The sequence below is a fragment of the Oncorhynchus mykiss genome, chromosome 2, assembly GCF_013265735.2.
Source record: "Oncorhynchus mykiss isolate Arlee chromosome 2, USDA_OmykA_1.1, whole genome shotgun sequence".
NCBI lineage: Eukaryota > Metazoa > Chordata > Actinopteri > Salmoniformes > Salmonidae > Oncorhynchus > Oncorhynchus mykiss.
Genome location: NC_048566.1, coordinates 74,176,860 through 74,248,948, shown reverse-complemented (window position 1 = coordinate 74,248,948; position 72,089 = coordinate 74,176,860). Strand labels below are relative to the sequence as shown.

At 42.7% G+C, this 72,089-nt stretch overlaps 3 protein-coding genes across 20 annotated transcripts in view; 1 reads left to right on the top strand and 2 right to left on the bottom strand.

Moving 5' to 3' along the window:
* Positions 1–7,712, top strand: part of LOC110501892 (FERM domain-containing protein 4A) — a 191,986-nt gene extending 184,274 nt beyond the window's left edge. For 11 of the 14 annotated variants that reach the window (XM_036955502.1, XM_036955504.1, XM_036955499.1 and 8 more), the window contains one exon: positions 3,167–7,712. In XM_036955502.1, coding sequence (XP_036811397.1) covers positions 3,167–3,269 — 103 coding nt within the window. In that variant the 3' untranslated portion in view covers positions 3,270–7,712. The remainder of the gene's footprint in view (positions 1–3,166) is intronic. The other 3 variants (XM_036955500.1, XM_036955501.1, XM_036955508.1) reach the window with 1 other exon arrangement.
* A 19,706-nt stretch (positions 7,713–27,418) lies between these two features.
* LOC110496053 (E3 ubiquitin/ISG15 ligase TRIM25) lies at positions 27,419–38,486 on the bottom strand. 2 transcript variants are annotated; one of them, XM_021571706.2, is made up of 10 exons: positions 38,268–38,486; positions 37,093–37,145; positions 34,903–35,510; positions 34,593–34,682; positions 33,192–33,425; positions 30,468–30,624; positions 30,183–30,218; positions 28,944–29,189; positions 28,784–28,843; positions 27,419–28,696 (listed from the first exon to the last, which is right to left on the bottom strand). In XM_021571706.2, exons 3-10 carry the CDS (start codon positions 35,476–35,478, stop codon positions 28,167–28,169), a joined length of 1,929 nt encoding a protein of 642 aa, XP_021427381.2. In that variant the 5' UTR covers positions 35,479–35,510; positions 37,093–37,145; positions 38,268–38,486; the 3' UTR covers positions 27,419–28,166. The 2 variants fall into 2 exon arrangements, with proteins under 2 accessions (XP_021427381.2, XP_021427389.2); XM_021571714.2 differs by lacking the exon at positions 38,268–38,486 and adding an exon at positions 37,307–37,814.
* Positions 38,487–50,262: 11,776 nt separating this feature from the next.
* On the bottom strand, positions 50,263–70,466 carry LOC110496029. Of its 4 annotated transcripts, none has more exons than XM_021571668.2 (21): positions 70,346–70,371; positions 68,481–68,532; positions 68,262–68,372; positions 68,030–68,158; positions 67,814–67,945; positions 67,346–67,406; positions 67,046–67,164; positions 66,790–66,918; positions 66,156–66,308; positions 65,886–66,017; positions 65,609–65,731; positions 65,346–65,488; positions 63,632–64,006; positions 62,915–63,360; positions 62,713–62,783; positions 61,159–61,524; positions 60,931–61,050; positions 51,931–52,082; positions 51,667–51,711; positions 50,918–51,073; positions 50,263–50,756 (listed from the first exon to the last, which is right to left on the bottom strand). In XM_021571668.2, exons 2-21 carry the CDS (start codon positions 68,515–68,517, stop codon positions 50,715–50,717), a joined length of 3,042 nt encoding a protein of 1,013 aa, XP_021427343.2. In that variant the 5' UTR covers positions 68,518–68,532; positions 70,346–70,371; the 3' UTR covers positions 50,263–50,714. The 4 variants fall into 4 exon arrangements, with proteins under 4 accessions (XP_021427343.2, XP_021427335.2, XP_021427360.2 ...); XM_021571660.2 differs by lacking the exon at positions 70,346–70,371 and adding an exon at positions 69,089–69,457; XM_021571685.2 differs by lacking the exons at positions 68,481–68,532; positions 70,346–70,371 and adding an exon at positions 70,377–70,466.
* Positions 70,467–72,089: the final 1,623 nt, after the last annotated feature.

The window sequence follows — 72,089 nt, the reverse complement described above, 5'->3', positions numbered from 1 at the left end:
CAGGGTTGGGTTATAAAAAAATATCCAAAACTTTGAACATCCCACAGAGCACCATTAAATCCATTATTAAAAAATGGAAAGAATATGGCACCACAACAAACCTGCCGCCCTCCAAAACTCACAGACCAGGCAAGGAGGGAATTAATCAGAGAGGCAACAAAGAGACCAAATATAACCCTGAAGGAGCTGCAAAGCTCCACAGCGGAGATTGGAGTATCTGTCCATAGGACCACTTTAAGCTGTACACTCCACAGAGCTGGGCTTTACGGAAGAGTGGCCAACAAAAATAAGCAAACATGTTTGGTGTTCGCCAAAAGGCATGTGGGAGACTTCCTCTCTGGTCAAATGAGACTAAATGTAGCTTTTTGGCCATCAAGGAAAACTCTATGTCTGGCGCAAACCCAACACCTCTCAACACCCCCGAGAACACCATCCCCACAGTGAAGCATGGTGGTGGCAGCATCATGCTGTGGGGATGTTTTTAATCGACAGGGACTAGGAAACTGGTCAGAATTGAAGGAATGACGGAGGGCGCTAAATACAGGGAAATTCTCGAGGGGAAACCTGTTTCAGTCTTCCAGAGATTTGAGACTGGGATGGAGGTTCACCTTCCAGCAGGACAATGACCTGAAGCATACTACTAAAGTAACACTCGAGTGGTTTAAGGGAAAATATTTAATGTCTTGGAATGGCCTAGTCAAGGCCCAGACCTCAATCCAATTGAGAATCTGTGGTATGACTTAAAGATTGCTGTACACCAGCGGAACCCATCCAACTTGAAGGAGCTGGAGCAGTTTTGTCATGAAGATTGGGCAAAAATCCCAGTGGCTAGATGTGCCAAGATTATAGAGACATACCCCAAGAGACTTGCAGCTGTAATTGCTGCAGAAGTTGGCTCTACAAAGTTTTGATTTGGGGGGGATAAATAGTTATGCACGCTCAAGTTTTCTATTTTTTTTGTCTTGTTTGTTCACAATAAAAAATATTTAGCATCTTCTAAGTGGTAGGCATGTTGTGTAAATGAAATGATACAAACCCCCCAAAAAATCTATTTTAATTCCAGGTTGTAAGGCAACAAAATAGGAAAAATGCCAATGGGGGTGAACACTTCCGCATGCCACTTTATGTAGAAACAGAATCTGAACTAGGTCAGGGGTATAGAAATAGAATCGCTTGTCTAGATTCTAAGTATTGTACCAACTGCTGAGTGGAATAGGGTCTTCCCATTATTAATCCATTCTAATAGCAGGTTTGGGAATGGTGTGTTCTATCTGCTTTGTTTCTATGGCTGTAACTGGACTGCATGTCTGCTGTGTCTGGCTGTTCCTGTTTCTGCCTGTAGCTGCTCTCTACAGTAAACCCTAACCTTCACTACTGTACACTAATAGAAAAAAAGTCTGTCAACATAGGAAATGTATTATTTGGTTCCAGGTATAACTCTTTTGGGTTCTATATAGAACCCTCTGTGGAAAAAGTAATACCTGGAACCAAAAAGGGTTCCTCAAGGGGTTCTCCTATGGGGACAGCTGAAGAACCCTTTAGGTTCTAGATAACACCTTTTTTCTAACAGTGTACTGTAGGGCTGACTCCAATTAGTCGACTGGTCGATTATTTGGTCGATAGGCTGTTGGTCGACTGAGATTTCTTTAGTCAAGCAGTAGCAAAAAATTATTTTATTTTATTTAAATATGGTCTACAAGACACCTATCTGATTCACGTCTGTCTGAGTGGACTGATCCATTGTGGAGGCCGTGGGGATGGCACAGTCCATTACTAAGATGTGCTTCTGAAATTGTATATGGTGATATTATGTAAGAACAATGGTGAAACACAAATAAAAATAATATTATTTTATAACAAATGTGCTTTCTCCCACATTAAATAGTGGTCGCTGTCCGCGGTTCTGAAACACATCAGTGCACTATTGAATTGGCGCCTTTTCCTAGACCATGTTGCTATGTGCATAATAGCAAAGTTAACCAGCATATTGAGAACAATGCAGCGAAGGCAGCAGCGGAGTTAAGAGAGGAGAAAACAGCCCTTGTCTAAATTGCCTAAGAAAATGAGGAGAGAGGAAACCCCAACTTAATTAGGTCTATAATCAACAGCCTATTAAATGTGCCTGGCTTTATAAAACATCCATATACAGTGTATTCAGAAAGTATTCAGTCCCCTTGACTTTTCCCACATTTTGTTATGTTACATCCTTGTTCTAAAATGCATTAAATAGATTTTTTTCAATCTACACATAATAACCAGTCACTCGCTGTCTTGTTTTTTTAGCACAGCGCAGCAAGTCTGAGCCAGGCAGCACAATCAAATCAATTGCGGTCGGACTCCCTCTAGTCATTTGTGTTTCTTAATTATTTAATCAAACAGTTTGCTTAAAGCATCAGATAAGCTACGTGCATATAGTTGATTTGATTAAAACAATAGGATGTGTCTATATATGGAAAAATACACATTTTAATATTTCTACCAATCAAATTGGTCAAAAGAACAGACAACTCTTTTCTTTTTTAACCATTATATTTTTTAGTCGGGGACAGCCCTAGTGTACTGTATTACCATCTTTGATTGAACTTGAACTTATTCAACTCAATGGCATTTCTCACTGTTGACTTGTTTGTGACGTGTGCTCTCATTCAGTCCATCTCAAGGATAGCAAAGCAGCAGCCACAGGGTGTATCCACCATAATACCAGTTAATTCATTATAAAACTCACCTAGTGTAGTTTTAGACTAGTACACTAACAGGACGTGTGAGCTGCCATAGAGACAGAGATATAGGAGGATTGAGAGATCAGTTTGAAATGAGGCCGGAAAAGAGGTAAAGGCATCATGGATTGTGCACGTTGTTTTCACAAAAGCTGTAGGTCTAGGCAAATGAAGTAACCATTAAAGCATAAAACCATCTCTCTCTCTCTCTCTCTCTCTCTCTCTCTCTCTCTCTCTCTCTCTCTCTCTCTCTCTCTCTCTCTCTCTCTCTCTCTCTCTCTCTCTCTCTCTCTCTCTCTCTCTCTCTCTCTCTCTCTCTCTCTCTCTCTCTCTCTCTCTCTCTCTCTCTCTCTCTCTCTCTCTCTCTCTCTCTCTCTCTCTCTCTCTCTCTCTCTCTCTCTCTCTCTCTCTCTCTCTCTCTCTCTCTCTCTCTCTCTCTCTCTCTCCAGGTCATTCAATGATAGCTGTTTCCTCAGCAGTCCTCTGTGTTCAGAGCTGGCAGATGTCCAGTGGTACGGACACGACAAGGCCAAACCTGGAACCCTGGTCTGACCTACTGACCCTCAACACTGATCCTTAATGACACAACCTCCAACATCTCAACTGATCCTTACAGCCCCCACCAACCTCTCCTCCAGTGCTGACTAGATTGGCCTTATCATGGGCAGGAAACCCTCATCCATTCCTCCCTTCATCCATCTTTCCCTTTATCAGTTTCTGTGCATATCGGGCTTGGCTGAACTAGGGGTTCTAGGACCAACACGACTATTGCTGTGGAACAGCCAACCATAGCCTCCGATCCTGAACTCTGACCTTTAATCCCTGACCCTGAGTCTGCTCCAGTCTGAGCCCAAGGATAACCAGGAATGGGCAAGGGGGGAGGAGGGGTAAACCCAGAATACACTCAGCCCACCAGGCCCTGTCTCATATCTACCCCTGACCCAAGTGTGCTGCCAGTGTGCTCCCATGTGTTTTGGCTCATGTTCTGGACCTTTGTGTGTGTACGCTTGATCTGCTAGGTTCATTCATTTCATGTTTTATGTTTTAGTTTATTTCTCTATCGTTTTCTACAACAACAACAACAAAATGCGGGAGAGACTCGATTCACCCCTCTTTATGAAAACCTTCAGAATATGTTTCACTCTTCAGAAAAACTACAGAGTGGATTATTGGAGAATTATAGATTATCTGAAAGACTAGGCAAACATTCCCAAAAATCCTAATCCCAATCCCAACTCCTATCCCACAACCAAAGATCCATCTGGCTGACCAATGGCACCAGTCTCATGGGCACACTGGGAACACTGGTTTATCATACTGGGAGTTACACCCCACAATACTAGGAGTCCTCAAAGGAACTTAAAGACTGATCAATTCTACTGGGATCCTGCTCAGCACGTCTACTGGGATGTCAGTAATCTGAACTGGTAGTGTACAACAGCCAGCCACACTGATCAACTAGTTTCTTGTACTGGGATGATCCACACTTCTACTGAGCAGTGAGCTCCTGGACTGGGATGTTTTGCCACTACTGTATACTGGGGGACTGTGGTCAGCTGTACTGGGAGACTATGGACAGACTGGGGGCCCTGCACAGCCAGATCAGAGATAGACGGGGACAGACTGTGCCACAGGCCACAGACACTTATTCAAGGTTTGGGCCCTGAAATGCCAAGCCACAATATGCAAGGAATCTCATTGAAAGCCAATGTCTTGAGTTTGTGATGGTTGAAACTGTAGCTATATGTGTAGCAGTTTTCAGGTTAAGACCACATATAGTTTGGGGTGTTTATTTCCAATCATATCTGCAGGCTTTCAGTGGTCTATTTCATCTGGATCAACCCCTTCGTTTCACTTCCTGGTAAGAAGTGAAAGCTGATTGGATGCTTAGGACTGTGTGTGTCTCCCACTCCTCTCTCTCTCTGGTGATGGGCGTATGCTGTGGAGCTGATCGATCACACAGCTGCAGCGAAGGGCACTCCCCTCCTTCTATATCGAGCTGCGCCTATGATAAAATTGGTGAGATGTTAAACACTTCTCGAGGCGTTGTGATATCTGACTCTCTGCGCAGTCCTCTAGTCCTCTGTTAAAAATGGGAGGCAACCCATATTTAAGGACCAGTCTGTCTCTGTGACATCGATCTGTCTGTCCAACTCCACGATTGGTCATTGTCTCAGACACTAGGGTAGTATATTTGAGGGTAAACATTTAGATCAGGCATGAGGCCTGTAAACTCCAGTGGGTACTCTTTTGTACAGGTCACTATCTCAGGCTATATTCTCTCTGCCTAAAGTCTCTCCTATCACCAGTCAGAACACACACATCTTGTTTGTGGACACACACACTTTTCTCATCAGTGCCATCTATGGTGGTGCTTAAAGTCTGTACTGTAACCCAGCACTGAAAACAGCCACTCACTAAAATTACAAACCATATAACTACAAATCCCACAGGGCCCGGTTCCTAGTCTAGCAGAGGAAGTGGCTGTGTTCGAGAGCATCAAAACTATGATATATCATGGGTACATTGTGACTGACTGACTGATCTACAAATAATAATAAGTTATTTATGATGCAAGGTGATTTGTAGCTAAGTCAGTCAGCAGTCACCTGCACTGTCGGCTGCAATGTCGAACAAACCCAGTGTCTGCTATATAGAGAACCTGCTTCCCAGAGCCAAAAGAACATCAGGGAGAGGTATATACACCAATCGGAGCTGGATCTGCTATGTAGGGTGTTGACTATTGTAACTGTGTCAAGTATTCAATCTAAGTGTTGTTACCAGAGCACAACATACACAGTTGCACACTATGTATGAAGACTATAGGCCTACTATATAGAGAACCAGTTTTCATCTAGTTCTCCTCCTGGCGTTTTGATACATATAAGGGGATTAAAAACATCTGCATAACAACACATTTACGATGTAAAATGTAAATCCAGACTTTATATAAGAGTAACACACACGTCTAGAGTATAAATAATGTCACCCCAGCACCAGAAGGGTGTTATATCATTGTGCTTTTATTGTGCCCCGTTCAAGAGAACTGGGAACTCAGAAATCTCTGACGTCGGACTTCAGTGCGTTCAAGACAACTGGGAACTCGGAAATCTCCGACGTTGGATTTCAGTGCGTTCAAGACAACTAGGAACTCAGAAAAAAAACAAGCTCCAACTGGGAAAATTTGTTTTGAACGGTCCTCCGGAATTCCAAGTCGGAAACTCTGGGATCATCCTAAAGCTCCGACTTCTCCAACCTGAAGATCACTGTCATGATTTGATCTCGTTTTATTATGAGTTCCCAGTTGTCTTGAAAGCACCATTACTGTGTAGGTATTGTCATCAATGAACATCAATGAACTGACCTTGGTTTAGTAATGGAGGCCATCACCGTATCCCGCTGTAACACAGCTGTGAGAGAACGTGTAGTTTCCATATAACTCTCGCTTACATAGACCAACTCTTGTCACAAACAAATTCTTAAGCAGGTATTTTAAAGCACACCTTCTGGTTTTCTGCTGGGGAAAAGAAGCCTCTGCCCAACGTTGTTGTAATGCTGTATGTGTGGACAGTGTACAAAACCCCAAACAAAGCAAAGAATTGCAGTCCTTCTCTCACAGCTGCCTGTGCTTTGTAAAGGCTTATATTCTCCCTTGAGTCTTAAAAAAACAAACATCTGAAAACATTGTTTATATGTTGCACAAAAATCTGACCCCATCAAATTAGTTGAACTTGCACCAAGCGCCATGGTGGACTGAATTGCCTTCAGTTTGAACGAGTTTCACGGCCCCCAACCCTGCCACACTGCAAAGTCCTGGTAAAAGTGCTGTGTTTCTTATGAACTTTGAACTCCTGTTGTTTACCTCTTTAGAACCACATCAGCTAGGCTAAGGCTCATTAGCCTGACCATTTCCCATGGATGAGACACCTCTGCTAGCTCACACCATTCCATGCATGCTCAAAAAAACAAAAATACTCCCCTTCTCCACTCACCTTTTCCACCTAGACAGAGAAGCATTCTATATCCATGACAACACACCCAAACCCCCAGTTTGACTTTTGACTCCTGGCCCCTCTGACCCTTGAACCCAATGTGGTGATGATGTGTGCTGTACCCTCTTCTAGGTCCCCTATTCCCATACTGTCTGTACTCCATAGAAACATAAACATTTTTATAGTTAAAGATGAACTCTTTTATCAACCTCTTTCCTGTACGTACCTGAGTGGGGTTTTTAACATTCACTGTAAGCCTGAGTGGGGGTTTTAACATTCACTGTAAGCCTAAGTGGGGGTTTTAACATTCACTGTAAGCCTAAGTGGGGTTTTTAACATTCACTGTAAGCCTAAGTGGGGTTTTCAACATTCACTGTAAGCCTAAGTGGGGTTTTTAACATTCACTGTAAGCCTAAGTGGGGTTTTTAACATTCACTGTAAGCCTAAGTGGGGTTTTTAACATTCACTGTAAGCCTAAGTGGGGTTTTTAACATTCACTGTAAGCCTAAGTGGGGTTTTTAACATAACCATGTTCCTTTTTATATGAACCAGTATTAGTTGTTTCTTTGGTTTTTGTCTCTAAGTTCTGACATAGTAAAAATCCTTTCAGGTGCTATATGATGACCAGTTACCGCTTTGTCACGTAGAATATAGACTCTCCTCATTGTTGTCAATAGTTTTAATACGTTGTGCAGAGCAAAGACCATCCCTTTAGGCAGTAGGACACCCATCCACCAGACCATAGAGCATGTAACCTGATTTTATTGGTTCTCTTCAACTGTAACCTGACGAAAAAAAGGTATTGTAGAAAAAAACTATGTGGAATTGACACAAAAAAATACAGAATTCCACAGTTAATTTATTCTTTTTTCTATTAAGACTTTGTATAGGAACTTTCCATTTTTCTAAATGGTGTTGTTGGCACCTGATGATGGATTGTCCAGATGAGAAGAATTGGTGGTTTTTCAGATTATGAAAATAAATTATTGCTGAATGTTCTCAAGATGGTTTCCTGGTGTCTTCTTCTCTGTGTAATCTGTTGTATGTTCCTTAAGGTTTAGCATGTCCCTCTCACACCTCAATAGCTCAAAGTGGCTTCCTCTCCACCTCTCCTTTCCTCTGTTCTGGTAACTTTGGACTGATGCAGTAAATACCTGGCTGGCTTCATTGTCTTACGTCAGATAGCGGAACGATTCTGCCTGCACTGACTGATAGGTCGTTTGAGGGACGAGCATATCATAGGAGTCTGTCTGAAGACAATAGGCTGGCCCGGCATGCACCATATTGCTTGAACATTTATCAGAGCAAATTAACGAGAGGAAGCCACATTCAGATGGGAAAATAATTAGGAGGACACCACTGAAAAGAACACACTCGTGTACAACCCTCCACCCTGTGGTCTCCATGCTGACAGACCCAGTCTTCAGATAGACCCACTCTGGGACCACATCTCTTTGAAACTGGGGATTGAAAATCCCTTCACATCAGAGAGGCAAACTCAGGCAAGTCCAACTGTTAGCCCCCCATTCTCTTTCCCGTGCCTTCTTTCTCTTACCCTTTGATGTTTTTTTTATCCCATACTTTTCCTTTTCCATCTCCATTCTCTCCCCCCCCACTTCCTCTCCCACTATACTCCCTCTCTCCTCTAAAAAATCCATATTTTCTCTGCTGGTGTTCCCATAGCAGTGCTCTCAGAAATTGTTTCCTGTCTCACTTTATTTAGGAACCCTTTAGGAATGGTGTGTGCATGTTTGAAATAGTGTGTGTGTGCGCGTGTGTATGTGTGTGTGTGTGACTTTGCTTTGCTTAGTGGACATCAAGCAGTACTGAAATGGAACAGAACCGATTAAATTAATCATGTAACAATGAACTCAGGATTTGGGGCACCACGAGAGTGGTTGTTAAACATTTTTGATAAGCGTAGTAGAATGGTCCCACTTAAGTTCACTTTTCTAGATACTTTACTTAGGACAGCTAATCAGCCGTACCAGTGATTGTCCGGGAGGTGACGTTATTGTCTCTACCTCGTGTTGAGATTTCAGAGTTCTAACCACTTTGGACGTGAGCTGCAGCTCAACGCCTCTCTGGTCTCATATGTTAATTCTTAACCCCTCATTTTATACAGTTCTTCAAAAGGGGCAGTTCGTGAGGCTGACACACTCTCTGACCTCACTCAAGGTGACTACTCACTTGTGCAAAGTTATAGAAACAATTTCCTCTTATAGTTTCTAAGATCACATCCCTCTCTTAATAAAAACACTATCATAATTTTTCATATTTTATCCACAACGTAGAGGATGGACACTTCACAGATATAGAGTGTATACTTTTCAAGTTACAGTATAAAATATTTCATGACATCACAAAATAACAACCAAATGACATTATTATTGTTTAGATCGCCTCTGACCATTTCTCACATTCTATGTCAGAAGTATTGTTCCAGTATTTGCTTTACAACGTGTAAGAGTTGATGGGAAAATGTCTGTGTAGACAAAGGCACGTTCCTGTGTGAACATTGGAGAGGGATGTTCTCTCCTTGAGAGTGTGTGCTGTCACCCTCTGCGGGTTAGAGGCTGAAGTTATTTATTGCCAAGCTGATCTGACCTATTCGGATCCTCACAGGACAGTCATGACAGGGTGATCAGGACAGTCTAGGATAATGTTAGCTCTCCTCACCACTTGCTTACTGAATGTCACTGAGAGCTGTGCCTGTTGCACACCGATGACCTTGCTGGCCACCTTAACTAGACTCTCTAACTTATTTTTGTTGTAAACAATAAGATTGCCAAACCAGGCCAACATCGAGAACATCAACACAGATTCAATAAAAGTCCTGTAAAACAGTGTCATCATTGTTTTTGCTGACATTAAAAGCAGCTACTGTCCCTTTTTACAGATGGCATCAGTTCTCCTCAAACATCAACTTGTCCAGCACTGTTCCCAGGTACTTGTAGGTATTGACCAGGCCAATGTAATTTCTCATGACCACAGTGGGTGTGGGGTTCAGTGGCTGCCTCCTAAAGTCAATGGCCATGTCTTTAGTTTTGGAGACATTCAGTGGAGGAAGCAGTTCTCACAACCTTGACACAAAGTCATCTACCACAGGCCCATGTTCAGACTCTCCATCCTGACGACGACAGAGTCATCTACCACAGGCCCATGCTCAGACTCTCCATCCTGTAGGAGACTGACGACGACAGAGTCATCTACCACAGGCGCATGCTCAGACTCTCCATCCTGTAGGAGACTGACGACGACAGAGTCATCTACCACAGGCCCATGCTCAGACTCTCCATCCTGTAGGAGACTGACGACGACAGAGTCACCTACCACAGGCCCATGCTCAGACTCTCCATCCTGTATTAGAATGACGATGACAGAGTCATCTACCAGAGGCCCATGCTCAGACTCTCCATCCTGTAGTAGAATGACGATGACAGAGTCATCAGCAAACTTGATGATGTGCCTGTTTTCATATTTGCTATGACAGTCATTAGTGTATAGTATGTACAGGAAATGAGAGAGCACACAACCTTGTGGGGATCCGGTGGAGGAGCAGAGCTGCTTTGACCTGACGCCACTTGTTGGGACCGGTCGGTAAGGAAGTCCACTATCCAGCCCACAATGCTCACGTCCAGTTTGAAGTGGGAGAGCAGCTTCTCTGCTAGTATATGAGATTGGATTGTATTGAAGGTCGACGATAAGTCGATGAACGCATGGGTTTTTGGGCCCTCCAGGTGTTTGTAGAGGAAGTTGAGTAGGGTTAGAGTGGCGTCCTCGACCCCCCGAGTAAGCAAACTGCAGGGGGTCCAGGGAATTCTCAACCTTACGTAGAACATCTTTCTTGATTAGCTTCTCGAATGATTTCATCACCAAGGATGTCAGTGCCACTGGCCTAAAGTCATTTAGCACCTTGCGGTATTTGCTTTTTGCCACAGGAACAACAGTAGCATGCTTCCAGAGTTTAGGTACCTTCTGCAGCTCGAGTGACAGAATGAAAATGTGATTAAAAATGACACTAAGTTGTTGACTTAAGTACCTGTCCACCAACGTTGTCTGGTCCTGGGCTCTTTTTAACTTTTGTCGGTCTGAATAGGCTGATGACACTCTGGATGCTAAATTCCATTCTGGGAGTAACAATTGTCCCCATACGCACCTCAGTAATTTCTCCACTAAAGTTCTGATTGTCAAATCTGAGATTAAAACCATTTAGCTCATCAGCCAGTCCTTTGTTTGAGTTAAAATCATCAACCTGTATGATCTTGTTTCCCTTGTAGCCCAACCATAGTTCTCATTCCATTACAGGCAGCCCTACTACTGCTACTGAGTTCCCCCTAAATTTTCTCCCTCATATTTCAGTTTATCTTTCTTGATTTCTGTTCTCACCTTAATTCCAGGTTCCCTTTTTGCAGTCATATTGCCCTCATAGAAAGCAGTATTCTTTTTACCCAATAAGCTCTTCAATGACTTGGTAACCCAAAGCTTGTTTTTGGTATAGATAGTAAACATTTTGCTAGGGATCACTGTATTTTCACAGAAGGAAATATAACTGCAAACCACATCAGCGAGTTCATCTATATTGACACTAGAGTCTTGGCACACAGCCCAATCTGCGCAGTCAAAACAGCCTTATAATGCCAGATTGCTTTCATTGGTCCAAACCTTCACTTCCCGCTTTGGCGCTTTCTCCCTCTTCAGCACAGTCCTGTCAAGAGGCAGAAGATGCACTGTGTTGTGGTCAGATGAGCCGAGCAGGGCTCTCGCTATAGACTTCTGGCACCTCTGATGGAGCCATAACATAGGTCCGGGGTCTTGTTGAGGCGTGTTGGGAAGGTGAAATATTTATAGATGATTTCAGAGTTTTCTTCATGTTACAGTGATTAAAATCACCTAAAATAATATTGGGGCATAGGGAGACACCGATTGCAGTTTCTGTGTGACAGTATACATAAGATCAGCAGCGTTCTTCGCATTGGCCTTCGGGTGAATGTAAATGACCGTGATAAATACTTGGGGAAACTCTCTTGGGAGATAGAAAGGTCTTACTGACCTGACACTGACAGAAGTTCAATATCAGGTAGACTCGAGCTGTGTTCGAATATCCATACTAACATACTGTATACTACATACATAATGAGTATATACTACATACTATTAGTTCATTTTAGTATACTGTATACTTGTATCCTTTCAGTTATTGCTGTTGCTATGCAACCTAATGCTAGCTTGTTAGCATAGCAAATTATTAGCTAAACATTTTACGATTTTGGGTGTGTTCATAAATTCATTCTGGAGTGCCAGAGTGAGCAAATCCAGATCGTTGTCAGATTGTCCATTCGTAAATTCAGAGCGCTTCGCTCTCGGAGCATACACTGGACGCTCTAGGCCGAGGAGTAGTGTTGATCTGAGCATTCTGACCTCGCAACGGCAAGTCACGCACCCAAGCTAACTGGTTCAGAGCGTTGGGCCAGTAACCAAAAGGTTGCTGGCTCGAATCCCCGAACTGACAAGGTAAAAATCTGTCATTCTGCCCCTGAGCAAGGCAGTTAACTCACGGTTCCCCATACACTTAGGTTGGAGTCATTAAAACTCGTTTTTCAACCACTCCACAAATTTCTTGTTAACAAATTATAGTTTTGACATCTACCTTGGGCATGACACAAGTAATTTTCCCAACAATTGTTTACAGACATACATTAAGTTGATTGTGCCTTTAAACAGCTTGGAAAATTCCAGAAAATTGTCATGGCTTTAGAAGCTTCTGATAAGATAATTGACATCATTTGAGTCAATTGGAGGTGTACCTGTCGATGTATTTCAAGGTCTACCTTCAAACTCAGTGCATCGTTGCTTGACATCATGGGAAAATCCCCCAAAAAATCAGCCAAGACCTCAGAAAAACAATTGTAGACCTCCATAAGTCTGGATCTTCCTTGGGAGCAATTTCCAAATGCCTGAAGGTACCACGTTCATCTGTACAAACAACAGTACGCAAGTATAAACACCATTCTGTCTCCACGCGTTCTGTCTCCTAGAGATGAATGTACTGTGGTGCGAAAAGTGCAAATCAATCACAGAACAACAGCAAAGGACCTTGTGAAGATGCTGGAGGAAACAGGTACAAAAGTATCAATATCCACAGTAAAACGAGTCCTATATCGACCTAACCTGAAAGGCCGCTCAGCAAGGAAGAAGCCACTGCTCCAAAACCGCCATAAAAAAGCCAGACTACGGTTTGCAACTGCACATAGGGACAAAGATCATACTTTTTGGAGAAATGTCCTCTGGTCTGAGGAAACAAAAATAGAACTGTTTGGCCATAATGACCATCGTTATGTTTGGAGGAAAAAGGGGGAGACTTGCAAGCCGAAGAACACCATCTCAACCATGAAGCATGGGGGTGGCAGCATCATGTTGTGGGGGTGCTTTGCTACAGGAGGGCCTGGTGCACTTCACAAAATGATGGCATCATGAGGCAGGAAAATTATGTGGATATATTGAATTAACATCTCAAGACATCAGTAAGGAAGTTAAAGCTTGGACGCAAATGGTCTTCCAAATGGACAATGACCCCAAGCATACTTCCAAAGCTGTGGCAAAATGGCTTAAGGACAACAAAGCCAAGTGGCCATCACAAAGCCCTGACCTTAATCCTATAGAACATTTGTGGGCAGAACTGAAAATACGTGTGTGAGCAAAGAGGCCTACAAACCTGATTCACTTACACCAGCTCTGTCAGGAGGAATGGGCCAAAATTCACCCAACTTATTGTGGAAGGCTAGCCAAAACGTTTGACCCAAGTTAAACAATTTAAAGGCAATGCTACCAAATACTAATTGAGTGTATGTAAACTTCTGACCCACTGGGAATGTGATGAAAGAAATAAAAGCTGAAATAAATAATTCTCTCTATTATTATGCTATTATTTCACATTCTTAAAATAAAGTGGTGATCCTAACTGACCTAAGACAGGGAGTTTTTACTTGGATTAAATGTCAGGAATTGTGAAAATCTGAGTTTAAATGTATTTGGCTAAAGTGTATGTAAACGTCCAACTTCAACTGTACTTAAGTATCAAATGTAAAAGTAAAATCATTTCAAATTCCGTATATAAGCAAACCATTTTCTTGCTTTTTTAATTCACAGATAGCCAGGAGCACACTCCAACACTCAGACATAATTTACAAAAGAACCATGTTTAGTGAGTCCGCCAGATCAGAGGCAGTAGGGATGATAAGTGTGTGAATTGGACCATTTTCCTGTCCTGCTAAGCGTTCAAAATGTAACAAGTACTTTTGGGTGTCAGGGAACATGTTTAGAGTAAAAAGTACATTATTGTCTTTAGGAATGTAGTGAAGTAAAAGTAAAAGTTGTAAAAAATATAAATAGTAAAGTACAGATACCCCAAAAAAACAACTTTCTTTTTTTCTAGGGGTGGATCAGCTTAATATAGCGGAAAGATTGTTGCTTCCATCAATGTAATTGTCTGCATCATTTCCAATCCCCCATATCTTTTTATGGTAAATATATATATCCATATACATACACATAAATACACATATGCATACATATATACATACACATACCTACAGTGGGGCAAAAAAGTATTTAGTCAGCCACCAATTGTGCATGTTCTCCCACTTAAAAAGATTAGAGAGGCCTGTAATTTTCATCATAGGTACACTTCAACTATGACAGACAAAATGAGATTTTTTTTTCCAGAAAATCACATTGTAGGATTTTTAATGAATTTGATCTAAATTGCTTTTGTTTTATAGATGAGTACTGAATTGCATGGCCTCTAAAGGCACATTTAAGAGTGTCCCATACAATAAGGCGATCTGCTGAAAACGTCAGTTTTAATATACATAATATACCCCCTCTCTGAATGTCCGAGTGTGACCCCCTCCCCATGGGTTACTGCAGCTAGTGTTGCCAGCACTGCCACTGCCTGGGTGGGGGCACCCCACTGGAATCCCCACTGGCTAGGTAAAAGGTTGTCAAGGTTCTCATTAGCAGCTTTGAGAATTTCCTTGTATATTATGCTCTCCTTTTAGGGGTCTTTGGCTTTGCAGGACCAATCCTGCCAAGCAGGCTCAGAATCTCGAGGGGGCAGTGCTGCTCTAGGTCTCTGACCGCATTTGGCAGCATACAGACCGCTTACAGCAGGCCCATATAACAGGGAATTCTCCTTAGTATCTGGGTCATTCAGTTGGGGGTCTAGGGCATAGGGTTGTGGACCCGTCCATCAATATAGGGACATAATTTTGTTTTAAATTCATGTATAATTCATTTTAAAAATGTAATTCGCCATGATAGGACAATACATAAATAAGAAATATAATTATAAAAAGTATATCCATCTTCTGAACAACATTGAAAGCTCTCTCACAACCCTTGCTCACAGCAATACATTGGTTCTGGGATATGCAATCATTTCCTTTCTCACTCAACACCACACTTTACAAAGGGCAAGAATTGTGAGTTTCATTATTTTCCTCCTCTATAAGAGCGTTGTACTTTTTAAAATAGCCATGGAGTAGTCTTTGTGTCTCTGAACAACCGGTTTATCACCGAGGTAAAGACAGTTTCAGGTTGGATATTCGCCTGTAGTTTTCCTTACGTCCACCAACAGCAGTTAGGGTGTTGGTGGTGTTGATTTTACATGCATTTTTCTAAATGTAAAATTTCAATAGCTCCTTGGCCATGTGTCCTAATGTCCTCTGACTACCCTTCTATATTCTTGTTTGTGTACTGTAAGATCACACGGTGTAACATACATTTTTCATATTTTCAAATTTGCAATAACTCCTTGGTCATGTCAATTACACATCTAAGAAGCCTGCAGTGGATATACCCTCATATTACATAATCTCTAGTCATGTATCTTCTATATTGTTGTACATTAATATTAGTTTGACAATTAAGGGGTTTAGTCCAGTGTTGTTTACCCTTTTTCTTTAGTATTTATCTGCAATAATTGGTAGTTCTTTTTTTATTTTCCCCACAGTATTTAACAGTGGTACACAATAGGAGAGAGACTGATAATATCTCCGTTCGTCGTTAATATCAACCATAAAGGAAAAGGGCAAAGTATGAGATTCATGCTATTAATTATCCAAAGCATGGATGGAGAGTGAGCTGGTGAGGTAGGCTGCAGTGGGTTTGCTGGTCAATACATATAATGATCCTTTCTAAACACAGTAATAGTGGCCAGTAAATCAATTAATAAAAATTTAATATTGACAAAATTAAACAGAAATTGTAGACCTTTAATCTTTTCCAACATGTCAACAGACACTTATCTTCAATTAAGTATGAAACATTTTACAGTGTTAACTTTCTCTTGATCCCTGGTTGATGTACATGTCAGAGCCTCTTCAGTGTGGATGGGGTATAGCATACATTTTCAACAACAAAGACAGCCCTTCCAGTTTGTGTTCTTTACTCTGTTGAACTCTTTTGTCTTCATTCCTGAGCACAGCACATGGAACCACCATTGGTATGCAAAACATACAATCAAAACAAAATGTAACACGTTATGAAAGATGAATGTGCAAGTGGAGACACTGGTGCAAAGGAGTAAAAAATTATAAAAAATATAAATAAAATAAATAACAATATGGTGATGAGGTAGTTGGATGGGCTATTTACAGATGGGCTATGTACAGGTGCAATGACCTGTAAGCTGCTCTGATAGCTGATGCTTAAAAATAGTGAGGGAGATATGAGTCTCCAGCTTCAGTGATTTTTGCAATTCGTTCCAGTCATTGGCAGCAGAGAACTGGAAGGAAAGGCGGCCAAAGGAGGAATTGGCTTTGGGGGTGACCAGTGAAATATACTTGCTGGAGCGTGTGCTACGAGTGGGTGCTGCTATGGTGACCAGTGAGCTGAGATAAGGTGGGGCTTTACCTATCAGAGACTTGTAGATGACCTGGAGCCAGTGGGTTTGGCGACGAATATGAAGCGAGGGCAAGCCAACAAGAGCATACAGGTCGCAGTGGTGTTTAGTATATGGGGCTTTGGTGACAAAACGGATGGCAATGTGATAGACTGCATTCAATTTGCTGAGTAGAGTGTTGGAGGCTATTTTGTAAATGACATCGCCGAAGTCAAGGATAGGTAGGATAGTCAGTTTTATGAGGGTATGTTTGGCAGCATGAGTGAAGGATGCTAGGTTAGTTAACACAGTGTCCAAAGAAGGGCCAGAAATATACAGAATGGTGTCGTCTGCGTAGAGGTGGATCAGAGAATCACCAGCCAGCCGCAAGAGCGACATCATTGATGTATACAGAGAAAAGAGTCGGCCCAAGAATTGAACCCTTTGGTACCCCCATAGAGACTGCCAGAGGTCCAGACAACAGGCCCTCCCATTTGACACACTGAACTTTATCTGAGAAGTAGTTGGTGAACCAGGCGAGGCAGTCATTTGAGAACCAAGGCTGTTGAGTCTGTCGATAAGAATGCGGTGATTGACAGAGTCGAAAGCCTTGGCCATGTCGATGGATACGGCTACACAGTATTATCTTTTTGTCGATTTTGATATCGTTTAGGACCTTGAGTGTGGCTGAGGTGCACTCATGACCAGCTCGGAAACCAGATTGCATAGCGGAGAAGGTGCGGAGGGATTCGAAATGGTCGGTGATCTGTTTGTTAACTTGGCTTTTGAAGACCTTAGAAAGGCAGGGTAAGATTGATATAGGTCTGTAACAACTTGGGTCTAGAGTGTCTCCCCCTTTGAAGAGGGGGATGACCGCGGCAGCTTTCCAATCATTGGGGATCTCAGACGATACGAAAGAGAGGTTGAACAGGCTAATAATAGGGGTTGCAACAATTTTGACTGATAATTTTAGAAAGAAAGAAAGATTGTCTATCCCAGCTGATTTGTAGGGGTCCAGATATTGCAGCTCTTTCAGAATATCAGCTATTTGGATTTGGGTGAAGGAGAAATGGGGAGGCTTTGGCAAGTTGCTGTGGGGGGTGTAGAGCTGTTGACCGGAGTTTTTTTTAATTTTTTTTTTATTTCACCTTTATTTAACCAGGTAGGCAAGTTGAGAACATTTACAATTGCGACCTGGCCAAGATAAAGCAAAGCAGTTCGACACATACAACAACAAAGTTACACATGGAGTAAAACAAACATACAGTCAATAATACAGTAGAAAAATAAGTCTATATACAATGTGAGTAAGTGAGGTAAGATAAGGGAGGTAAAGGCAAAAAAGGCCATGGTGGCAAAGTAAATACAATATAGCAAGTAAAACACTGGAATGGATGATTTGCAGTGGATGAATGTGCAAAGTAGAGATAGAAATAATGGGGTGTAAAGGAGCTAAATAAATAAATACAGTAGGGAAAGAGGTAGATGTTTGGGCTAAATTATAGATGGGCTATGTACAGGTGTAATCTGTGAGCTGCTCTGACAGCTGGTGCTTAAAGCTAGTGAGGGAGATAAGTGTTTCCAGTTTCAGATATTTTTGTAGTCCGTTCCAGTCATTGGCAGCAGAGAACTGGAAGGAGAGGCGGCCAAAGGAAGAATTGGTTTTGGGGGTGACCAGAGATATACCTGCTGGAATGCGTGCTACAGGTGGGTGCTGCTATGGTAACCAGCGAGCTGAGATAAAGGGGGACCTCACCGAGCAGGGTCTTGTAGATGACCTGGAGCCAGTGGGTTTGGCGATGAGTATAAAGCGAGGGCCAGCCAACGAGAGAGTACAGGTCGCAGTGGTGGGTAGTATATGGGGCTTTGGTGACAATATGGATGGCACTGTGATAGACAGCATCCAATTTATTGAGTAGGGTATTGGAGGCTATTTTGTAAATGACATTGCCGAAGTCGAGGATTGGTAGGATGGTCAGGTTTACAAGGGTATGTTTGGCAGCATGAGTGAAGGATGCTTTGTTGCGAAATAGGAAGCCAATTCTAGATTTAATTTTGGATTGGAGATGTTTGATGTGAGTCTGGAAGGAGAGTTTACAGTCTAACCAGACACCTAGGTATTTGTAGTTGTCCACATATTCTAAATCAGAGCCGTCCAGAGTAGTGATGTTGGACAGGCGGGCAGGTGCAGGCAGCGATCGGTTGAAGAGCATGCATCTAGTTTTACTTGTATTCAAGAGCAATTGGAGGCCACGGAAGGAGAGTTGTATGGCATTGAAGCTCACCTGGAGGGTTGTTAACCTCTCTGCGTACCGAACCCGTTAGCGGGATTAAATTGGACAACATACGGTGATCGCTACATAAATTGTCATATTAAACATTCATGAAAATACAAGTGTCTCACATGGGTCGAAAGCCTAGAATCTTGCTAATCCAACTGCGTTGTCAGATTTAAAAAAGGATTTACTGCGAAAGAATACGATGCGATTATCTGAGAACAAAGCCCCATAAAAAAACTATTTCAACCAGCACAGGCGTAACATCACAAATTGCAATAAAATAAGTTTACATTTGACGATCTTCCTCTGTTTGCAATCCCAATGCTCAGTGTTACACAATGAATGGTCTTTTGTTTGATAAAATCCATTTTTATAGCCTAACACGAAACATTTTGTGAACCGCTTGTCGTAAATTCCGTCTCATTCCATTTTCGACGACACATTCGATGTAAATACACACACTAAACGTGACTTTATCCAGTCATGTTTGGTTTCATTGCAATCAACTGGTTTGTTTGTAACACAATCAAACCTGATGGGCCATTTCGCGGGACGTATTGACTGAAAGAAACCGATTTGAAGACAACAAGTAATGACATCATTGTGCACCAATGATATGACCGCTGTTTTGTTGATTGACTGTATTTTAACCCAATGACCACTGATCGTCTTGAAATCTAGCTGGGTAGATAGCCAATGAGCTGAGGTAAATGGCAATATGTAATGTTTATGTGTTGGAAGACCAACCCATGTAGTAAACTACGGCGTAAAGAGGGTCATTCGCCATTGAAGATTCATACCGGAAGGAGCCACGCATGTTACTGTAACGGTTTTCTTGCGGTGAAGGAGAGGCGGACCAAAACGCAGCGTGGTTTCTATTCATGGTTCTTTAATGAAGAAAACTATACATGAACAGACTAACAAAAACAAGAACCGTGAAAACCTAAAACAGCCCTATCTGGTGCAAACACAGGACAGGAACAATCACCCACAAAACCCAACACCAAACAGGCTACCTAAATATGGTTCCCAATCAGACACAATGACTTACACCTGCCTCTGATTGAGAACCATATCAGGCCAAACATAGAAATAGACAAACTAGACATGTAACATACAATGCCCACTCAGATCACACCCTGACCAAACAAAACATAGAAACATACAAAACAAACTATGGTCAGGGTGTGACTGGCTGACTGGCGGCACTGGCGCCTCTGGGCTGACTGGCGGCACTGGCGCCTCTGGGCTGACTGGCGGCACTGGCAGATCCTGGCTGACTGGCGGCTCCTGGCTGACTGGCGGCACTGGCGGCTCCTGGCTGACTGGCGGCACTGGCGGCTCCTGGCTGACTGGCGGCACTGGCGGCTCCTGGCTGACTGGCGGCACTTGCGGCTCCTGGCTGACTGGCGGCACTTGCGACTCCTGGCTGACTGGCGGCACTGGCGACTCCTGGCTGACTGGCGGCTCCTGGCTGACTGGTGGCACTGGCGGCTCCTTGCAGACCGCACCGGGCTATGCACCCGCACTGGGGACACCGTGCGCTCCAAAGCATAACACTGTGCCTGCCCGGTCTCTCTAGCCCCCCGGTAAGCACAGGAAGTTGGCGCAGGTCTCCTACCTGGCTTCGCCATACTCCCTGTGTGCCTCCCCCCCCCCCCCCCAAGACATTTTTGGGGTTGACTCTCGGGCTTCCGTCCGCGTCGCCGTGCTCGTCTCTCCAACTCCATTCTCCTATAACCTTCTTCGCACTGCTCCAGCGAATCCCAGGGGGGCTCCGGCACTCTCCCTGGGTCGACCGCCCACCTGTCTATTTCCTCCCACGTCGTGTAATCCAGACTTTGTTGCTCCTGCTGCCGCTGCCTTTCACCACGCCGCTTGGTCCTGTTGTGGTGGGTGATTCTGTAACGGTTTTCTTGCGGTGAAGGAGAGGCGGACCAAAATGCAGCGTGGTTTCTATTCATGGTTCTTTAATGAAGAAAACTATACATGAACAGACTAACAAAAACAAGAAACGTGAAAACCTAAAACAGCCCTATCTGGTGCAAACACAGAGACAGGAACAATCACCCACAAAAACCCAACACCAAACAGGCTACCTAAATATGGTTCCCAATCAGAGACAATGACTAACACCTGCCTCTGATTGAGAACCATATCAGGCCAAACATAGAAATAGACAAACTAGACATGTAACATACAATGATCACACCCTGACCAAACAAAACATAGAAACATACAAAGGTCAGGGTGTGACAGTTACGCACAGCATTATTTTGGTAAAGCGCATCTTCAGCTGTTTATATATATCAATCAGTATGGCGACTAAGTCAGGGAAAGCTAAATCTAAGTCTAGATATACAGATGTACACACAATTTTAGAATAAATTTATCGGGAAAGTGAGACAGAGAATTTTTTATTTATTTTTACTGTTACATTGATGCTGTTGACCCGGATCACTGGTTGCTGCGGAAAAAAGGAGGAAGGTCAAACGGGAGGTGAGTGTAACGGATGTGAAACGGCTAGCTTAGTTAGCAGTGTGCGCTAAATAGCGTTTCAATCGGTGATGTCACTTGCTCTGAGACCTTGAAGTAGTAGTTCCCCTTACTCTGCAAGGGCCGCGGCTTTTGTGGAGCGATGGGTGGAGCGATGCTTCGTGGGTGTCAGTTGTTGATGTGTGCAGAAGGTCCCTAGTTCGCGCACGGGTATGGGCGAGGGGACGGTCTAAACTTATACTGTTACACATCCAACCCGGAAGCCAGCCGCACCAATGTGTCGGAGGCTACACCGTGCACCTGGCAACCTTGGCTAGCACGGACTGCGCCCGGCCCGCCACAGGAGTTGCTGTTGTCTCAGCGCTACTGAGGCATGGACCGCAAAAATGTCCCCATTCCAACTGCAATAAAGGACTACAACAAGAGCATGGGAGGTGTGGGCCTGTCAGATGTGCTGATAGGCTATTACAATGTTCTCCATTAGATGATGAAATGGTACAAGACTTTCTTCTATTATTTCATCGACATTGCTGTGGTGAATGCATTCATCCTACACAAGGAAATGGCTAAGAGCTGTGGAAAGCCCCCCATCTCACAGCTAGCCAGAGAGCTGCTCATCAAGGAGCTTGCTGGCTACAGCACCACTGCACCACATTCTGGCCCCTCTACCTCTGTCCCTTCTGCTCCTGCCACAAGTGGTGTTCATCTGCCCAAATGTATTTCTGCAGGAATGGATGTGCCTCAGGGCCAAAAGGGCACAGCATGGAGGCGTCGCTGGGTTCTTTGCAAAATGAAGTCCCCATCACCTGCACCACATGCTTGGTGACCCTCTGCTTTACAGCAGAAAGAGACTGCTATGGCACATGGCATTGGCAGCACAATATTGTGTAGAGGACTGAGGGTCTTCCAAATATTGAAAGTGTTATTTTGTAAATGTATATATTATTTTTTTCATGTTTTTTCTAACTTTTTTGGGGGGTGTGTTAAAATACAATTTTGGTATTTTGTATATAGTTATTCCATTCAAAATGTATAACTTCACCAATTTGGCCACTTGGGTAGCAGGGTAGCCTAGTGGTTAGAGCGTTGGACTAGTAACCGGAAGGTTGCAAGTTCAAACCCCCGAGCTGACAAGGTACAAATCTGTCGTTCTGCCCCTGAACAGACAGTTAACTCACTGTTCCTAGGCCGTCATTGAAAATAAGAATTTGTTCTTAACAGACTTGCCTAGTTAAATAAAGGTAAAATAAATTGAGGACCACAGCAGAATGACATGAAAAGGGGTGCGAGTAAGGGAAGCAGAAAAGTTCCCCATATGGCCCACCAGAGTACTTGCTCCTACCGGTGAGCCTGGTCTTTCACCAGGCACGAGGATACAAAATGAGCAGCGTTCCGCTGGCAACAGCCCAGCCCTGCCTAGTTGCATGGGCTCAGGAAACAGTGCCTCGGCCCTCCTCGGTGACTCTCGAGGAAAGTCGGGAAATCTCGGGTGCTCTTAGCCACGGGACTGTCGGGGACTTCTGGGATGACTCGGAGGCAAGGGGGAATCCCTGGACGTGCGAGTGAAATCGAATTTCCTCTCCATCTGCCGCAATCGTCCATTGATGCGGATGGTCAAGCGAAGAGTGAGTCAAAATCTGTTGGTAACTCCCAAGCCGCAAGCTCGTCCTTTACTTCCTCTGCGACGCTGTGCAGGACCATGTCCAACAGTGCTTCCGGGTTCCATGCACTCTCTGCTGCCAACGTATGGAAATCCACCGCATAGTCGGCCACAGTGCGGGCGTCCTGCCAGAGCTTGATCAGCTTCCGGGCAGCTTCTCTCCCGGAGAACGGGGCATCAAAAACCTTGCGCATATGGCTGGCTGCTGTTCCAATACGGCGGTAGCCCAAGTGAGAGCCCTTCCAGACATCAGTGTGATGAGATAGGCTATTTTGGAGCGATCCGAGGGGAAGGAGGAGGGCTGAAGCTTGAAAATGAGGGCACAGTGAGCTAAAAATGTCTGACAGGTGCTCAGCTCTCCATTAAAGAGTTCAGGAGGAGGTAACCGGGGCTCCCGGGAAGGTGGAGTGGCCAGTGGGGCGGCGCTGCTAACCGCCGAGTTGCTGAGGGGTGGTGGAGTTACCATCGAGGCAGGCTGCCCCCAGACAACCCGCAGAATTGCTCCAGCAGCATGTCCAACTGCCGGTCATGATGCTCAGCCAATAATAAATGTATACAAAATGACCCAATTCAGCAAAAAAATAAATAGTACCCCCTTTTCGTCATATCCAATTGTCTTGTCCCATCGCTGCAACTCCCGTACGGCCTCGGGAGAGGCGAAGATCGAGAGCCGTGCGTCCTCAAAAACAAAACCATGCTAAGCCACACTGCTTCCTGACAATGCACGTTTAACCCGGAAGCCAGTCACACCAATGTGTCGGAGGTAACACTGTACACCTGGTGATCGTGTCAGCGTGCATGCGCATGGCATGCGCCTGGCCCGCCACAGGAGTCGCTACAGCGCGATGGAACAAGGACATCCCGGCCGGCCAAACCCACCCCTAACCCGGATGACGCTGGGCCAATTGTGCTTCGCCTCATGGGTCTCCCGGTCTCGGTCAGGAGACAGTGTCTTTGACCGCTGAACAACTCGGAAAGCCCCATCTACAAAGTTGTTAATGCTTATCAATTGCCTTGCGCAAGGTATCAAAATACTACACAAACAAGACTCTTAAAGAATTTAATTAAAATGTTATTTTTTGATAACAGAAACAATGACAAAATATGGAAAAATGGGCCACATGATGTCGGCCAAGTCTGACTCTCAGCCGAGTCCCCCCACTCTCAGCCGGAATCGTCCCAGATCCACTGTGCTAGCTGTGGCTTGAGACATTGATAAGTCATTGTCTCAACGCAGCCTTATAGTGCTGTGAAAGGATCCAGGATCCCAAATGATTTGGGTGGATCCCATCCTCCTTATAAAACGTGTTTTGTTTCCAAAGGGTATCAAAATTGTCAACAAAAGTTACACCCATTGAGCTGCAATAATCGCGTAGCCAGTTGTGAAGAGAAAAAATCCTGCTAAAGCGTTCAATGCCGCGATTCAGAGGGCACAGGGCCAGATATAATGGGTCTTTTGTTAGTGTTTAGCAGAGAGTCAGTCATCTCTTTAAAATCCAGTTTCAACTTTTCAGAACTGCCCTTTAATAATGTCATCGTTAAAACCCACATGGACTACGATAGAATTGATTTCCATGTAATTTACACGAGCTTCAGGTTAAGACATCGTTTTTGCACCAGGAACGATCACATTTCTTACCATGGAGCTGGCGAGAAGGATGAGGAAATTCGCCCTCTCCCACGCTTCTCAGGATTTGGAGAACCCTTTATAGACGAGAGGCGGGATAAGAGGCAGGATAACTTGAGCTCGTTGCCTTTGGCAGGCCTCCGACAGATGAAGAAGCCTCGCTTGATCTAGAGCAGGGACGGAAGGTTGCTGACGTCTACTTCGAGTAGTTGTAGGCACTGCGGCCGCAAACACAGGCACCCCCAGCGACGAAGGTGCAGGAAGATCAGGCTCCAGGACGGCAAAACTATTTGTTGTTTGTATCCTATCCGGGCCTCTTGTTGGGAGTGTAGACTGCTTTGCCGGAGGTTGCTGTCTTCGGTGTCCACGGCTCGTGACATGCGACCATCGTTGATGGTCTTGCTCCTCTTGCTGTGCTCCTTTGACTCCGCTATCAGATGGGGGAGCTCCGGGCTTTCTCTCTCCAGTTTCCTGTAAAAATTAAACTGTGGTGTTAAATAGTTTCAACTGTAAGTTCCCTTGCCCCAATGGGGTGTAAACTAGAATGCTAGCTTCTCTCATTCTTTGTCCAAATGCTTCACTTCTGCTTTTCTGTAATGTTGTAACTACTTAGTTGACAAAAAAAAGTGTTTCTCTTCCCTTTTTTCTAAACTATGTTGGCTGTTTGAATGGTCCCTTTTTGTGTTGAGGGGAAAGAAGGCGAGAAAGTTACTCTAGCCTATCTGCAAAAATATGATTCTAATATAATTGGCTTTAAAGTTCCAAACCCTCACTGGTATGAACGGTGTCAGCATTTTTTTTACATTTTGTATTCTTTGGAACTTAACATGAATTGTGGGATTTTGAGTACTTTATAGGTAGAGGACATTGTACAGTACAAGGCTATGTCAATAACTCAATTTAAACAAAAATGCAGATAGATCCTTATACTGTAGACTCAAGCTTTCATAGTAGCTCCTCTCCCTTCTTGTCTTGAAGCTAGGTCCAGTAGTAGCTCCTCTCTCTCGTCTTGAAGCTAGGTCCAGTAATAGCTCCTCTCTCCTTGTCTTGAAGCTAGGTCCAGTAGTAGCTACTCTCTTTCTTGTCAATAAGCTAGGTCAACTGGCTGCTCCTCTCCCTGTGCTGATGCTATATTTACTGTTGTTGAAATGCAGTGGAATCAACATTGATGCAACTAGTTTTTGTCAAGTGGGTATTTACAGAACTAGCTTTGTCATGAGAAGTGCTTTAAAGGAGCCATAAAGTTAATATGAAATTAAAAAGTAAACAAAAAAAGAGTAAATTAACAGTTCATTTCTGATGTCATACTGAATATGTGTTTGTATGTGAAAAGATGGCGCCGGAGAAGATGGCTGCCGTTTTATGGGCCCTTATCCAACCGTGCCATTTTGTTTTTTCACGTTGTTTGTAACTTATTTTGTACATAATGTTGCTGCTACCGTCTCTTATGACCGAAAAGATCTTCTAGAACAGAAATTACTCACCTTGAACTGGACAAAGAATCTCTCTTTAATGAGTCAGGTCGGGGAACAATTTACTCCAGACACCCGAACAGGCCCTCATCCCAGTCCTTCGCAGGAGAAAGAGACGGAAAATATTTTGCAGAAGATCGGGGTGCCTTGTGAGGATCCGCTCGACGAGAGGCTAATCTGCCGTTGCCATCTGTACCATTAGCCAACGTACAATCGCTGACTAATACATTGGATGAACTAAAAGCACGTATATCCTACCAATGGGACATTAAAATCTGTAATATCTTATGTTTCACCGAGTGGTGGCTGAACGACGACATGAATAACATACAGCTGGCAGGTTTTACATTGTATCGGCAGGATACAACAGCAGCCTCTGGTAAGACGAGAGGTGGCGGCCTATATATATTTGTAAACAGCTGGTAAACGATATCTAAGGAAGTGTCTTATCTATACATAAGTCACTTTAATAACTACCTACATGTACAGTGCCTTGCGAAAGTATTCGGCCCCCTTGAACTTTGCGACCTTATGCCACATTTCAGGCTTCAAACATAAAGATATAAAACTGTATTTTTTTGTGAAGAATCAACAACAAGTGGGACACAATCATGAAGTGGAACGACATTTATTGGATATTTCAAACTTTTTTAACAAATCAAAAACTGAAAAATTGGGCGTGCAAAATTATTCAGCCCCTTTACTTTCAGTGCAGCAAACTCTCCCCAGAAGTTCAGTGAGGATCTCTGAATGATCCAATGTTGACCTAAATGACTAATGATGATAAATACAATCCACCTGTGTGTAATCAAGTCTCCGTATAAATGCACCTGCACTGTGATAGTCTCAGAGGCCAATTTTTCAGTTTTTGAATTGTTCAAAAAGTTTGAAATATCCAATAAATGTCGTTCCACTTCATGATTGTGTCCCACTTGTTGTTGATTCTTCACAAAAAAATATTTTTTTTATATCTTTGTTTGAAGCCTGAAATGTGGCAAAAGGTCGCAAAGTTCAAGGGGGCCGAATACTTTCGCAAGGCACTGTATATAGAACCTCAACTACCCGGTGCCCCCTGTACTATTGTTATTTTACTGCTGCTCTTAATTATTTGTTACTCATTTCTTAAAACTGCATTTTTGGTTAAGGGCTTGTAAGTAAGAATTTCACAGTAAGGTCTACACATTGTATTCAAAAATAAAAGAGAGCCGCACACTCTAGGAGCTCAGATGCAAAAATGTAATACCAACATTTCGACAGCCAAGCTGTCTTCATCAGGGTATAATAACAAACACTGCGGGATGACTCGTTTATATAGTGTCAAAAGACACAGGTGTCTGTAATCATGGCCAAGAGTGGCTTAATACCATTGGTTAATAATCAAATATTAAAATGTCAAACAAAGAACAGCATACAAACAAATGGATAGCATACGATCATAGATTAATTTAACTACACAAGTTTACAAACAATTACAATGGCAAAATCACAATCACAAGAATGGCTACACATTGTATTCGGCAGATGTGACAACATTTTATTTGATTTTGTGTTGACAGAATCCTGTAACCTACTGTATGTATAAGCCTGATTCCATTGTGTTCCCCTTTCCCTAACATTTTGGTGTTGCAGATCTAAAAGAATGGGATAGGTGATGACTCCATGTGCTTTTCTAATAGGCCAAGTGAAGCATCCTCCATATTGCTTACATCCTTCCAGTCCTGTCAAACTTGTGCACACTGAAGGGGTAGGAGCTAACTGCCAAACTGGAACTAGGCCTTGTTTGAGTTTCTCATGGCTTACTATTTTCCTCAGCCCACAGAGGCCAGCATGCATGTGTTTATACAACAAACCCTGGTTCATCAGATTTGCAGTCAGGACATAACAGATTGTTTATGTCAGAGCTGGGGAAAACAGCAGCACTCCATCAGCAGAGACATTAAGCATATTTTTCAGAACTTCTCAAGATTATAAAAAAAGAGAAATAACAATGTTATGGATTAAATCCATACCGAGTTTAATATGAAAGCTCCATTACTTCTATCACTGTGTCAGTATCTTCACAGATGATCCATGACCAACTGTAAACCCAGGATAAAGAGGTTCAGTGAATGTGGTCTGGACTCTGTGGAGGAGAGTCATTGTGTCAGAAACGTTGTAGAAGGACAGAGTTCCTGCCGTGTGGTCCAGGTACACGCCAACTCTGGAGGAGCAGGGGACAGTGATAACAGTTGTAGAGCAATTGTGCATGAAATTACAGCTAGAGGTTGAGCAGTATAAACTCAACGACTGATCATTCCGTCCAAATGCAGCGACGCCATTCCATTGGTCTCCTTTCCTGATGATTCCTTTATATGAGACGGCTACATTAACAGAATCCCCACTCCACTCTACCTCCCAGTAGCTGGCTCTAGACAGACCCTCTCTACACAGCACCTGGACGAAGTAGGTAAATCTGTCTGAATGGTGAAGGTAGGGCTGGGCCTTTCCAATATTTGTCACCTTCCTGTTTCCCTCAGACAGACACAGGCACTCTTGAGCTGAGTTAGGATCCAATGTGAGCGGTAAGGAATCTGAGAAAATGTCAAAACAAAGTTGAAAATGCAGATGTAATAGTGTGTGCATGCATGGGTATATGGAATTGTGCGTTTCAAACTCACATTTCAAGAACTCTTCTCTGATCCTGGGTTCGGGGAGTGGAACATCATGAAGATTTGTTGCTATGGATAACAGAGATAATCAAATATAGCTGATCCACTCTGATCATTGTGGCCCTGGGCACACTCAACAACAGTTATGTTAAAACGTTTGTGCACTTACCTAGATTGACTAGATAGTGTTGTTTTTCCCGTAGAATCTCATAAAAGGCTGCTTTCACCTTAGAGCCTCCTGAGTGTAGGGCCTCGTACAGCAGTCTCATCTGTTCCTGGCTGGGCCTGGCATCACGGATAGTATTATACATTTCTTTATGAAGCATGCATCTCTGAAGAAGTTCATCTGCTATAGGCATCACCATGGTTACCCTCTGAATGAGCTCAGACCTTTGCTCATCCACAAACTGGACACCTTCAGTTGGAGAGAGAGAGAGAGAGAGAGAGAGGTAAAGTTATCATGACAATAATATCACCATCTTTCAATCTGCCTTTAGATTTTTATAGTACCAGTCAAAAGTTTGGACATAGGGTTTTTCATTATTTTGATGATTGTCTACATTCTAGAATAATAGAGAAGACTATTATAGAAGACTATAAGACTATCAAAACTATGAAATAACACATGGTATCATGTATCAACCAAATAAGTGTTAAACATATATTTAATATTTCAGATTCTTTAAAGTAGCCACCCTTTGCCTTAGTGACAGTTTTGCACACTTTCTCTCAACCAGCTTCATGAGGTAGTCACCTGGAATGCATTTCAATTAACAGGTGTGCCTTGTTAAAAGTTAATTTGTGGAATTTCTTTCCTTAATGTATTTGAGGCAATCAGTAGTGTTGTGACAAGGTAGGGGTGGTATACAGAAGATAGCCCTATTTGGTAAAAGACCAAGTCCGTATTATGGCAAGAACAGCTCAAATAAGCAAAGTGAAATGATAGTCTATCATTAATTTAAGACATGAAGGTCAGTCAATGTGGAACATTTCAATAACTTTGAAAGGTTCTTCAAGTGCAGTCGCAAAAACCATCAAGCGCTATGATGGAATTGGCCCTCATGAGGACCACCACAGGAAAGGAAGACCCAGAGTTACCTCTGATGCAGAGGATAAGTTCATTAGAGTTAACTGCACCTTAGATTGCAGCCCAAATAAATGCTTCACAGAGTTCAAGTAACAGACTCATCTCAACGTCAACTGTTAAGAGGAGACTGCGTGAATCAGGCCTTCAAGGTCGAATTGCTGCAAAGAAACCACTACTAGTAAAAAATTAAGAAAAACCCTTGAATGAGTAGGTGTCCAAACATGTGAATGGTACTGTATATGAATTGATAAATCATTATCATAAAGGCGACCTAAAATCTAATATAATTTAATATTGAGTTGGCCCCAAAAGCAACATTACCATATTCCTCTGTACTTATGGTCGCTGGCATCAGCACTAGAATGGTATGAAAGAGGGCCAACGAGAGAGAGATTTCATGAAACATGTCATGTTAAAGATGCAATATAGAAAGTCTGACAAGCTAAAACATTGTTCTCACATTTACTGTTCAAAATCTAATTACACGATCATACCATATGATTTACTCTCTTGCCAGATAAAGCAACATAATCTTTATGTACAAACATTTCCAAATAACAATAAGATATAACGCTGTACTTTTGCTGTTTGTGTGTGAAGTCCTACCTTTCCCAGGTATCTTGGCCATTTCCTCCTTGAATATAACCTCCAGTCGCTGTTTAAGTGCAGATATTGATTTCTGTAAATCCTCAAATGAGATTTGGTTGACAGTGATGCTGGGTAAGGCCTCAGATCCAGGAGGGACACAGACAGACTGGAAACTCTACAGAGACAGATCAGAAAACAAGAAAAAGATTATCAACGTGGGCAAGACAAAAGAGCTGATCGTGGACTACAGGAAACGCCCCCATTCACATCAACAGGGCTGTAGTGGAACGGATTGAGAGCTACAAGATCCTCGGTGTCCACATTGCTATGGACCTATCACGGTCCAAACAGACCAACACAGTCGAGAAGAGTGGACGATAACATCTCTTCCCCCTCCGGAGGCTGAAAAGATTTTGCATTGGCCCTCAGATCCTCAAAAAGGTCTACAGCTGTACCACTGAGATTATCGACTGGCTCATCACCACTTGGTATGGCAACTGCTTAGCTTTCGACCGCAAGGCGCTACAGAGAGTAGTACGTACAGCCCATTACATCACTGCGACCGAACTTCCTGCCATCCAGGAACTCTATACCAGGCAGTGTCAGAGGAAGGCTTTAAAAATTGTCAGACTCCAGCCACCCGAGTTATAGCCTATTCTCTCTGCTACCACATGGCAAACTTACTAGGACCCAAAAGCTCCTGAACAGCTTCTACCCCCAAGCCATAATACTGCTAAAAACACTCTACCCACCCACTCACACACTCATCACATATGCTGCTGCCACTGTATACAGTGCCTTGCGAAAGTATTCGGCCCCCTTGAACTTTGCGACCTTTTGCCACATTTCAGGCTTCAAACATAAAGATATAAAACTATTTTTTTTGTGAAGAATCAACAACAAGTGAGACACAATCATGAAGTGGAGCGACATTTATTGGATATTTCAAACTTTTTTAACAATCAAAAACTGAAAAATTGGGCGTGCAAAATTATTCAGCCCCTTTACTTTCAGTGCAGCAAACTCTCTCCAGAAGTTCAGTGAGGATCTCTGAATGATCCAATGTTGACCTAAATGACTAATGATGATAAATACAATCCACCTGTGTGTAATCAAGTCTCCGTATAAATGCACCTGCACTGTGATAGTCTCAGAGGTCCGTTAAAAGAGCAGAGAGCATCATGAAGAACAAGGAACACACCAGGCAGGTCCGAGATACTGTTGTGAAGAAGTTTAAAGCCGGATTTGGATACAAAAAGATTTCCCAAGCTTTAAACACCCAAGGAGCACTGTGCAAGCGATAATATTGAAATGGAAGGAGTATCAGACCACTGCAAATCTACCAAGACCTGGCCGTCCCTCTAAACTTTCAGCTCTAACAAGGAGAAGACTGATCAGAGATGCAGCCAAGAGGCCCATGATCACTCTGGATGAACTGCAGAGATCTACAGCTGAGGTGGGAGACTCTGTCCATAGGACAACAATCAGTCGTATATTGCACAAATCTGGCCTTTATGGAAGAGTGGCAAGAAGAAAGCCATTTCTTAAAGATATCCATAAAAAGTGTCGTTTAAAGTTTGCCACAAGCCACCTGGGAGACACACCAAACATGTGGAAGAAGGTGCTCTGGTCAGATGAAACCAAAATTGAACTTTTTGGCAACAATGCAAAATGTTATATTTGGCGTAAAAGCAACACAGCTGAACACACCATCCCCACTGTCAAACATGGTGGTGGTAGCATCATGGTTTGGGCCTGCTTTTCTTCAGCAGGGACAGGGAAGATGGTAAAAATTGATGGGAAGATGGATGGAGCCCAATACAGGACCATTCTGGAAGAAAACCTGATGGAGTCTGCAAAAGACCTGAGACTGGGACGGAGATTTGTCTTCCAACAAGACAATGATCCAAAACATAAAGCAAAATCTACAATGGAATGGTTCAAAAATAAACATATCCAGGTGTTAGAATGGCCAAGTCAAAGTCCAGACCTGAATCCAATCGAGAATCTGTGGAAAGAACTGAAAACTGCTGTTCACAAATGCTCTCCATCCAACCTCACTGAGCTCGAGCTGTTTTACAAGGAGGAATGGGAAAAAATTTCAGTCTCTCGATGTGCAAAACTGATAGAGACATACCCCAAGCGACTTACAGCTGTAATCGCTGCAAAAGTTGGCGCTACAAAGCACTAACTTAAGGGGGCTGAATAATTTTGCACGCCCAATTTTTCAGTTTTTGATTTGTTAAAAAAGTTTGAAATATCCAATAAATGTCGTTCCACTTCATGATTGTGTCCCACTTGTTGTTGATTCTTCACAAAAAAATACAGTTTTATATCTTTATGTTTGAAGCCTGAAATGTGGCAAAAGGTCGCAAAGTTCAAGGGGGCCGAATACTTTCGCAAGGCACTGTATCTATCCTGTTGCCTTGTCACTTTACCCCAAACTATATGTTCATATTTACCTCAATTTCCTCGTACCCCTGCGCATTGACTCAGTACTGGTACCCCCTGTACTGTATATAGCCAAGCTATCATTGCTCATTATGTATTTATTTCTATTAACATTTTTTTAAATTTAAATTCTGCATTGTTGAGAAGAGCTCATAAGTAAGCATTTTACTGTTAGTCTACGCCTAGTTGTTTACGAAGCACGTGCCAATTAACATTTGATCACGGAGAAAGACATTGACTACACTTCAGGAGTGACACCTGCTGCAATGGACAAAGAGTCAGTGATGCCACCTGGAGGAAATGGATGTGATCCTCTGTGTGTGAGAGTTGCTCCAACTCAGCCTCTCTCCTCTTCAGCTCAGCTACATCCTGCTCCAGTTGCTTCAGGAGTCCTTCAGCCCGACTCACTTCAGCCTTCTCCTGGGCTCTGATCAGTTCCTTCATCTCAGAGCGCGTTTTGTCAATAGAGTGGACCAGCTCAGTAAAGATCCTCTCACTTTCCTCAACTGCGGTCTGTGCAGAGCACTGTTAGGACAAACAGAGAGGAGGGGTTACATTTTAATAGGGCTAGGCCCCTTTTTTCTCCATTTCCTCCTGAAGCCCAAAGTAAACTGTCTGTTGCTCAGGCCCTGAAGCCAGGATATGCATATAATTGGTACCATTGGAAAGAAAACACTTTGAAGTTTGTAGAAATGTTCAAATAATGTAGGAGAATATAACAATAGATATGGTAGGAGAAAATCCTAAGAAAAACCAACCAGAATTTTTTGGGTTGAGAGAGATCCTCCTCTTAAAATGGCAAGTATAAGGTCATATTGAAAATTAGCTCCCTGGGTGCAATTCCTATGGCTTACACAGGGTGTCAGCAGTCTATGTTCAAGGTTTCAGGCTTGTAACTTCAAAACGAATAAGAAATATGAGTTTTAGTACAGGGACACAGTCTTGGTAATTCGTGTTTGCGCGTGCCATGAAGACAGGGCGCACCTTTCCTATTGAACATACTTCTTTCCGTAAGAAATATTATAGTTTGATTACATTTGAGGGTATCCGAGGAGAAGATAGAAAAGTATTTTGACTTGTTGAAACAAAGTTTAGGGATAGATTTTAGGATTCCTTTCTCTGCATGTTGAACGAGTGGATTCCTCAAATCGATGGCACAAACTAAACTGACTTTTTGGGATATAAAGAAGGATTTTATCTAACAAAACGACACTACATGTTATAGATGGGACCCTTTGGATGACAAATCAGAGGAAGATTTTCAAAAAGTAAGTGAATATTTAATCGTTATTTGTGAATGTATGAAACCTGTGCCAGTGGAAAAATATTTTGATGTGGGGTGCCGTCCTCAAACAATCACATGGTATATTTTCGCTGAAATAGCTACTGTAAATCAGACAATGCAGTTAGATTAACAAGAATGTAAGCTTTCAGCTGCTATAAGACACTTGTATGTACTTAAATGTTGAATATCCATCATTTTTATGATTATTTATTTGAATTGCGCCCCCTCCAGTTTCACCGGAAGTTGTCCCACTAGCGGGATGCCTAGCCATAAAAATTAACCAGTCTATTTACTCAGCTCTCACCAGAACCCCAGCCTGTTCCCCCTAGATATACTGCACTTCAGTTTAGGAATAGTAAGTCACTTTATAGAGTACTATCTGTTAAGTGGAAACATGCAAAACTCACCTTGAGTGACTTCACAGCCTGTCTCACCTCCTGTATCTTCACCTCTCTCTCCTGAATTCTCTGCCTGGCCTGGTTCTCACTTAACTGTTTCTGTAGAGAAACAAATGTCATAGAATGAAAGCTTAAATATCATGATGTTAATTTATATTGGCTGTGTCTTTCTAAAAGCATACATTTGTCACATTAGTACCATCATATAGACGTGTTAGTAACATCATACAGACATGACTCTCACATTAACTTATTCTGATTAATTACATTGTCAGATACACTGTATCCTGGATGAGATGTTTAGAGTTGTTGCCCTTACCAGCCTCTCAATCCTTTCTACTGCTGGGGAAACGGTATCATGGCCTTTGTGTTTCTCGATCTCACACTGATAACAGATACACTGCTGATCCGTACGGCAGTAAACCTCCAGCAGCTTGTCATGATGAGAGCAGATCTTCTCCTGTAGTTGTGTGGAGGCTTTGACCAGCTTGTGTTTTTTAAATGCAGGCGATTCATAGTGATGCTGGAGATGAGTCTCACAGTAAGAGGCTAAACACACCAGACAGGACTTTACGGCTTTTAATTTTTTCAGAGTACAGACGTCACACTCAACATCTCCAGGTCCACCAAAACAGAGAGCTGGAGGAGCAGCTTGGATTCCTGTCTTCTTCAGAATCTCCACAAACTCAGTTAGTAGAGGGTTTCTGTTCAGAACAGGTCTTGGGGTAAAGGTCTGCCTGCACTGGGGACAGCTGTACACACCTTTTAGATCGTCCTGATCCCAACAGCCTTTAATACATTCCATACAGTAGTTGTGTCCACAGGGAATAGTTACTGGATCCTTCAGTAGATCCAGACAGATCGAACAATTGATCAGGTCCGTGGCCTCTGCCATGTTGATACACACACTGACCAAGTAGCAGAGTTCTGTAAGTAAAGCATTGGTGGTTGTGAATGGGAAGGAAACACTCTATTCTGTAAGAGGTGTGGTGTTGAGCAAAGATCAGGCAGTTGTTGCAGACTCAAGGGCATATCTACAGTAAGTTCCTTTATTTCTTAAAAACGAAAGAACACTCATGAATAATGACTATTTGGTCACACGAAAAATAACTTTCAAATAGTCTTCATAAGCACTATAAATGCTTCACAGTCAAACAAAGGCTGATATTATATTGCCACTATTTAATAATAACTTATTTTTCAATTAAAATGTTTCACTTTTATTTAGACAGGTGGGTAATTGACGAATGCGTTTCCTACAATTATGACCTGCCATTGGCTGTGAGTAGATCACCCCAGCTTTCCCAGAAATGCCAACTTTTGATGCATGAAATAAAGCTGCTTCTTCTGACATTATTGTAAAAAAAAAAAGAAAAAAAAAAAGGTATTTATTTATTTAAAATGTATTTAACTAGGCAAGTCAGTTAAGAACAAATTCTTATTTACAATGACGGCCTACCAAAAGGCAAAAGGCCTCCTGTGGGGAAGGGGGCTGGGATAAAAATAATAAATATATATAAAAATAACATGGTAGCAGCACAAAACATGGTACAAACATTATTGGGCACAGACAACAGCACAAAGGGCAAGAATGTAGAGACAACAACACATCACGCAAAGCAGCCACAACTGTCAGTAAAAGTATCCATGACTGAGTCTTCGAATGAAGAGATTAAGATAAAACTGTCCAGTTTGAGTGTTTGTTGCAGCTCGTTCCAGTCACTAACTGCAGCAAACTGAAAAGACGAGTGACCCAGGGATACATGTGCTTTAGGGACCTTTAACAGAATGCGACTGGCAGAACGGTTGTTGTATGTGGAGGATGAGGGCTGCAGTAGATATCTCAGATAGGGGGGAGTGAGGCCTAAGAGGGTTTTATAAATAAGCATCTTGCTTGGGTCTTGCGACAGGTATACAGACATGACCAGTTTACAGAGGAGTATAGAGTGCAGTGATGTGTCCTATAAGGAGCATTGGTGGCAAATCCGAATGGCAAACAACATCTAGCACCCTTACCTGTCGATCTATAAATTACGTCTCCGTAATCTAGCATGGGTAGGATGGTCATCTGAATCAGGGTTAGTTTGGCAGCTGGGGTGAAAGAAGAACGATTACGAAAGAGGAAACCAAGTCTAGATTTAACTTTAGCCTGCAGCTTTGATATGTGCTGAGAGAAGGACAGTGTACCGTCTAGTCATACTCCCAAATACTTGTATGAGGTGACTACCTCAAGCTCTAGATCCTCAGCAATAGTAATCACCTCTGTGGGGAGAGGGGCATTCTTCTTACCAAACCACATGACCTTTGTTTTGGAGGTGTTCAGAACAAGGCTAAGGGCAGAGAAAGCTTGTTGGACACTAAGAAAGTCTACACAATTCCAGTAACCGTCCGGTTCCCCTCAGAAAGAGACAGGTGCTCATTAACTGTGTTGGGTTCCAAGGTCCACTGGCAAGAATCCCCCGTGACAGATGTATCAGGTAGTTCCGGGATTATAAGGCCTTTTACTTACACTTTCAAACCTCCGCTCTGGTCTTGGGCTCAGGAGTGGGGTCCATGATGTCACTATAGAGAGACAAACAACTCTTTCGTTTAAATCAACATAATCTTCGATAAGATTACAGCATTTTAGGAAAACTTCTATTACAAAATGAAACGCTACCACATCTACATGGAGACTCAACCTCTTCAACTGAATTCCACTAAAACAATGATTATATCTTTACCAAAGTCATGAGGTAAGGCAGCTTGGAGTTGTCTTCTTCATTTACCCCAGAGCAGTTCTAGGCCTATTGGTTTACACTCCCATAGGCACCAACATCTCACTTCCTCTTCAGTCTCTGCTACTACTTACTTAGTAAGTGACTCATGAAAGATAGCAAGCCCATAAAATGTGCATTACTGCCACCAACTGGACATTATAAAAACCCACAGCAATCAACAGGCAAGAAAGGAAATCAGAATTTATAATCAACACCTAGCCCCTACACTTTAGGCACTTCTATACATCTGAAACAATTGGAAAGGTGGAAGACATATGGTGAAAATTCCATCCAGCCAAATTTTACATAATTCTCGCAAAATGTGCACTTGCACACTTCTCAACATGTATTTGAAAGCATTGGATTGTAAACATTGGCTGGAGAGTTTCCACCATTGTTAAATCCATGAGCGGAGTGTGCAACTTCACAGGGTGGAGGATCAAAACATAATCTTAGAAGGCATGATGACCCAATTACCTATCAAATTATTTCATACAGGAGGGTCTTTCATACAGGAGGGTCTAGGGGTATTTTGAATTCAGCAGCGCTCACAGCTTTCGACACATTTCCAAAGCAACTTTTAAATTGCATATTCTGAACATTTTACTGACTGAATACACTCAATATCGCTCCCCCAGTCTCTCCCTTATGACAGTGCAGACTAGAAGGTCATGGTTCACCCATGATGATTAAGGGTAGGATTTGGGGAGAGTAACCCCATGCTTGTTCTGCCAGACATAACAGCATTCAGACCAACAGCCTGTTCTTCTCCATCTGATTCATATCATTCCAAAGGGCTCAGACCTCAATAAACAACACTACATAACTCCACTCTGCTGATTTACTGGCATGTCCAGATGTGGTCACCACAGAAAATTAGAAGGACTACTGGTTAGATAGGAAACGGAAACCAATTGTTACTTACCTTATTAATGTACTGAATGTGCTGGTTGACAACATGCATAATAAAGTTTGCTTAACTATATATATATGTCTGTCGCGACTACAACACAAAGCATATTGAAACATGGTGGCAGCGGTACTCAAAAGAAACTGGATCTCATCGATTAAAATAAAGAATACATCCCAGGCGTCAGTTTGGAAAAGTGCCGCGTTAACAAGCTCGTCATCACGCTAAACATCAACGTTAGCTTTTATCATAGAGTCACGATAGCCAGCTAACTGGCTATTGGATACAAGCAGATTCATGAGTAGCTAACGTTCCATTCTACAAATAAATCGTCATGGAAAAAGCACTGAAACTAAACGGGAAAAATATACTTTGATGATTGTAATTTAGCACTCACCTGGAAAAGATGGATCGAGGAATTAAATTTGTACATGGGAGAAAAACCTGATGACTACACAGTGGATCTACTGTATAATCGCAGTGGATATTTATGAGACCCTCTTTTTTAATGTATTATGAACACAACAAATACAAAAAAACAGAAATATACAAACAAGAGTACATAAACCTAACAGACAGGAGTATTACATATCAAGATTAATTTTCAATTTGTTAAATATTTTGATGGTGCGTATTGCTTTTTTGTTTTTACATTTACTGATCATTTCAAAATAATATTTCAATTCTATCTTAAATCATGTGAAGAGGGGTTTGTTCTCTACCCACTTCATTTTATGGACAAAGCATCTTCCATGAAAGAGTTCAAACCAGTTCTGGAAAAACAAAGACTTGTTTTTGTTTTATGTCTTTATTATTCCAGATTGTATACCTATGAGGGGAAAATTGTGTTTGTACATGAGGTTCCAAGTAAGAAGTACTTGTTTATGAAAGTTTGCAAGCTTAATGGGGATTTTACCCATATCAAAGATGCATTTGAGTAAGAATTCTAGACCACCAATTTGTTGGAATATTAAATTAGGGATGATATTCCAAATGCAATCCTTATTTCTTAAATAGTTTTGTATCCATTTAATCTTCAATATTACATTAGAGGTTTTACAATCCAGAGCATTCAACCCTCCCTCACCTTGGATGCTACATATTACCGCTTTTCTTAAGTAATGAGGTTTATTCCTCCTTATGAAGTTAAATCATTTAGTATCAACCATTTTAGTTACTGACAGAGGAACATCCAAGGCAAGGGAGGTATAAACTAATCTGGTCAGACCTTCAGATTGTGATAAAAGTAAACGTCCAGACAAAGAAAGATCTCTTAATAACCAGGAGTTAAATCTCTTTCCAATGTCCTCTACAATAGGAGAGACATTTAAGTTGGCCCTTTCTGTCTGATCTTTGCTAACTGTAATACCAAGATATGTGATCACATCTTTTACGGGGATATTACATACTGAGTTTAAGTCACGTCTTTTCAACGCAAATAATTCACATTTCCTAATATTCAGAGATAAACCTGATACACGTGAGAAGGCATTAATACACTCAATAGCTTTCTTGACTTCATTATGATCTTTCAAAAAAAAATGGTGGTGTCGTCAGCCAATTGTGAACATTTTATCTCTTTGTCTTGTATCTGAATACCCCTAAAACTATCCTTATTTATACGAAGTGCCATAACGTGTGTGACCAATAAAAATGAGAAAGGAGAAATTGGGCATCCTTGTTTAATTCCACGTCGAACGTCAAATCTTTGAAGTTCCATGGGATAATTTAACAGAGCTGTTACTATTATTGTAAAGTGTCTTAATTACACTTTGAAAATATTGACCAAATAATGTTCAACTGTATCAAATGCCTTGTAAAAGCCTACAAATAAAATAAAGCTATCTTCCATAATGTGCCCATAGTAGTCTATCAAGTCCAATACTAGTTGAATATTATTACATATATGTCTGCCCTTCATAAAACCAGACTGGGTATCATCAATGATTTGGTCAATACCTTGTTTAATTATTTCTGAAAAGATGGATGCAAGTAGCTTTCCTTCATTGTTCATTAATGTGATTGGTCTCCAATTTTCTAACATCATAGAATCTTTGTTTGGTTTTGGTATTACAGAAATTAAGCCCTGTGTCATAGAAACAGGCAGGACCCCTAAATCAATTGCCTCCTTAAAAACATTAAATATAAATTCAATAATATCCTCCTGAAAATATTTATAGAATTCACCTGATAATGCCATCATTCCCTGGAGATTTGTTCTCTTTTAATTTGCTGATACATTTTTTGTTATTTAATTGATATAAATAAATTCATCACAATACTTTTGGAGGTCTTCATCTATGAATTTTGCACAGTCTTTGACAGAGTCTAGAAAGGCAGATATGTTACTAGTAGGACAGGCATTACTGTTATAAAGGTTACCATAGAATTCTGAAACATATTTTGAAATATCTTTGGGGTTTTCATTTTCTTTGCCATCTATATTGAGCTTATTCATAAGTAAATTCAGAATTTTTTCTTTCTAAATTGTAAAAGTATTTTGTATTTTTTCACGTTCCTTCAACCATCTCCTTCTTGATCTTACAAATGCCCATTTTGCTTTATCTTCATACATTGGGTCCATTTCTAGTTGTAAAGAGAATAACTGAGCCTTTCCTTCTTCATCAAGGTCTTCCATAGAGATTAGAGAAAATATTTCCTTAACAAGTTTATCTTCCCTCAATCTTTTAAGTTCTGCAATTTCTTTACCTCTTCATGGCTGTTTGTCTTATTTCATGCTTCATTAATTCCCAATATTTCCCATAAGACTTAAATAGTTGTGCTTTCCTCCAATTGTCTTGTGTAATATCTTTGGCATCCATCTTGAAACTATCATCTTCCAACAGTCTACTATTGAGTTTCCAATAACTCTGATTCGGTTTAACTTCAGATCCATTAATATTTAAAGATAAGAATATAACTTTATGATCAGTAAGAATTGAAGGCTCAATTGATACCTTGACTACAGAATTATCTAATGAATTAGAAATCAACCAGAAGTACATTTTTGACTGTCTGGACATGTCCTTGTTACTCCAAGTGAAGTCCCTTTTATCAGGACAAATCTCCAAATATCTACTAATCCAAGACCAAGACATAGGTTATTAAATTTAGGATTAACTATGCTGGATCTGTTAGGAGGGGGATATCTGTCAATCATCACATTAGATACAGAATTAAAATCTCCACCTAAGATAATTTTTACATCCTGAAATACACCTAGAACTCTATTAATCTCTTCTTCAAATTCTTGAAATAATATCCTGTTGTTTTGTTTGTTGTTGGATGCATAAATATTCCCTAATAAAAACATTTCATTGTTGAAATTTACTGTTAAAATTAACCAACGTCCAGAGTGGTGAGTCTACTACTGATGATCTTCCCTTTAAATGCACCTCATAAAACTGCTACACCTGCAGAGTGGTTGTTGCCATATGATAACCAGATATCGTTACCCCATTGATTTTTCCAAAAAGAAAGATCGGAAGAACAAGAATGTGTCTCTTGTAGAAAGTAAAAGTCTTCATTAAACCGTTTGCAACACAGGAAAATAGCCTTACGTTTGAGTATATTACAAATACCCCTGACATTAAATGAACAAAGAGATAAAGACATTCACTTCAACCAACAACCTTGTTATGCTAATACAAGCTTTTCCTAAGGATATGTAACTAAAAAGGATTGACATCCCATTATTAACCTCTCCAACAAAAACAAAAACAAATATAGGGTCATAAAGTTACCAAAGTATTCTTACTCCCACAAGGGGGAGACATTGTGTAGACTTTACAATAAGCAGTTATTCACCTATAGTTAGTGTTTAGCTTACCAGTTCTCAGGTCAGCCTTTTCTCATTCAAGTGTTTGTGTACATTTTTATAATAAAAGGCTGCTTTTCACCTGGTATTCAGTTTTTGGCCTGACAGTTCTGCCCGAGTTAGACTCTGGCTCTCTCAAATGTTCTGATTTGGCCGCATTTCTTTCCCATCGATGACCACTTGCACAGATAAAACATGTCATTTTCCCTGCCTTCCGAGCTGCAGCCACCATCGGCCACAGTTTCTCTCTTGTCACTTTGTCTGCTGAGGTCAGAGCCTCCGTGAACCTCAATTTTAGCTTGATGAGGAATCACAATTCTTCGCTCGCCTCCAAAGAAGATCCAGTGTAGATCTGTTGGTGAACCGGATGATGGTTGTCCTCGGTCTCGTCTTGATCCTTGTCTTCCCAAACGATGGATGATGTCTACATTTTCCTGAAGTTTGGCTTTTGATTCGGGAACGACAGCTCCAGAGATGTCAACAACTCTGCATTTGATGTCCTCACCCGCCTGCTCTGGAATTCCATGGAGCCTCAGGTTCCACCTGCGCTGGTATCTCTCCTCCTCATTCACCTTCTGCTCGAGTTCAGCAGCTTCTTTTCACTTCCACTTTCTTCATGTCACTTTTGAGGGTTTTCACTTCTACAAAGATAAAGTCAACAGATTTCTTAATGGCCTAAATTTTCATCATATTCTCCCTAACCCTGACCTCCAAGCCATTTGCCCTTTCATCCATCTTTGCTGTCAAAAGCATTACAATATTGTTTTGCATCTCAAGAAGTGACATATCCTCTTGGCCTCTCATCTTTTCCCCCTGGGGCATGATTGGAGTGCCGGGGTCGTTAGGTAAAGGCCTGAGCTGGGGACTGGAGGGGCACAAGTTGTGAGCATTGTTGTCCGTGCTCACCACATTTTCATCACCCATTGCAGTATTTCCCCCCACAGTTACATTCTGAAGAGGAGTACCCAAAATCATACTATCTTTTGTGGTAAATTGTCCATCTGACAATCTCTCCATTTCTTTCCTTTTGGTTCTGGTCGTGGCAGTTTTGATATACATTCAACAAGCTAGTTTTTGAGTTAGCTAGCTTATCAGGCTATCTAGTGGTCGCAAACTTAGTTTTAGAGGTGAATAACTTGCAGAAAGTAATCAATTACTTTGGTAAATAAACTAAACCATATTCATACATGGTTTTATGGCCGTAGAAATAATCCAATGGTCATAATTAGGTAAGGAAATCCCATAATTCCTTCAACTACCAAAACAAATCATCTGTACTGACCGCCATCTTGCGCACACATTTATGAGACCCTCTGTGTGGGAAGTACAAAAGACAATATCTTTGTTGAGGAAGTAATTGCAGCGATGGATGTATTTTGTGATCCCAACAAAAAATATATTTTAATGTGCAGTCAGGGCCAAGATGAGAGTTAAAACAAATATCTCACTGAATTGAGGACTCTAGTGGCCACCTACAACTTGAGTAATCACAGACTCTCTTATCAGAGACAGGATTGTGTGTGGCACGTGTGACCCACACTTAAGAGAGCGCTTACTCAGAGAGACTGATCTCAGTTTATAGAAATGCATACAGATTAGAAGAGCTGCAGAACTGTCCAGAAAGAGAGCTAAAGTCCTAAATGTGCAGGGCCCTGTAGCAGTGCATGCATTTACACAGGAAGAGAGACAGAGAGGGAGAGGAGACCCTGCAGAGGGACAGAGAGGGAGAGGAGACCCTACAGAGGGACAGAGAGGGAGAGGAGACCCTACAAATGGACAGAGAGGGAGAGGAGACGTTACAGAGGGACAGAGAGGGAGAGGAGACGTTACAGAGGGACAGAGAGGGAGAGGAGACGTTACAGAGGGACAGAGGGGGAGAGGAGACGTTACAGAGGGACAGAGAGGGAGTGGAGACGTTACAGAGGGACAGAGAGGGAGAGGAGACGTTACAGAGGGACAGAGAGGGAGAGGAGACGTTACAGAGGGACAGAGAGGGAGAGGAGACGTTTGTACATGGGAGAAAAACCTGATGACTACAAAGTGGAGCTACTGTATAATCGCATTGGATATTTATGAGACCCTCTTTTTTAATGTATTATGAACACAACAAATACAAAAAAACAGAAATATACAAACAAGAGTACATAAACCTAACAGACCTAACAGTATTACATATCAAGATTAATTTTCAATTTGTTAAATATTTTGATGGTGCGTATTGCTTTTTTGTTTTTACATTTACTGATCATTTCAAAATAATATTTCAATTCTATCTTAAATCATGTGAAGAGGGGTTTGTTCTCTACCCACTTCATTTTATGGACAAAGAGGGACAGAGAGGGAGAGGAGACGTTACAGAGGGACAGAGAGGGAGAGGAGACGTTACAGAGGGACAGAGAGGGAGAGGAGACGTTACAGAGGGACAGAGAGGGAGAGGAGACGTTACAGAGGGACAGAGCGGGAGAGGAGACGTTACAGAGGGACAGAGAGGGAGAGGAGACGTTACAGAGGGACAGAGAGGGAGAGGAGACGTTACAGAGGGACAGAGAGGGAGAGGAGACGTTACAGAGAGACAGAGAGGGAGAGGAGACGTTACAGAGGGACAGAGAGGGAGAGTAGACGTTACAGAGGGACAGAGAGGGAGAGTAGACGTTACAGAGGGACAGAGAGGGAGAGTAGATGTTACAGAGGGACAGAGAGGGAGAGGAGACCTTACAAAGGGACAGAGAGGGAGAGGAGACGTTACAGAGGGACAGAGAGGGAGAGGAGACGTTACAGAGGGACAAAGAGGGAGAGGAGACGTTACAGAGGGACAGAGAGGGGGAGGAGACGTTACAGAGGGACAGAGAGGGAGAGGAGACGTTACAGAGAGACAGAGAGGGAGAGGAGACGTTACAGAGGGACAGAGAGGGAGAGTAGATGTTACAGAGGGACAGAGAGGGAGAGGAGACCCTACAGAGAGACAGAGAGGGAGAGGAGACCCTACAGAGAGACAGCGAGGGAGAGGAGATGTTACAGAGGGACAGAGAGGGAGAGGAGACCGTACAGAGGGACAGAGAGGGATAGGAGATCTTACAAAGGGGCAGAGAGGGAGAGGAAACATTACAGAGGGACAGAGCATTATACCATGCAGATACTGTGGACGGACACGAGAGAAAAAGGGAAACATGCCCTGCATATGGACAAAAAATGTCAATCCTTTGGAAAAAAAAACTATCACCTCTCTACGGTTTGCAAAAGTGCAGGGACCAGCAAGGATATTCTCTGCATCACACTAGGGCCAAAGTTAGAGAGCATCAATGTGGTACAGGAGAAAACCACAGACCCCAATGCAGCTCTCTTTGCAACCATGCTGGTCAAGAAAAAGTCAGTCAGATTTCAGCTAGATTGTGGTGCAAGTTGTAATATTATCCCTGCAAACTTCACAAAAGCCAGTCACCTAGAGCCCTGCAGTCAGGTATTGGTGATCTATAACAAGAGTACTCTGACACCACTGGGGAAGTGCACACTTAAATTAATCAATCCACGCAATAAGAAAACCTACCAAGTTGAGTTCATCGTAGTCAACAAGAACTTGCACAGGCCCATTCTAGGAAGTAAGGCTATCCAGGCAATGGAGTTGATTACTGTGCAGCACCACAACTTCATGGCCCTCGATAAAACTACAGGATCCTGGACATAATAGCAATTAAAATTGGAGTATTCTGATGTATTCTGAGATGGATGCTTACCCTGCAAACTGAGGCTGTAAGTGGATGAGCGAGTGGAGCCCGTCCAGCTGCCAAAGAGAAGAGTGCCAGCAGCACTATATAAAGCACTCAAAGAGACGCTTGTGGTCTAGAGAAAAGAAGGACGATAAAAGCAGTTGAAAAAAGCACAGATTGGATTAGCAGCCTGGCCGTAGTGCAGAAACCATCTGGAAACATACGAGTGTGTACTGATCCGAAACCTCTGAACAAGGCGCTCAAGAGGAGCCATTACCCACTTCCCACTATTGAAGACGTGCTGCCAGATCTGAACAGAGCACGCATGTTCTCTGTTTGTGATGTAAAAAAATGATTTTGGCATATGGAACTGGAGGAGGAATCAGCTATCTCACCACGTTCTCTACTCCCATGGGACGCTACAAGGTGGCTGCACATGCCAATGGGAATCAGTCCAGCCCCAGAGATCTTTCATAGGAAGTTGACCCAGGCAATGGAAGGTCTTCCAGGAGTCAAAACCATTGCAGATTACATTCTGATTGTGGGAGAAGGAGACAATGATGAAGCAGCGACTCTGGACCATGACAAGAACCTGAGAATGCTCCTGGACAGATGCAGGAAGCTCTATATCAAGCTGAATAGCTACAGCTCAGGCTGCCCTACATTGGGCCCCTGCTAACATCAGAGGGATTGAAAGTGGACCCAGAAAAAGTGACAGCCATCAGACAGATGTTTAGGCCTACAGATTTGCAGGGGGTTCAGCGCTTCCTGGGCAGGGTAAACTACCTAGCAGCCACGCCACCGAGCTCTGCGAGCCACTGCAACAGCTAACACACAAGGACTCACTGTGGGAGTGGTCAGAGAAAGTTGGCTTTCAATAAAATCAGGGATACCAGTGCACAGACCCCTCTGCTGAAATACTACAACCCAACAGAGCAGCTTGTACTACAGTGTGATGCTTCAGAGAGTGGGTTAGGAGCATCCTTGATGCAGGGAGGACAGCCAATAGAATACACCAGCAGAGCCCTGACAGAGACTTATAAAGGGTATGCACAGGATAGAGAAGGAGCTGCTTGCAGTGTTTGGCATGGAGAGGTTCCACCAATTCACATATGGATGAACTGTCGACGTGCACAAGCCTCTAGAGAGCATCATGACAAAGCCTCTCCTCAGCACACCAAAAAGACTACAACACATGCTCATGAGACTCCAAAACTATGAGGTCAGTCTCTGATACGTTCCTGGAAAACATGAGCAGGACGAACAGCGCCTTGCAAAACGAACAGCGCCTTGCAAAACGAACAGCGCCTTGGCGTTTTTCCTATTTTGTTGCACTACAACCTGTAATTTAAATTTATTATATTTGGATTTCATGTAATGGACATACACAAAACAGTCCAAATTGGTGAAGTGAAAAAAAAACTTGTTTCAAAAAATTACATGAAAACTAAAACGGAAAGTGGGGCCTCCATATGTATTCACCCCCTTTGCTTTGTAGCCCCTAAATAAGATCTGGCGCAACCAATTACCTTCAGAAGTCACATAATTAGTTAAATAAAGTCCACCTGTGTGCAATCTAAGAGTCACATGATCTGTCACATGATCTCAGTATATGTACACCTGTTCTGAAAGGCTCCAGAGTCTGCAACACCACTAAGCAAGAGGCACCACCAAGCAAGCGCCACCATGAAGACCAAGGAGCTCTTCATGGTGTTGTGGAGAAGTACAGATCGGGGTTGGGTTATAAAAAAATATCCAAAACTTTGAACATCCCATGGAGCACCATTAAATCCAGTATTAAAAAATTGAAAGAATATGGCACCACAACAAACCTGCCATGAGAGGGCCGTCCACCAAAACTCATGGACCAGGCAAGGAGGGAATTAATCAGAGGCAACAAAGAGACCAAAGATAACCCTGAAGTAGCTGCAAAGCTCCACAGTGGAGATTGGAGTATCTGTCCATAAGGACCACTTTAAGCCGTACACTCCACAGAGCTGGGCTTTATGGAAGAGTAGCCAGAATAAAGCCATTGCTTAAAGAAAAAAATAAGCAAACAAGTTTGGTGAGAACACCATCCCCACAGTGAAGCATGGTGGTGGCAGCATCATGTTGTGAGGATGTTTTTCATCGGCAGGGACTGGGAAACTGGTCAGAATTGAAGGAATGATGGATAGAGCTAAATAGAGGGAAATTCTAGAGGGAAACCGGTTTCACTCTTCCAGAGATTTGAGACTGGGACGGAGATTTACCTTCCAGCAGGACAATGATCCTAAGCATTCTGCTAAAACAACACTAGAATGGTTTAAGGGGAAACATTTAAATGTCTTGGAATGACATAGACCAATGCCCAGACCTCAATCCAACTGATAATCTGTGGTATGATTTAAAGATTGCTGTACACCAGCGGAACCCATCCAACTTGAAGGAACTGGAGCAGTTTTGCCTTGAAGAATGGGCAAAAATCCCAGTGGCTAGATGTGCCAAGCTTATAGAGACATACCACACGAGACTTGCAGCTGTAATTACTGCAAAAGGTGGCTCTACAAAGTTTTGACTTGGGGGGGTGAATAGTTATGCACGCCCAAATCATGTTTTTCGTCTTATTTCTTGTTTGCTTCAAAATAAAAATGATTTCTTCATGCATTGCGCCGACAGAAATAAACATATCTCTGGGAATAAGGGCGGGGGTATATGCTTCATGATCAACAACTCATAGTGTAACCATAACAACATACATGAACTCAAGTCCTTCTGTTCACCTGACCTAGAATTCCATACAATCAAATGCCAACCATATTATCTCCCAAGAGAATTCTCATCAGTTATCGTCACAGCTGTGTATATACCCCCTCAAGCAGATAACACAATGGCCCTCAAGAAACTTTACTGGACTCTATGTAAACTGGAAACTATATATCCTGAGGCAGCATTTATTGTAGCTGGGGATTTTAACAAAATCAGCTTATTGATTGTGGCACTCACGAGGACAATACACTGGACCACTGATACTCTAACTTCCGTAATGCGTACAAGGCCCTCCCTTCAGCAAAACCGACCATGATTCCATCTTGCTCCTACCGTCCTATAGGCAGAAATTCAGACAGGCTGTACCCGTGACTAGAACCATTCAATGCTGGTCTGGCCAATCAGAATCCACGCTTCAAGATTGTTTTGATCATGCGGACTGGGAAATGTTCCGGGCAGCCTCAGAGAATAACATTGATCTATACGCAAATTCAGTGAGTGAATTTGTAAGGAAGTGCATTGGAGATGTTGTACCCACTGTGACTATAAAACCTACCCTAATCTAAAACCTTGGATGGATGGTGGCATTCATGCAAAACTGAAAGTGAGAACAATTGAAAGAGGACTGGGAATATGGCAGAATATAAAGTGTAGTTATTCCCTCCGCAAGGTAATCAAACAAGCAAAATGTCAGTATAGGGACAAAGTGGAGTCACAATTCAACAGCTCAGACACGAGACAGATGTGGCAGGGTCTACAGGCAATTACAGACTACAAAAAGAAAACCAGCCACGTCACGGACACCGACGTATTGCTTCCAGACAAACTAAACACCTTCTTTGAGGATAATACAGTGCACCACAGCATCTCAGTGCTAGAGGTGTCACTACAGACCCTGGTTCAATTTCAGGCTGTATCACAACCGACCGTGATTGGGAGTCCCATAGGGCGGCGCACAATTGGCCCAACATCGCTGGGGTAGGCTGTCATTTTAATTAAGAACTTACTCTTAACTGATTTGCCTAGATTGAAATCAGAATTGTCAAACAGTTCTGAGAGCAGAACAGTCTCCCAGATATCACAGGAGTGTTGAATGGACAATTGACTCAACAGGCAAAGCTACAATTATACTGAACAAAAATATAAACGCAACATGTAAAGTGCTGGTCCCATGAGCTGAAATAAAAGATCCCAGAAATGTTCCATATGCACAAAAAGCTTACTTCTGTTAAAGAGCATTTCTCCTTTGCCAAGATAATCCATCTACCTGACAGGTGTGGCATATCAAGAAACTGATTAAACTCCATGATCATTACACAGGTGCCCATTGTGCTGGGGACAATAAAAGGCCACTCTAAAATGTGCAGTTTTGTCACACAACACAATGCCACAGATGTCTCAAGGTTTGAGGGAGCGTGCAATTGGAATGCTGACTGCAGGAATGTCCACCAGAGCTGTTGCCAGGCAATTGAATGTTAATTTATCTACCATAAGCCACCTCCAACGTCATTTTAGACAGTCAGGTCCAACAAAAGTATGAGCTCCTGCTGTTGTTTTCCCAATGAGAACACAATCCCTGTATCCAAATCCAGACTCAAATACATCAAGATACAGTATTCAATGTCTGTCGGCCGTAGGCCACTGAAACGCAAATATATCTTTCACATATCTTTTCTTCTCCCACACGGTCTCCTATGTTTCATGTATGTTTTAGATTATCAGACAGTGACTGACACACATCACTGCATACAGACACCCTTCTGTTTAATTCAATACAAACAACTTCAGGGGATGAGGAGTGAACAACCATTTCAATCTCAATCCATACATTAACAATCAACAAGATAAATTATGAAATCGTCAAGTGCAAATCATTACACAAATAATTTCAACTTTTCTATTCCAAACAACATTCCAACTACTTCAAATAGGCAGAAAAATACTGCTGTGTAAAAAAACAAGGTTGAGAAATACAGAACGGACCCTTCATTAATCCTCCATGACCATGAAATGAACATATTTCAAATATAGTACTAAATTAAATAAAACATTTTATTTTATTTACAGTAGCACAGCATAGTAATTCATTTCAAACTGGGGACTAAATTATAGTATTTAAACTATTATTGAATATTACATTAGAGTATTTCAAATATCTGACTGTGATTTATGTACAATAGACAATGTGTTCTTCTAGGATCTCATGGAGTCTGAATCCATACCCTGGGCTTTAGCCTGTAGGGAGAGAAAGAGAGAATGAGAGAGACGGAACAAAATGGAGAACAAGACCCAAAAAATGACAAGAGAGCAGGGTCAGTTGAATACTCACCAACTGAAATTGAAGTCAGTGACATACATACATACATTTTTGTAAAACCATTGTTGATGCCTATCACCTGCAGGCGTTTGTATTTCTTGGCCAGGTCAACGTTGGTGCGTCCCGGCTGGAACGGATAGGCCCAAAGGATGGAGTTCCAGGATGGACCAAACCGCTCTATACCGCGACACAGATAACTCTCCTCCTCACGGCTGAAGTTCCTCCTCTCCCTCCTCTGTAAATAGATAGAGGTCGCTGAAGACAGACCTGGCTCTCAAGAGCAGACAGGCTATGTGCACACTGCCCACAAAATGAGGTGGAAACTGAGATGCACTCCCTAACCTCCTGCCAAATGTATGACCATATTAGACAGACATTTCCCTCAGATTACAGACCCACAAAGAATTTGAAAACAAATCAAATTTGGATTGCCTCCCATATCTATTGGGTGAAATTCCACAGTGTGCATCACAGCAGCACGATTTGTGACCCGTTTCCACAAAAGGGCAACCAGTGGAACAAACACCATTGTAAATACAACCTATATGTTTATTTATTTTCCCCTTTGTACTTGAATGATTTGCACATCATTACAACACTGTATATATACAAAATTGTACATGTCGTTATGTAAGTAATGTTTACTGTTTAATTTTCCATTTCACTTGCTTTGGCAATATAAACATGTTTCCTATAAAGCCCCTTAAACTGAAATTGAATTGAGAGAGGGGGGGGGGTCAATGTACAAGGAATGTAGGAGAATGCAGGGTAAAGAACAGTAAGAGAGAGAGAGACAGACAGAGGACATGAGACAAAACACAAACACACCTCATTGGTATTCACCCTCTTTTCCTTGGTTTTGGAACTGCTCTGCTGCAAGACAGAGGACACCATGACACACATACCTCTGGATAACATTCCCCTACTACACACACACAGGCATAGTGGTCTCTGCTCCCACATTACCTGATTACTAGAACACTGGTCGTTCTATACAGTCCATCCACTATAGATTAACCTCCAATTCAACACTCACTTCTACAGAGACATCTGGATACAGTCACAAACTCCCGACATACTCATCTCTCTTACAGTCAAAGATGGGTTTCCCATAGAAAGAGTCTTCTGCTGATCATCCATGACACCGTCCTCCCCATCCATGACACCGTCCTCCCCATCCATGACACCGTCCTCCCCATCCATGACACCGTCCTCCCCATCCATGACACCGTCCTCCCTTCTGTCTGCATGTGTGTGCGTGTGTGTGAAAGTGTGAGAAAAAAAAGAAGAGGGAGACAGTAAGCAAAGAACAGACGTGTCAAGCCTCATTGTGAGCAGAGACCAACAGCTCATTGAGGTAAACAGAGACACAATCAAATAAAGAGAAAATACAATCTCTCCCTCTTTTTCTTCTTCATTGGAAGTGACATTAGGTCATCAGTCAGGCCTAATACAGCTGCCTGCTACCAGAACAATAGAACACAGAAGAGATTCACTGACCAGAGAGGGAAAAAGGGAGAAATAAGGATAAATGGAGCATGAGAGGGGCAGAGAGAGAATGCGGGGGGGAGAAAGCAAGAGAGAAAAACAGAGAGGGAAAGTGGGTTAGAGAGCAAAAGAAAAACGAACAGACAAAGAAAGAGTGTAGTATTTCTTTGAAGGAGGAAAGGTGCTCAAAAAGAGCAGAGTAAATCTGTGAACTGTGAATCAACACACAGAAGAGGTGGACACTGCTACACGATTAGAGCGCTATAAGAGTGTAAACTAGCTGGAGTTGTACTGGTATAGAACAGTGTAAACTAGCTGGAGTTGTACAACTGTACCTCTCTAGAACAGTGTAAACTAGCTGGAGTTGTACAACTGTGCCTCTCTAGAACAGTGTAAACTAGCTGGAGTTGTACAACTGTACCTCTCTAGAACAGTGCAAACTAGCTGGAGTTGTAAAACTGTACCTCTCTAGAACAGTGTAAACTAGCTGGAGTTGTACAACTGTACCTCTCTAGAACAGTGTAAACTAGCTGGAGTTGTACAACTGTACCTCTCTAGAACAGTGTAAACTAGCTGGAGTTGTACAACTGTACCTCTCTAGAACAGTGTAAACTAGCTAGTGTTGTGTTATACAGCTGTAGAGGTCAGTAACAGAGTTGACTAGCTATCAGCCAGTGTGAGAAGATTTCTCTGTGCTACAAGGAATACACTGGAGACCAGGAATCCCACGGGGGGAAAAACACATTCAATTCGCATATTAGTTGTAACTTCATAGCAGCCTGTTACCAGCATCTAACTTAAAGGGTAAATCCACTCATTAGTCCACTGTTGATACAGTCCCAAAATGTTTTGCATGTAAGCAGACAATTTTCTAAATATTGGACTTTTGCCGCCCTGGAACCAGAGGTTCCGGGGCCTTCGTCCGTGGTGACTTCCCAATCAAGATCGGATCCAGAGGTACCTGCTTCTTCATTCTCGGCTCTGTCTCCCTCTCCGGTGGCTTCTACCTCGGGTTCAGATCCTAGGAACTCCCAGCCTCACTAGACCATGAGGCTGCCTGAGAGAACGGCCCATTCAACATCACCAACTGTCATCATATGCAGCTCTATGATGAGAAACATCTCGGTCCCCAAGGCAAAAACCCTGTGCTACCAAGGAGCATGAGTACAGGACATAACAAGGCTGCTTCCGACTGTTCTACCACAGGAGCATGAGTACAGGACATAACAAGGCTGCTTCCCGCTGTTCTACCACAGATGCCGGGAGCTGACACTGTCGTAGTCCATGTGGGGTCAAACAACATCAGGAGGGATAGCTCAGAACATTTGAAAATTGATTTTAAAATAACTGATTTTAGTATTAAAAGACTCCAAAAACACCCAATAATTTCAGGTCCAGTACCATCGTTGTGAAAGATTAAGCAGACTGCTGGCATTACACATCTGGCTAAAAGACTACTGTAGCTCTGCTGGAGTCACTTGTACTAGTAACTTTGACACCTTCTGGAAACAGAAGATACTGTACAGGAATGACAAGAGTCCATCCAAATCATCTTGGCTCCTGGACTCTGTACATGCATTTCAAGGATGCCTAGAAACAATGACTGGTATATGATCCAGGACCAGCTCAGTTAAATCAAATCAAAATCAAATTTTATTTTTCACATACACATGGTTAGCAGATGTTAATGCGAGTGTAGCGAAATGCTTGTGCTTCTAGTTCCGACAATGCAGTAATAACCAACGAGAAATCTAGCTAACAATTCCAAAACTACTACCTTATACACACAAGTGTAAAGGGATAAAGAATATGTACATAAAGATATATGAATGAATGATGGTACAGAGCGGCATAGGCCAGATGCAGTAGATGGTATCGAGTACAGTATATACATATGAGATGAGTATGTAAACAAAGTGGCATAGTTTAAAGTGGCTAGTGATACATGTATTACATAAAGATGCAGTAGATTATATAGAGTACAGTATATATGTATACATATGAGATAAATAATGTATGGTATGTAAACATTATATTAAGTAGCATTGTTTAAAGTGGCTAGTGATATATTTTACATCAATTCCCATTATTAAAGTGGCTGGAGTTGAGTCAGTGTGTTGGCAGCAGCCACTCAATGTTAGTGGTAGCTGTTTAACAGTCTGATGGCCTTGAGATAGAAGCTGTTTTTCAGTCTCTCGGTCCCAGCTTTGATGCACCTGTACTGACCTCGCCTTCTGGATGATAGCGGGGTGAACAGGCAGTGGCTCGGGTGGTTGTTGTCCTTGATGATCTTTATGGCCTTCCTGTGACATTGGGTGGTGTAGGTGTCCTGGAGGGCAGGTAGTTTGCCCCCGGTGATGCGTTGTGCAGACCTCACTACCCTCTGGAGAGCCTTACGGTTGTGGGCGGAGCAGTTGCCGTACCAGGCGGTGATACAGCCTGACAGGATGCTCTCGATTGTGCATCTGTAGAAGTTTGTGAGTGCTTTTGGTGACAAGCCGAATTTCTTCAGCCTCCTGAGGTTGAAGAGGCGCTGCTGCGCCTTCTTCACGATGCTGTCTGTGTGGGTGGACCAATTCAGTTTGTCTGTGATGTGTACGCCGAGGAACTTAAAACTTACTACCCTCTCCACTACTGTTCCATCGATGTGGATAGGGGGGTGTTCCCTCTGCTGTTTCCTGAAGTCCACAATCATCTACTTAGTTTTGTTGATGTTGAGTGTGAGGTTATTTTCCTGACACCACACTCCGAGGGCCCTCACCTCCTCCCTGTAGGCCGTCTCGTCGTTGTTGGTAATCAAGCCTACCAGTGTTGTGTCGTCCGCAAACTTGATGATTGAGTTGGAGGCGTGCGTGGCCACGCAGTCGTGGGTGAACAGGGAGTACAGGAGAGGGCTCCGAACGCACCCTTGTGGGGCCCCAGTGTTGAGGATCAGCGGGGTGGAGATGTTGTTGCCTACCCTCACCACCTGGGGGCGGCCCGTCAGGAAGTCCAGTACCCAGTTGCACAGGGCGGGGTCGAGACCCAGGGTCTCGAGCTTGATGACGAGTTTGGAGGGTACTATGGTGTTAAATGCTGAGCTGTAGTCGATGAACAGCATTCTCACATAGGTATTCCTCTTGTCCAGATGGGTTAGGGCAGTGTGCAGTGTGGTTGAGATTGCACCGTCTGTGGACCTATTTGGGCGGTAAGCAAATTGGAGTGGGTCTAGGGTGTTAGGTAGGGTGGAGATGATATGGTCCTTGACTAGTCTCTCAAAGCAATTCATGATGACGGAAGTGAGTACTACGGGGCGGTAGTCGTTTAGCTCAGTTACCTTAGCTTTCTTGGGAGCAGGAACAATGGTGGCCCTCTTGAAGCATGTGGGAATAGCAGACTGTGATAGGGATTGATTGAATATGTCCGTAAACACACCAGCCAGCTGGTCTGCGCATGCTCTGAGGGCGCGGCTGGGGATGCCGTCTGGGCCTGCAGCCTTGCGAGGGTTAACCCGTTTAAATGTTTTACTCACCTCGGCTGCAGTGAAGGAGAGTCTGCATGTTTTGGTTGCGGGCCGTGTCAGTGGCACTGTATTGTCCTCAAAGCGGGCAAAAAAGTTATTTAGTCTGCCTGGGAGCAAGGCATCATGGTCCGTGACGGGGCTGGTTTTCTTTTTGTAATCCGTGATTGACTGTAAACCCTGCCACATACCTCTTGTGTCTGAGCCGTTGAATTGCGATTCTACTTTGTCTCTATACTGACACTTAGCTTGTTTGATTGTCTTGCGGAGGGAATAGTTACACTGTTTGTATTCGGTCATGTTTCCGGTCACCTTGCCCTGATTAAAAGCAGTGGTTTGCGCTTTCAGTTTCACGCGAATGCTGCCATCAATCCACGGTTTCTGGTTTGGGAATGTTTTAATCGTTGCTATGGGAACGACATATTCAACGCACGTTCTAATGAACTCGCTCACCGAATCAGCGTATTCGTCAATGTTGTTGTTTGACGCAATATGAAACATATCCCAGTCCACGTGATGGAAGCAGTCTTGGAGCGTGGAATCAGATTGGTCGGACCAGCGTTGAACAGACCTCAGTTAATCCCTACCATTGTGACAATGAGTTGTATATGTAGCCTAAAAAACAAGGTCCATGAAGTCAATAACTTCCTTGCATAAGATTACATTTATATGCTGACCATCTCTGAAACTGACTTAGATAATACCTTTGATAATACAGTGGTAGCAATACATGGTTATAACATCTACTGAAAATACAGAAATGCCAAGGGAGGCGGTGTTGCTGTCTATATTCAGAACCACATTCCTGTAAAGCTTAGAGACGATCTAATGTTAAATACTGTTGAAGTAATATGGCTCCAGGTTCATCTGCCTAACCTAAAGCCCATTCTGGTGGGAAGCTGCTACAGACCACAAAGTGCTAACAATCAGTATCTTGATAACGTGTCAAATGCTTGATAATGTACATGATCTCTGTTGATAAGTAGTGCCTTGCGAAAGTATTCGGCCCCCTTGAACTTTGCGACCTTTTGCCACATTTCAGGCTTCAAACAAGAATCAACAACAAGTGGGACACAATCATGAAGTGGAACGACATTTATTGGATATTTCAAACTTTTTTAACAAATCAAAAACTGAAAAATTCGGCGTGCAAAATGATTATGATTATGAAATTACTGATGATTGGCTGAGAGGAATTGATGATAAAATTATTGTGGAGGCTGTCTTGTTAGACTTCAGTGCAGCTTTTGAAATGATTGATCATAGTCTACTGCTGGAAAAAACCTGTGTGTTATGGCTTTACACCCCCTGCTATAATGTGGATAAAGAGTTACTTGTCTAACAGAACACAGAGGGTGTTCTTTAATGGAAGCCTATCAATTATAATCCAGTTAGAACCAGGAATTCCCCAGGTTAGCTGTTTGGGCACCTTGCTTTTTTCAAATTTTACTAAAGACATGCCATTGACTGAGTAAAGCCAGAGTTTCTATATATGCTGATGACTCAACACTATACACGTCAGCTACTACAGCGGCTGAAATGACTGCAACACTCAACAAAGAGCTGCAGTTAGTTTCAGAGTGGGTGGAAAGGAATAAGTTTGCCCTAAATATTTCTAAAACTAAAAGCTTTGTATTTGGAACAAAACAGTCACTAAACCCTAAACCTCAACTAAATCTTGTAATAAATAATATGGAAATTGAGCAAGTTGAGATGACTAAACTGCTTGGAGTAACACTAGATTGTAAACTGTCATGGTCAAAACATATTGATGCAGTAGTAGCTAAGATGGGGAGAATTCTGTTAAAAATAAAGCAATGCTCTGCCTTCTTAACAACACTATCAACAATGCAGGTCCTACAGGTCCTCGCACCTTGACAGTATTCAGTCGTGTGGTCAGGTGCCACAAAAAAGAAAATTGCAATTGGCTCAGAACAGGGCAGCATGGCTGGCCCTTGGATGTACTCAGAGAGCTAATATTAATAATATGCATGTCAATCTCTCCTGTCTGAAAGTTATGGAGAGATTGACTTCAACTACTTTTATTTATGAGAGGTATTGACGAGAGGTCTACCGATTATGATTTTTCAACGTCGATACCGATTATTGGAGGACCAAAAAAAGCAGACACCGAATATATATATATATATGTAATAATGACAATTACAACAATACTGAATGAACACTTATTTTAACTTAATATAATACATAAATAAAATACATTTTTCCAAATAAAAAATTAAACAATTTGGTCAATTTGGTTTAAATAAATGCAAAAACAGTGTTGGAGAAGAAAATAAAAATGCAATATGTGCCATGTAAAAAAGCTAGTTTCAGTTCCTTGCTCAGAACATGAGAACATATGAAAGCTGATGGTTCCTTTTAACATGAGTCTTCAATATTCCCAGTTAAGAAGTTTTAGGTTGTAGTTATTATAGGAATTATAGGACTACTTCTCTCTATACCATTTGTATTTCATATACCTTTGACTATTGGATGTTCTTATAGGCACTATAGTATTGCCATAATCTTGAGAGTTGATAAATCATAAACAGCGCTGTGCTTCAAGCATTGCAAAGAGCTGCTGGAAAATGCAGAAAGTGCTGTTTGAATGAATGCTTACGAGCCTGCTTCTGCCTACCACCGCTCAGTCAGACCACTCTATCAAATATCATAGCATAGACTTAATTATAATATAATAAACACACAGAAATATGAGCCTTAGGTCATTAATATGGTCAAATCCAGAAACTACCATTTCGAAAACTAAACGTTTATTCTTTCAGTGAAATACAGAACCGTTCCGCATTTTATCGAACGGGTGGCAACCCTAAGTCTAAATATTGCTGTTACATTGCACAACCTTCAATGTTATGTCATAATTATGTAAAATTCTAGCAAAATAATTACAGTCTTTGTTAGGAATAAATGGTCTTCACACAGTTTGCAACGAGCCAGGCGGCCTAAACTGCTGCATATACCCTGACTCTGCTCGCACTGAACGCAAGAGGTTTCCCTAGTTAATATTGCCTGCTAACATGAATTTATCTTATCCAAATATGCAGGTTTAAAAAAATATATACTTGTATATTGATTTTAAGAAAGGCATTGATGTTTATGGTTAGGGACATTGGTGCAACGATAGTGCTTTTCTTCCGCGAATGCGCTTTTGTTAAATCACCCGTTTGGCGAAGTAGGCTGTGATTCGATGATAAATTAACAGGCACCGCATTGATTATATGCAACGCAGGACAAGCTAGTTAAACTAGTATTATCATCAACCATGTGTAGTTAACTACCGTAATTTCTGGACTATTAAGCGCACCTGAATATAAACCGCACCCACTGATTTAAAAAAAAATAAGTATTTTGTACATAAATAAGCCGCAGGTGCCTACCGGTACATTGAAACAAATTAACTTTACACAGCCTTTAAACGAAACACGGCTTGTAACGAAACATGGCCTGTGTTAAAAATTAAACAGTAGCCTACCAAGGAAGTCATTGGTCACTCACTATCTTCCTCCTCCTGTGCACTGAAACCACTGAAGTCATCTCCTTCGGTGTCGGAGTTGAATAGCCTCAGAATTGCTTCATCCGATGTTGGATCGTTTTCATTGTCGCTCTCGTCACTTTCATCCGGAGGCAAATTCCCCGCTGAGCTCATGCTGCCCTCAACAACACGCAGCAGTCCAGCCTTTCGAAACCCGTTGATGATAGTGGATTTTTTGACAATGCTCCACGCTGTCAGGACCCACTGGCAGACTTGACCATAAGTGGCTCTTTGCATGCGGCCCGTTTTAGTGAAGGATTTCTCCCCACTTGTCATCCAAGCGTCCCACTGAACACGGAGCGCCACCTTAAATGCACGATTTACACTGATGTCGAGTGGCTGCAAATACTTTGTTGTGCCCCCAGGAATCACAGCTGGAATTGAGTTTGTCCTCTTGATGGCTTCTTTCACAGAATCTGTTATGTGGGCCCTCATGCTGTCCAACATGAGCAATGCCTTGTTCTTGTGAAAGAATCCTCCCGGTCGCTTGCCGTAACACTCCGTATGCTTTTCTTCCCTCTGAAAGCTTTTGTTGTCTTTTTGCACTGAGTCAGTTCCTCACGCTGCTGTTTCCAACGTCTTATCATCGACTCATTAAGGCCAAGCTCCCGTGCAGCAGCTCTATTTCCTTTTCCAACAGCCAGATCGATCGCCTTCAACTTGAAAGCTGCATCATATGAATTTCTCCGTGTCTTTGCCATGATGAGGGTGACAAAATTACTACCGTAATCAGAATGATGGGAAGTTTGAGCGCGCTCGATTTACGTCACATTATGTGACGGTACTCAGTTTTTTGGCGGCATGAATCTTGTGAAAGCGGGAAAAATCCATAAATTAGCCGCGTCATTGTATAAACCGCGAGGTTCAAAGCGTGGGAAAAAAAGTAGCGGCTTATAGTCCGGAAATTACGGTAGTGATTATGTTAAGATTGATTTTTAGAAGTTTAATGCTATCTAGCAACTTACCTTGGCTCCTTGCTGCACTCACGTAACAGGTGAGTGCAGTGGATTGCAACGTAATCGGCATCCAAAAATGCCGATTACCGATTGTTATGAAAGCTTGAATCGGCCCTAAATAATCGGCCATGCCATTAATCAGCCAGACCATGCCGATTAATCGGTCGACCTCTAGTATTGACACTACTAGTACACAGCTCGGACACCCATGCATACCCCACAAGACATGCCACAAGAGGTCTCTTCACATTCCCCAAGTCCAGAACAGACTATGGGAGACACACAGTATTACGTAGAGCCATGACTACATGGAACTCTATTCCACATCAAGTAACTGACGCAAGCAGTAAAATTAGATTTTAAAAAACCTTATGGAACAGCAGGAACTGTGAAGCAACACAAACATTGGAACAGACACATGCATACACACACGATAACATACGCACTATGTGGAAGTGGTGGTGTAGGGGCCTGAGGGCACACAGTGATGATGCCACACACACACAGATGATACATGAGAAACGATACGGTTATCTCATTATTGGCTGGGTAAAATAAAGGCTAAGGTGTTGTCATGGTGTCTGAACATACAGTACCTCCTCTCTCCTGCCCCCTGCTGGTCACAGAAGAGAGGCTCTTCATCAGACCTTTATGCAAAGGATTCCGAGCGATACCTTCACATGGAACACAGGTCTCAAGGGGAGTGAGACTCACATCTAAGAGAGAAAACATGGAGGGGCGAGAGAACTATATAATATATTATTGTTTTTCACAGAAAAGACAGAGGGGATATGCAAATATTTTGTTGAGATGGTGAATCTTACGGTTGTGATCAGTGTTGCGTTGTCCGCTGTTGGTTGAGAAGCTCCTCAGGAGGGCTCCTTTACAGACAGGAGTCAGACTGGCCTCTGTTGCAACAGGACACATATCCCAATTCAAATCACATCGGTGTGTGGGTGTGTTCAGCACTTCAGGAATCTTATCTCTGCAGTGATCCCAGACGCTCTGTGTCCCTCGCTGAGTCTCTCTCTGTCCCGTTGTGTGTATTTCTCTCCTCCTGCGTATATCTCGGAGGTGCTGTGTGTAGCTGTGTGTGGCCTGCTGCAATACCAGGTGCAGGTCACAGCTGTGGGGACAGTTCCTTTGGAGGACAGGGAACGACCGGCTGGTCACCAAACCGAACACACAGCCTAGGGAGAAGGAAACAGCTGGGTGAACACGGTTTTGCTAAGAGACAGTTAAGCTTTTTTCAGAGCTATAGATAAATAGATACACTACATGAACAAAAGTATGTAGACAGCTACTTGTCAAACATCTCATTCCAAAATCATGGGCATTAACATGGAGTTGGTCCCCCCCCTTCTATAACAGCCTCCACCATTCTGGTACGGCTTTCCACTAGTTGTTGGAACATTGCTGCGGGGACTTGCTTCCATTCAGCCACAAGAGCATTAGTGAGGTCGGGCAACGATGTTGGGTGATTAGGCCTGGCTCGCAGTCGGCGTTCCAATTCATCCAAAAGGTGCCACAAAGTTGTAAGCACAGAATTGTCTAGAATGCTGTAGAGCTAAGATTTCCTTCGCTGGAACTAAGGAGCCTGAACCATTAAAAACAGGCCCAGACCATTATTCCTCCTCCGCCAAACTTTACAGTTGGCACTATTGGGGCAGGTAGTGTTGTACTGGCATCTGCCAAACCCCGATTCATCTGTTGGACTTCCAGATGGTGAAGTGTGATTCATCACTCCAGAGAAAGCGTTATCAATGCTCCAGAGTCCAATGGAGGCAAGCTTTACACCACTCCAGCCGACACTTGGCATTGTGCATGTTGATCTTAGGTTTGTGTGCCGCTGGTCGGCCATGGAAACCCATTTCATAAAGCTCTCGATGAACAGTTCTTGTGCTGACGTTGCTTCCAGACGCAGTGTCGAACTCAGTAGGTAGTATTGCAAATGACGACAGATTATTTTTACGTGCTACGCGCTTCAGCAATCCGCGGTCCCGTTCTGTGAGCTTGCGTGGCCTACCACTTCGCGGCTGAGCCGTTGTTGCTCCTAGACGTTTCCACTTCACAATAACAGGACTTACAGTTGACCGAGGCAGCTCTAGCAGGGCAGAAATTTGACAAACTGACTTGTTAGAAAGGTGGCATCCTATGACGGTGCCACGTTGAAAGTCACTGAGCTCTTCAGTAAGACCATTCTACTGACAATGTTTGTCTATGGAGATTGCATGGCTGTGTGCTCTATTTTATACCTGTCAGCAACGGGTGTGGCTGAAACAGCCAAATACACTAATTTCAAGGGGTGTCCACATATTTTTGTATACATAGTGTAGACAGTTTTGCATTGTCACTTTATCCCATTGACATTTTTGTACCTTCCTCATCCAACGGTTTCTTCTGCCTGCTCATTCCTGGCTTGCCTGGAGCTGGGCACTTGAACACTTGGCTAAAACACACACCATGAGGGAGAGAAGAATGGGACACAAATTACATTTCTTACATAACATCGACATGAAACACTTCACAAGAATCATGTTTCAATAAATACAGCATTTGCATATAGTGCAGAGTGCTGACCTGTGTGTGTGTGTCTGGGAGTGTCCTTCTAGTGGACTGGAGGAGGAAGGGACCAGTGTTCCTGTCCCCAGATATACAGAACACCTCTCATCCTCTCCATCACGGGGCTGCCCAGGGACACTAGCTCTACCAGGTCCAGCATAGCCCACGGCTGACACAGACGGTGTGTGAGCCTGCTCTCTCATGCCAAGGTGCTTGTCTCTGCGGTTCTCGGTCTGTGTGTGTGATGCTGTGTTTGTGCCTTTCTCTGTGAGTGTGTTTGTGTAGAGAGGATAAGTATTTCTCTTAGCTGCCAAGCCCCTGTCCTTCTCTGGTTGTGTGTTTCCAAGTGTGTACACGTGCAGAGTGGTGTGCCTTTGTGTGTGTGTTCTCTTCTCCCTCTCACTCTCTCTGCTGCTGTGGCTGGGTTTCTGAGGCTCCTCACTGGTCTGTCTCCTTACACGCTTCTGATCAAAACACACACACACACACCTTGACACTTAACTTACTATAAAATACCCAAGAGAGTCAGTGCTCTTGGATAGCCTAGTACAGTGTCTGTAAAATAGATTGGTCCTGTCCAGAAACAACATGTCACAGGGCAAGGTGGAGCTACCATATTTCTTATTATACCTATCCAATTCCTTCAGATTGACATGACGTCCCCTAGAGGGTAGGGGTTGTTTCTGGACAGGACCATTGTGTGTGGAGTGGACCAGAGCTGTGTTAGACCCGCACCGTTAGGTCCTGCCCTGTGTTTGTGGGTTGATTCTCCTCTAGGACTCTATGGTGTAGATCCTCTCTCTCTCCATCCCCACCCCTCCCCACTAGAACCGGCCAGACTGGGGTGTGTTCACAGGACATCCCCCTCTCTTCTCCTCCTCCCTCCTCTCTTCTCTCTTGACCCCAACTCTCTACTCCTCTCCAACGCTCTCTTTCCTCATACCTCCTGTCTCCATTCCACTCCTGGTATGGTAAAGAGGTGTGGTGAGGGGGTAGGGATAAGGATGGGGGTAGAGGTAGGGGTAAAAGTAGCTCCTTCCTCTCCCATTCTGCAGGGTTCTGTCGGTCTGGGGAACTTGGTTCAACCCCCTCCCACTCCTCCTCCGCTCCCTGTTCAACAACCCCAACACACACACAATGACATCGTTGAATAATATAGGACTAGAATTAGATGCAGAAGGCTTTCACTTCTCTTCACGAAAATGTAAGTTATTTTTATTTGTTTGATTGAACGGTTATGGGTCTGAATAAATAACCGCTATAGCCTACCGCCAGCGCGCGTTCGCTCTTCTTTCAAACTACCTTCTATTGGCTGCTGTATTTAACATTAAGCAAACAAGAGCTTGCCTCCCTCTTCAAATTGTTTATTGGTATAAGAAATACAAACAAAAAAAATGTCCAGAACGCTAGTCTAGATTATCCTGCATGGGAGAAGCCAGTGGAGCACAGGTGCATTTGTTTTGCACAAGAGACAGAGGCTATACGTTAGAAGCTTATTATGCATAACCCATCATTAATTAGCTAAATATAAGGCTAATACTGCATTGAATGTATTACCTGAAAGAGGTAGGCTAGGACATCTATATATAGGGCTATATATCAATGTATGTTTTTTATTTGATTTAACTAGGCAAGTCAGTTAAGAACAAAATCTTATTTACAATGACGACCTACCAAACTGAGTGGTTCTAGCCCTGAATGCTGATTGGCTGAAAGCTGTGGTATATCAGACCGTATATCACGTGTATAACAAAACATTTATTTTTAATGCTCCAATTATGTTGGTAACCAGTTTATAATAGTAATAAGGCACCTCGGGTGTTTGTGATATATGCCAATATACCACGGCTAAGGGCTGTATCCAGGCACTCTGCGTTGCGTTGTGCATAACAGCCCTTAGCCGTGGTAAATTGGCCATATACCACACCCCCTGGTGCCTTATTGCTTAACTAGAACATCTATTTTGGATGCAATTTGAATGGAGTTAATGGAGAGAAAGAGAGTGCTTGGGCGTGCACTGATTTAAAGCAACGATATTCGAGTGACTCTGCAACTGCAACAAAATTGTAAAAGTATTTACAATTAAAAAACAAGGTGACCCCCAAAAGATGTGCATTTGTTCTTTATATTACTGTAGACTATGCTGCAGCAAATGCAGGCCTACAGCACCTGTCACAAGAAAAAAAGTTAACATGATGAGATGATAGGTCTACATGCATAGTGAACTGCTCTCCATACTGAGATGGGCTGTCTGTCGCCACCCTGAGTGTTGATAATTCATCATGCAATTTAACAGTTACATTTCATGCCATGCTGTTCATATAAATAATGTATTATAATTGACCAGTTTCTCGCAGTTATTTATCCCGGGAAAAGAGAATGGTCTTGGGTGGTAAATCCCAGTAACCGGGTTCCCGCCATGTATATGTGTGTGTGTGGTGTAATATACCTGAGCCTGTTGTCTCTCCAGCTGGTTGATCCTGTGCAGCATGTCTCGTGCTGACTTCCAGTACCCCTCCAGGTCCACAGGGGGCTCCAGCTCTGCAGTCTGACCCTGAGACTCCCCATGAACCGCACCGCGCAGAAACACAGCTGGGAGGACAGGGAGGAGCAGGATGAGAGGAAAGACAATGCTACGGACATAATGAAATGGGTAGACTCACTTCAACACTGACATCTGATGTTTGCATACAGGCCTGTGTGTGTACTCACTAGCCTGTCTGCAGGTCTGTAGTATGAAGGCAGCAGCCTTCCTGAGCTCTTCACTGGTAGACTCAGTCAGTAGAGTGATGAGGGACAGACCTCCACACTGTAAGAACTGAGACCGGTGCTCCTCTAGAAGAGAGAATTTAATTAAATAAATACTGTAGTTATCACAGTTATTACTGTGCAGTTATCATTGTTGTAATAACTTAATGTTTTCTTTGGAAGTGTAAGATGTTTTATCGTCATTATTTGATGCAAATAAAGCTGTGCGTCCCAGCCATACCAGAGGCCTCAGTGCAGTGTCCCAGGGTGAGTATGACAATGAGCCTGTCTTGGGGCTCCAGGCTGGGGCTGGACAGCAGGGAGTGGAGCTGAGGAACCAAACCATAACCTGCCAGACCTGACGCCAACACAGCTATGCATAGTAGAGGGAGAGAGGATCAAATGGACAGGTTACCTAAGGAGGGCTGGTTTGCATGGCTGTATGAGAGTGAGTTCGCCCTAGCAGCAGGGGAGAGGGGTTGATTTGGGATTCAGGGATTGAGTCACTCACGGTTGTCAATGATGCAGGCTGACAGGGTCTTGGTCATGATGACAGACAGCTGACAGGCCAATGGGCTGTGGGAGGCATCAGAGGCTAAGCGAATCAGAATGAGTGTCAGATTTCCGAGCCCGCCGACTGTGGAAAAACTATCCTGAGCACAATCTGTGAGAGGGGTCGAGAGAAATAGATAGTGGGAGACACAGAGATAGGAGATGAATACAGAATAATGAGTGTTCAGATAAACCAATAAATCTACACTGTAGCCTCTACAGACTAAAGGCCTGCACCCATCCTTCCTTAACACCAGGGAGAGAAAGAGAGAGATATAAACCTTCATTTGAACAGTAACCAAAACGCTCTAGGACACTAATCTCTACAGACTGAAGGTCTGCATCTATCTTTAAGATCTTTGCCTGGCCGCCCTAGAAATAGAAACAACACTGCACTTATAAAACTACTCGGATTACAATTACAAACTGTCCATTGCAAAAGCAACCTAAGTATTCTGTGTGTGACAAGACAAAGCAAGAAAATCTGTTAAAAAGGCTAACATACCTTTTCAATCACAAGATACTGATACATACAGTAGGTAAGTAACTGACTCTAAACATTAGTGTCAGTGTATCATCCCTGTTTTACTCACGGTTGTTGGCAACAGTCATGGATATAAAGGAGCAGATGGGCTGAACCATCTCTGCGTAGGGGTGAGAGAGCTGCTGCAGCCAGCCCTTGACCAGGGGGAAGGCTGACACACACATACACTGGCTCTCCTCTAGGGAAAGAACACTTTTCTTTGTCCACCAAGTTACACACATGCATAACCACCCTTGTTTATTTAATGTACAGCTGCATAGAACACTGTACAAAGACACAAATACACACAGACACACACACAATACCATTCTGGGGGTTGTTGACACAGCCACAGAGAGCACTGGACACAGAGGTCCAGAGTTGGAACAGCTGAGTGACGTTAGCAGGTCTCACTGTGGCCTCACCAGAGAGAGGGAAACTAGTCCTGGGGAGAGAAACAAACATCAATCAACCTGAATTGGAGTTGCCCTGTACAGTTTTACTTTAATACAATGTAATCATCTGCTCACCTCTTGACCATGCTGGTCTTGATTGTAAAATATAATTAGTTGTCTATTTCAACCCATGTCTGCCGGAAACCCAGTGAAGTACATTTCAGTGTTTACCTGAACAAGTCCAGCAGGATATCCAGACAGCCTGAGGTCTGAGCGAACTTCTGGCCAGACCCTGAAGCAGCACACACACAATTAACCACATATGTATGTACAATATATACAGCCTAGTGCTTTTCACATTAACATCAATAAAGCCTTGTTCACACTGGAGGTTTAGAAGTGACTCAAATTCTTTTTTTTGTTGCATATCCAAATCTATTATTTTTCCTGCAAAGCTGATTTCAGCATTACGTCCTGCAGTGTGAACAGGGCTTAAAATCAAGCACTAGTACAGTGGCAAGGAAAAACTCCCTGGAAGGTAGAAACCTTGAGAGGCACTAGACAGGGGAGCCCCATCCTCCTCTGGCTGTACCAGGTAAAACACCTGCCCGTCATGACAATCACCCTCTGTTCGAAATCAACTCTCAACCCCAGCAGGACCAAAGAAACCCAAAGTCAGTTTTTCCTGTCTGCTCTTACGGTTGTTGGCGACAAGGACAGAGAGCAGGTAGACAGCTACTCTCCTCTGGGTCAGTGGACTGTCCTGCTGCATCATACACTCTGCCAGATCACTGAATGTCTCCCTCCTACACAGGGCCTGCTTACAGTACACTGCACATACACACAGTGTGTTTACAATACACGTACGTCAGCATCAGAGAGAAACTGCTTAAAGTACACTACCATCATACACACCATTGGCCTCTGCCAGCATTCCCAGTGTGAACTGAGCAGTCTCCCTGACCTCTGAGTGAGCACTGGATTTAGAGAGGTTGTACACAAACACCACTCCTCCCATCTCTCTGAAGAAGTCCACATTCTCTTCTGAAACAGAGAGAATCAGTGACATTACATCACTATTAGTGGTTCATTTGTCTATTACATCGATCTACAGAAGATTTGCTGTTTGTGTGGGCGTGTGAGAGACCTCTCTGTTGACAGATGGAGTAGATGGTGAAAAGAGCTTGTTTCTGTGAAGCAGGACATTTCATCTGGTACTTCAGACACTCCAGCAACAAACTCAGATCTGTCTTTGTGGCTGCAAAGTAGAAAAACAAATTTAAAAAAGACAAACCAAACAAATAAATTAACAAAAACATAAAGTAGTGTCATGTGTAACATATAAAAGTCCAGCAATAATATTCACCATTACGCTTGCTTATGCTGGAAACATACATTTCCATCTTCAATGGATTGAGCTGCCAGGGTGGGACATGGATATGTTTCAAGAAATAAGGATGCTAGCTAGGACTGTAGGACAGATGTTGTTACCAAAGAAATACAGGCTGTATTAATCTGTGCTGTTGCTGTAACTAGCTAGCTAGCAAGAAAGTACGATCCAAGAGGTTTAGAAACTCTGTGGGATGGTGCTTTCAAAACAACTGGGAAGTTGAAAGACAATAAACAGGTAAAATCATGAAGTCGGTGATCTTTAGGTCGGAAACTCCGAGCTCTCGAAAGAGGCACGAGTTGCAGACTTGGACTGCCAAGTTGGATGACCGTTCAAAACACGGTTTCCCTCCCTCTCAGTTCCCAGTTGTATTTGAGGCCGGATATGTTATGAACGCGGCAGTAGTCACAGATTGTTGTCACCACCTGAGCTAGCTAACGTTAGCTATCTGCTACTAGATGTGTCACGACTCTCATGAGCGACCTTGCACTAAAAAAAACAGCTATCTAGCTACCTGTCTAGTACTTGCCAATTCATCAATACACTTCATGAATTACAATTAAAATCAAAGCATACACTCTTACATTGTCATTTGCTGGACAGTAAACAGACTTTAAGATGTTTATGTGTTGATGCCTTTGCTGGTGCACCGGATGGAAAATTGTGGACTCAAATGTACCGCCACCGTTTCTGATTGGCCTCCGTAAAGGCGCGACTTGTCGGAGGCCGAACGAAGCCAGGGACTTTTAAAAAAAAACCTAGCTAACGTTAGCTAAATATCAACAGGTGTCTTAGATTCAGTATTATTTACAGTAGTGTAAAATAGTTAGTTATGCGTTAGCCTGGGCAGCTGCTAGTGGGCTTTATGGATCTCCAGTATCTATGTAGTTATAGTGTTACTAGTGGAGATCCATAAAGCCCACGATTTAGCCAGAGGTTGGTTAAGATAGCAGCTGCCCAGGCTTCAGCTCGGAGTGAAACTCATGTCATTTACGTTTGCCTTGCACATTTCAGACGTTTCCTAGCTAGCTAATGTTACATTGCAACAGTTACCAGGCCAACAGGGCAGGGGTCGCTTTAGCTTTTAGAAATCTGCATTTTAAAAACGCACACCATCATAAACATTTTTTAAAAGCGCTGCATAGGCCTTGCAACATTTACGGTGATATGGCCTCTGCAGAAGTCGGCATTCATACTTGCGCTTTTCCCAGCAGCTCAGAGATGTGAAGTGAGTTTGTGTTTAAACAGGACCTCCCACCCTCACCTACGGTTAATGCGGAGGCCTAAAATGTAAGAGGCGTATGGCGATGCGGTAGAGTTAAATGTGGCCTCTGTGTGCCTCCAATCTGGCTTGCAATTGCACCATACCACCCATATGGCGTCCGCGTTTTCGGATCACGCATAAATTGACTATTGACCCGAGATTGATGTATTTTTTTAATTTAACTAGGTAAGTCAGTTAAGAACACATTCTTATTTACAATTACGGCCAAACCCGGACGAGGCCCTATGGGACTCCCAATCACGGCCGGATGAGATTAAGCCTGGATTCGAACCAGGGACTTCTTGCACCCGAAATGCAGTGCCTTAGACCGCTGCGCTACTCGGGGGCGTGCAACTATAGTTTTCACACAAAATAAAATAATGTAAAGCTATTTGGCTAGCAACTAAGCTACACAACATAAGAAGTTTACAATGAAAGAGCAAGGTCTTTTTTTGCCAACAGGTTTATCATAGAAAGCATTTAGCCAGCTGCATTTTCTAATGTTTTGCTTGAAGTTAATCTCTTATTTTAAATAGCTACCGGAGAAAATGTGTTAGTTAGCTAGCGAACTACATACATATCAGGAGCAATAGGGACGTCGCACGTACCTGTGTGAAACTAGCCACAATAGTGGCGTTTGCCAATCCCTTTCAAAATAGAAGTCCCCGATTTGAGAGTGATCAAACGGGTACAAATAGTGTAATCCTGCCATTTGGACTAAATAATTCTGAGCGAGGTCAGAATGTTGTTATATAACTTCAACAAAGACAATGAGAAAAGTGTAAACAAAATATTACACATTTGTTGAAATCGGACTGTGGATGTATTAGACTTTAGAGTTGCGTTGGGGCATATCACTTTGCCAGTGCCGTTTAAGATGAGGGAGGACGATTTGTTTTTTCATGAGCATGGCCTTATTTATATTACAGCATATTGGTTGACTATCATTCATATTCCATTTACCCTGTTCAATGTAACAGAGATACATTTTAGGTTCCAGACAATGACAAATGGACAGACAGTGACATTCAGTACCACCTTGCAAACTCTTGCCTGCATCTAGCTGATATAGGGTGTAATCATTAGTCCAACAGTTGCAAACAAGACTTTCTATTGGACAGATTCAGGTATGTTGATCCCTGTTTTGTTCTTTTTGCTTCAGTTTAAGAAACTTCCGTTTAAGAATCCATTTCAACAGAATTGGTGAAATGAATACACCCCTGATCACGAGTAAAGACAGTTCACTTTCATAGCAGCCACATTTTATTCCTTCTCGCATCCATGCACTCTCCTCCTCTCACCTCTTCCCTTCGCTTGTGGGTTTCAATGCACAACACAGCTGTATGTGGCCAGGCGAAATAACCTTTCCAAACCAAACCGCTACACACACCCTACATTGTTGTTACCATATTAGCTAAAGTAACATCCTTGTCAGCATGGCTAATAAAACTAATGCGTTAGTAAACCCGATACAATCATGAAGCAATGTTAGTGTACTAACAGTTACCGGCGGTCCCCGGTGGCAATAACGGATTAGTACCAAAAGCTTACCTTGACTTGGAAGAGTTCCAGTGTTGTGTTAGAAAGTCATAGCCAGTTAGCTAACATAGCATCCCTCTGTTTGAGCAGGGTGTTTCAGTAGGCTAAACTAGCTAGCTGCATTTGTTTCATGCTTCGCAAGTAAACAACAGGTGTAGACTAACAGTAAAATGTTTATTTGCAGGTCCTGTACAATGCAGAGTTAATTAAAGAGAAAACATTTAATTGAAAAAAATAGAAATAGTTACATGAGGAATAAACACACAGTGAATAACAATGACGAGTAAAAATAACATGCTAAATATATATGGAGTACCAGCACCGAGTCAATGTGCAGGGGTACGAGGTAACTGAGGTAGCTAAGTACATGTAGGTAGGGTTAAAGTGATTAGGCAACAGGATAGTAGTAGCAGCAGCGGTTAGCCATTTGATTAGCTATTTAGCGGTCTTGTTTAGCGGTCTTATGGCTTGGGGGTAGAAGTTGTTCAGGGTCCTGTTGGTTCCTGACTTGGTGAACTGGTACTGCTTGCCGTGGGTAGCAGAGAGAACAGTATGGCTTGGGTCGCTGGAGTCTTTGACAATTTTTTGACACCACCAGGTATAGAGGTCCTGGATTTAACTTGCTTACCACTTTGTCCATGTGGTTTCTTCCATCACAGACTCCATGAAATGATGACCTATTCCTAAATATTTGGTCAAATTATACATTTTGTGTATGGTTTACTAGAGACAAGGGTGGCTCAATTTACTATTTTGGCTCAACTTTCCCCACTCACCCCTAC

Excerpts from the sequence above, each read along its gene's own strand:
- LOC110496053 (XM_021571706.2), bottom strand. The coding sequence starts at position 35,478 with ATGGCAGAGGCCACGGACCTGATCAATTGTTCGATCTGTCTGGATCTA. Across the intron at positions 33,426-34,592 it reads AGGCTGTGAAGTCACTCAAG|TGCTCTGCACAGACCGCAGT; the intron begins GTGAGTTTTGCA and ends TTGTCCTAACAG. Across the intron at positions 28,844-28,943 it reads ACACTATCTAGTCAATCTAG|CAACAAATCTTCATGATGTT; the intron begins GTAAGTGCACAA and ends TGTTATCCATAG.
- LOC110496029 (XM_021571668.2), bottom strand. The coding sequence starts at position 68,517 with ATGGAAATGTATGTTTCCAGCATAAGCAAGCGTAATG. Across the intron at positions 67,946-68,029 it reads AATGCTGGCAGAGGCCAATG|TGTACTGTAAGCAGGCCCTG; the intron begins GTGTGTATGATG and ends GTGTATGTGCAG. Across the intron at positions 66,309-66,789 it reads CATGACTGTTGCCAACAACC|ATTGTGCTCAGGATAGTTTT; the intron begins GTGAGTAAAACA and ends CCCCTCTCACAG.